The sequence below is a fragment of the Myotis myotis genome, unplaced genomic scaffold (assembly GCF_014108235.1).
Source record: "Myotis myotis isolate mMyoMyo1 unplaced genomic scaffold, mMyoMyo1.p scaffold_m19_p_1, whole genome shotgun sequence".
Lineage (NCBI taxonomy): Eukaryota > Metazoa > Chordata > Mammalia > Chiroptera > Vespertilionidae > Myotis > Myotis myotis.
In genome coordinates, this window is record NW_023416313.1 from 204074624 (window position 1) to 204146712 (window position 72089).

At 42.5% G+C, this 72089-nt stretch overlaps 1 protein-coding gene, 1 non-coding gene and 1 pseudogene across 2 annotated transcripts; 1 reads left to right on the forward strand and 2 right to left on the reverse strand.

Annotated features, from left to right (window-relative positions):
* Positions 1–510: 510 nt before the first annotated feature.
* On the reverse strand, positions 511–33988 carry TMED10 (transmembrane p24 trafficking protein 10). Its single transcript, XM_036313434.1, has 5 exons — positions 33684–33988; positions 17087–17198; positions 11268–11341; positions 1706–1832; positions 511–1261 (listed from the first exon to the last, which is right to left on the reverse strand). Exons 1-5 carry the CDS (start codon positions 33909–33911, stop codon positions 1140–1142), a joined length of 663 nt encoding a protein of 220 aa, XP_036169327.1. The 5' UTR covers positions 33912–33988; the 3' UTR covers positions 511–1139.
* On the reverse strand, positions 8437–9918 carry LOC118677563 (annotated as a pseudogene).
* Positions 33989–36967: 2979 nt separating the features above from the next.
* On the forward strand, positions 36968–37087 carry LOC118661938. Its single transcript, XR_004969538.1, has one exon. It is a non-coding gene; the product is annotated as a small nucleolar RNA SNORA61 (small nucleolar RNA).
* The last annotated feature ends 35002 nt before the right edge of the window (positions 37088–72089 follow it).

A 72089-nucleotide genomic window follows, 5' to 3' on the forward strand; every position in this document is an offset into this window, starting at 1 on the left:
GTTTGATCCCTGGCCCCAGTTGGGGCACATGTGGGAGGCAACCAATCGAGGTGTCTCACTCACATCAATGTTTCTCTCTTTCCCCCTTCTTGCATCCCTTCCACGCTCTCTAAAATCAATGGAAAAAATATCCTTAGGTGAGGAAAAAAACAAACAAAAGAAGTTAATCTGGAAAGATGACATAATACATAATTCCATTTATATCAGCAGTTGCCAACCAGTGGTCCTCAGACCACTGGTGGTCCATGAGGTCCGAAAGGTTGGCGATTGCTGATTTACTTAACATTCTTGAAATGACAAAATTAGAGAGATGGAGAACAGATTAGTGGTTGCCAGAGGTTGGGGCTTGGGAGTCAGGAAGGGAGGTGGCTGTAGCTATAAAAGGGTAGCAAGGGTTCCCTGTGATGGAACTGTTTTGCATTTTGTGATGGTGGTCACATGAATTTACATATGTAATAAAACTGCATAGAACTAAACACACATAACTACACAAAAAGGAAATTCAAGCAATTGAGCACAAATGTTTTAATTCTCTAAAATGAAAAATTTTAAAAAGAGTTATCTATAGTTCAAAGCTCATTTCTATGAGGTGTCACATCCATCACCCTTTTATGAGACATAAAATTAAGAAAGGATACCTCCAGAAGCTATCTAAACATTTCAGCTAATGGTTAAGATAAAGTTAAGGGTGTTTTCACACAGAAATCCAAAGAGGACAATGAGAATAAAACAAGTTCCACATGGTCATTCAAATCTTGGTAAAGGAACTAGAGTGGAAGCCCGAGCTGGTGAGCAAGTGGGAGAAGGAAAGAAAACATGGTTTAAACAGATCACATGAGGAAACCCAGTACAAATGCTGGCTTTGGCATTATCTAGGTAACCCCTATTTTTTGTCACAGGTGACTCTATTAAGTCCTATTGTTGCAAAACCAGTCCAAATCCGATCAAGTTAAAAAGAAGTCCCTCAATGACTTGTTGGGTGTAGGTGGTAACCCATGTCCTCCCACACCAAGAGACATCAGTTCTGGCAAGAAGTTCCAACGTGCCTTTATGGTGCTGTTGATAGGATGCCTTAGGCCAGGCACGTCCCAGTGATGTTCTGCTGGCTGAGATACAAGGTGGGAGGAGAGTAGGCCTTATTACTCAATCAACTTCTTGGCCTTGAAGAAGCGGCGAAGGTAGAAGACCTGCCAAGTGGCTAGTCCAATGAGACAGAACATTGAAAAGATGCTGAAGTATAGGACCCGAGTGTTTGTTGATTCTAAAAAAATCGAAACAAAAACATTGTAAATGTAATGAAATGAGGCTCAGCAGGCTAAACGATGGCCAGGGAGGAAAGGCAATTAATTAACTTCACTTTGTCCCTAGGCCTAAGAGTAGGATTTCAGTTAGCTTTATCTTAAATTTTCATTATTCTATATATAAATGTTAAAATTTGCAAAGAATAGTCCTATCAATTTGATACATGGTAAGCAAACTGAGAATATGGTCAACTACGTATGGAAGTGATTTCTATTTCCTTGAAAATCTAACAAGGCTCATTTACCTGTAGCAGCAACACTGAAGTTAGCAATTATCTTTCCACACACCACCCCTCCCTCCACCCTTGGCAAAACGGAGAAAAGGGTACACCAGAATTTAAAGTCTGGTGATCTGATTCCTTTATGGTTCTCTTATAGAGAAACAAGAGCTGCCCTCCCCTCACCATTGGTATCGCGCATCTCCTCCTCTCGCTTCTTCATGTAGGCAAAATCATTAACGATAGATTCTGACAGGTCTTCTAGGCGTCGTAGCTCTACCTCTAAAGGTTTGAGCTTCTCAACTTTTGCAATCTGGAAAAGAAAGGAATCATGAACCCACGCCCTGAAAAAATCGCTCTGGTCAAGAACACGAGTCTTTTAAAATATTTCACCAAACTTAAAAACTCTTCGATCATTCTAAAGTTAGCTCTTCTTCCCTTCCCTACAAATGTTTGTTTCCATCTCAGACTTTTTTATACTTTAATTTTGATTAAAACCTCAGAAGTATTATAATGTGGTAGGCTATAAAGTAAGATATACTATTTTCGCAAGATTTCTGACTTTAATTAAGTACTTTACCCTTCCAATAATGTCTATGAAATAAACAATATTATTAGCATAGTAAATGTGAGTCAAAATATTAGTCAAATGTTAGAAGAAAAACCACCAAGTTCCCAATAGGGAATGCACATGAATGAGAGAGTAGGCATAACTATAGCATTAAGATAATTAACCCAGACTACAAAATTAGAGAATTCTGGTTTGCTCATTTAAATGCCACAATTTTAAATTTAGTGATCCAGAGCCCAGATGAATCCTAAGTCTGCTAAAAAAAAAAAAAATTGTTTTTATTTTTTTATTGATTTCAGAGAGGAAGGGAGAGGGAGAGAGAGATAGAAACATCAATGGTGAGAGAGAATCATTAATCGGCTGCCTCCTGCACACCCCACACTGGGGATCCAGCCCGCAATCCGAGCATGTGCCCTTGGCCATAATCGAACTAGGGATCCTTCAGTCGGCGGGCCGATGCTCTATCTACTGAGCCAAACCGGCTAGGGCTGCATTTGTTTTTAGAATGACACTGCTTGTTATCAAAAGAAATCTCCAGGGACTTCCAGGTAGATTAAAGAATGAGGAATGTGAGAAAGAAATGAACTGTCTTTCTTTCTCAACCTAGACATCCGAAATCCCCAAGATTTGACAAAAGCAAGGATTTTGTTATTCTAATTGTTTTTCTTATCAATTTTTAAATTATCATTTGCTTTAAAATGGGGATACTCCGATCTTAAAACTCAATACCAGCTGCTCTTAAATTTTTCTATATAAAGAATTCTTTAAAAATTCTTTTTCTACATCTGCTGCTTTACTCCCTATTCAATATACATTATATCTAGAACTCCTTACTTTTTCTTCTCTCTTGTCCAATTTGCCTTCCTTGTTCTTTTTCTCTGTTCAATGTTAATAGCTGTTAATATGGAATGCATGGGAAGAGTTTAAGAGTGTTCTAATGTTTCCTTTGCATATCTGTAATCTTCACTTAACTAGAAAACTGCTGTTAAGATAAGGATATAAAAATTGAGTGAATATTAAAGTACTTAAAATGTTGTGATAGATTTGCAATGACCCACCTAAGTTGTCTTTTACTGGATGTACACTGTTTTACATTTGTAAAATGTTTGCTAGAGTTAATGGTGTGACTGACACCTGCAGAACAGAACTAGGCTAACTGGGTATAAGATCTAACTCTCCTAGTTGAAACCCCAAATGCCAGGTTTTGCCATTAACATAGAATATATGTCTGCTGATTGATTTCATCCAGAGCTACAAAGCAAGGAAAATTCCCCAGGAAAAAAATACCAATACAAGAGACATATAATAAGCTGAACCTTAATCTGTTTACCATTTTGTTTTCCCTCCTGGTCTATAGTTCCCTCTCCAAAGCTTCCTGAATGAGATAGTATAAAAGCAATGGCGTGATACTTCTTTAGAGATAAATGATTTAAAGTTCCCTAAATAGTAACTTGCAAAAAGAACTGGAAGTGAAACTATGGCTGTGCCTCTGCCAGCTGAAAATAATACCTGTAAAAATTATTCTGAAGACTATTTCTAAGCTCCTCCCCCACTGTGTGTGTGTGTGTGTGTGTGTGTGTGTGTTTTTCAAATGGCAATAGCCCACGGTATAAAACCTGAAATAGATGCTGGAATTAAAATTAATTTGGTATTGAGGTTGCTTTTGTAGTTTAGAGCCCAAAAAACCTGTCCCCAATGCTGTTCCTTTCTGGTGTTTCATTTATTTTTTAATTGTACAAGCAACACCTAAATATGTTCTCCTGCTAAATAATTTAAAATATTCAGAAGCAAAGGAAATAAAAACGGCAAGTCCACTTTCATAGATCCTCAATTCTCACATCCACATATCCCCTCTCAGTGGTAACCATGATTATGAACTTGGTGTATACCTTTCCAGACCTTGTTAGAAGATACACACTATTTATGCTTTAGTATGAACATAAATGTGCACTGAAAAATGTAATTTAAAACTATTTACAAATAGGATCATAATGTATGTATACACTGTTGTACTTGCTTTTCTTTTCCCCACTTATGATCTTTCCAAAACTCCAGTGCTTGGGATTCACCTCCCTCTTAACTGCTGCACAGTATTCCATACTGCATCTAGGCCATTGTCTATTTAACCAATTTCCCAACCCCTTTTCTAGTATAGGTCCTACTGAAGACTCTATTCATAACCAAACAGCCCAGTTCCTATCATCCAAGTCAATTTTATTACCTCAATGAAATCCCTACTCAATCCTGTCCTTAATTCTAGTAAATTATTTTCTATGGGTGGGATAAAGGTCTCTTTTCCTAAAAAAAACAAACCTCTCTGCCTAATAACTACCTTTATTCTTTTTTTCTTTTTTTATTGATTTTTTACAGAGAAGAAGGGAGAGGGATAGAGAGCCAGAAACATCGATGAGAGAGATCGATCAGCTGCCTCCTGCACACCCCCCACTGGGGATGTGCCCGCAACCAAGGTACATGCCCTTGACCGGAATCGAACCTGGGACCCTTCAGTCCGCAGGCTGATGCTCTAGCCACTGAGCAAAACCGGTTCGGCTACCTTTATTCTTATATTAATTTAATATCTGGGAAGCTTAAAGAATCTAAATATTAAAAATTAATTTGCTATTTTAATTATCTAACATATGGATACTCAATAGGAAAATCCAACAACAATGATATATATTTGTATGCTTAATCTAAATCTAGAAATCAAAACAAATGTAAAGAGGGTTTTTTTGGGGTTTTGTTTTTTTAACATTTAAGACCCTAACAACAATGCTTTTTTTAGTGCTTACTGTGTGCAAGGCACCAAATTAAATTATGACCTCTGCTCCTCAGAAGCCCACAGTCTGGTGGAGAGGCTCACATAAAAAGCTGTAACCGTAATATAGAGCATTATGTATTAACTTCTACAACAAAGGCACACATTAAAAGTGGAACAGGAATAAAGTAGCATGAGATTATATAGCTGAAAGAGTAAAGGAAAACTTAATAGAAGTGGGAAGTTGGGTCTCACAAGTGGTGTGGAATTTGAAAAAAGGTGAGAAGGAAAGACATTCAAGGCTGAGGGGAACCTGCAAATCAAAACACAGAGGGAGAAAAGTGTAGGTCATGCTTAAAAGACCATGAGTAGTCTAATTGTGAGTAGTCTGATGTGCATGGATGTGCATGTTTATGCATGCACTCATGTCAATACACACATGTGCTAAGGAGATGGTGGTGGGTAAGAGCAAATATAAGTCTCAAAAGTTAGGTTGGAGCGAAGATGATGAAGAAGGTAGTATAATGAATTAGACCTATTAGTATATACCCAGGATGTGATATGATATGTATTTTAGAGCGTGTAACCTCACTTAATCCTCATAACCCTATACAAGGTGAATATTATTATCCTTAAATTTTTCACATGAAAAAATTAAGGCTCAGAGTATTAAATAACTTTCCCAAGATCTCAGAACCTCGTGGAGCTGAAATTGGAATCCATGTCTGACTATACATTGTATTCGGTAGGCACTGAAATTTGATGAAGAAAACCCGATGACCACGCTAAGTGTTTTCTGGATCAAAGGTGAAGTGAAAGAGCTATATTAGGTCACAAGGGTCTGGGTAGTTGTCCAGTTTATTAGTCAAATTTCCTAGGTTTCAGGCTGTTATTCTAATTTTTACAGACTAAGAGAATAAAATTTTAAAACAAATTATCACAAGTATTCTCAGAAAAACCCTCTTTGCTTGCCCAGGACTAAGCATTCAATGAATATCATCAATACTTAATATCATAGTCAGTACAAGCTAACAAAAAAACATCTATCAAAATCCCCACTGACTTCTGTGCTCTTCTAAAAATCTGTTTAATGTTAAAAATATCTGTAAGAATGTTAAATTATACATGTTTCATGAAGGCAGACCATTTTTCTAGTGTATCTTCTCTCTTCCACAGCTGGAAGGATGGTATGTATTTTGCCAACAGCTTGCTAAGAGCAAGGCCTATTTTATTTGACAGTGTGTGGACCATAGGTTTTCCACTAGGGGGTAGCATTTCCTTTGCAGGCTGCATTTAGCTGTTAAGTAATCAAAAAAATATTAGTACAAGGGACTTCATTTTACAAATGAGGAAACTAAAGATATTACAAAGTTACTAAGTCCTTTGGGTAGAAGACTATGACTAGCAGATCCATGGTCTTTCGACTTCCTACCCATGATTACCAAAGCATTTATTCAGCATCAAAACTGCAAAGCTCTGCTGTAAAATGCAAGTAAAACCAAATCCCTAACCTGCAAAAATACACACACTTAGTATATTCAAACCCTACCTATCTTTCAAACCTTAATCATGAAGACTCCTTTAGCCATTCCTTTCCACACTGATTCCCTCTTCCCTAAAGCCCTACAGAACTTACACTAGCCACACAATTAAGATTCAATCATACATTGTCATATTTACATTGTTTTTGTTTTTATCCTTTCCCCCTACACTAGTTTGGCCCTGAACTCAAGGAAATTTTTAAAATGTATACTTTGTATAGACCCACACACCTGATACATGGCAAACACTTATAAATTGCCTGTTCTGACCATTCCATGAATTCTTCAAAGGAGCCAACTTTCTCATAGCAGGTAAGTGCAGCTGGTCCCCTGAAGCAAGTGTTTCCTGAATGCTGAGCACTCTACATCTACTTTCAGGAGGCCCACTGTCCAGGAGAAAGCTCTCACTATCACACTCATTGCTAGTGTTTGGAAATGTTACAAGTTATAAAGTCTTTCCCTACATATCTACAACACCTCCAAAATAACTGTAAAACTACTCTTTTTAACCCATTCCAAATCTTGCACTCCTCAAATGATGATTTGAATCTGAAGAGTACAGTTATATGCAATTGTACCAAAGAAAGGTGTTAACTCTAAAAAACTGCTTCATAGAAACACATGTGAAACTAGCCTCTAGATCAGGGGTGGGGAACCTTTTTCTGCCAAGGGCCATTTGGATATTTATAACATCATTTGCGGGCCATACAAAATTATCATCTTAAAAATTAGCCTGCTCTATTTGGTCAGACATTTAATTAACTCATTCCTCATGCCAAATGATTTCATGGGCCTGCTATGGCCCGAGGGCTGGACGTTCCCCACCCTGGTCTCGAGAATCATTGGATTATTTTCCTTGGTGGAGCACCGAGACTCAGAAAAGAAGCTTCTTGTGGTAAGCCAAACTCAGTCAAATTACTTTGCTACCTCCACACCCACTACCACAGCCACTGAAAATTTGAGAAGCATGGCAATAAATTTGAATAGCACCCAGTTTAACGCAATGAAGATAAAGAAGACAGAATCACATTCAAGGACAAGTCTACTTGCATGTGGGGCATGTGAATCACAGGCCTCTTCACAGAAGCTGAAAAGGTCAATGTGCCAAAATAAGTCCAGATAATACTGCCAAACTTAGGACTAAATGAAATTTATTAAGATCTTATTTACTCTCTCATAGACATTTGGCAGTTTCCAGAAAGGGTAGGAGAAGGAAGCTTTTAAAATCTACTGAATTGACTATGCATCAGGTGCCTTACCCATGTTATTTCATTTAACTTATATCAACAAAGGGATTTTGGTTCTACTACACAGAACCAGAGTTCCTCCTTCCTGAGGGCATTCAGAAAAATAGACATTCTGGAAAGTCTTTAGCTGTTGCTCTAATGAGGGAAGCTGTTTTTTTGGTGTATCTGTTGATAGCAAATGACTGACTAAAAGAACCCCTGGGCAAAATAGGATTTATTTTGTAAATCATCACCCAAAAATATGTTTTGTTAAAAATTGATTTTTAGAGAGAAAGGAAGAGAGCCCCAGCTGGTGTGGCTCAGTGGATTTAGCGTCATCCCACGCACGAAGAGGTCATTGGTTTGATTCCTGGTCAGGGTACATGACCAGGCTGTGGGCTCATTTCCAGTGGGGGACGTGCATGAAGCAACTGATTAATGATTCTTTCTCATCACTGATGTTTCTCTCTCTCTCTCCCCCCTCACTTCCTTTCTGAAATCAATAAAAACATATTGAAAAAAAATAAAATACTGATGCCAAAGGGCCCAAAGACAAAGCCTCTCCATTATCTCAAGGGCCTAAAATTAAATGTCTCAAAACCTCTACATATGCTCAGTGCTCCCTGGTAATTAACCAGGGAACAAGTGGTTCTAGTGTCTGTCCATTTTCTTGTCACAGTCATTAGCCCAGAGACAACTAACAGCTATATCTAAGCAAAGTTCAAGGGAGCCTAGCCATACATTGAGAAAAGGACTGGTCTTTGGCTTATGTCATAACTACTTCTCCTCTTCCATCTCAATTTGATCTGCTTTTTTTGGGGGGGTGGGGGGTGACATTGCCAAAGAAAGTAGTGGGAGTTTTTTTGGTTAAGAAACAGAATTCAGAGCTATGTTGTAACCATGTGCGTAAAGAAAAGCTTAGGACGTGCCAGACTTCCACACCAGGAAACGGCGCAAAGGAAGAGCTGTGGTTTGCTTTCTGCTAGGGATTCCCCTCTTGGGTTAAGCAAAAGGTCAGGAAAGATAAGGAATGGCTCTTTCCCGGTGTCAACAAAGTCCAAGGAAATTCTAGGAGGTATAGGGGTTCAAAAGTGCTGTATGCCAGTGATGTCCACATTATTCTATATGTAAACTCACAATACCATCTGTTTTAGAGAACAAGGTAAGTCTAATCAAGTGGCCCATTTAATATATACCACCTAATGATAGCCTTCACATGGGGGGGAGGGGGAGTTACAAGAGATAAAATCCCACATAGGAATTCAATGAATGCTTGCTTACAGAATGGTCTGAGGTTGAGGATACAGCAGCAGTGACCAAAACCTGAAAATCATTTTACCTATTCTTCCACCTCATAATAACTATAACTTTTTATTATTGTTTTATACCTTACAACAGCACTCTAATATATGTAATCTTATTTAAATATAATTAAGATTCTTCTAAATCATGAAAGTTTAAAAGGATTTTTCACTTTACTTTTTTTTTGGCATGGTTCTTTTCAGTTTATTGCATGAATGAGTTAAATTAGTCCAAGTTAAAAGCAGACCCCAAATGGTTACATTATATAAGCTGTGAGGTTTTTTTAACTTGTGACAAGGGAGAGAAGGGAAATTCTACCCATTGCAAGGAAATCCTCACTTTAGTTTCAGAGAGGCAAAAGCACGTAAAACCCATGAAACTTCAGCTGGTGGTTTTTAGCCAGACCGAACTCTACTAGGAACTGGTGGATGTTCTGGCACTGGTCATCTTGTAGCTGAATTACTTCTCCACATTCTGGATGCTCAAATACAGTACCATTGCAGACAAATGTCTTCTAAACACCTTCACTAGTTTCTTTTGGTTGCAATCACAGAGATCCCTTGGACAGTAGAAAGGGTCTTCCTGCTACTTCTCTGTTAAATTTTTATATGGATATAATCCTCAGTGCTGGCAGAAAGCAGATCATCACCTTTACTTGCATCAGCAAAGAAATTGAAAGAGTGTAGGTTCTGGTTAGCGAACGTTCGATAATACCATAGGATGATTCCTTTACCTCTGGCACATAGAAAGGTGGGTGGGTGGAGGGATCTGGTGGGGGCAGAGCTTCAGGAAGCGAGGTGAGGCTCAAAGGGAGTCCTTGGTGGCAGCAGCTCAGTGACTGGGGTCTCTCTTTACTCTAAGTTTATCAAACAAAGAGTCTCTCTTGCTTTGTTTCTTTGAACTAAACTAGCTTGGAGACAGAAACAAGCAAATCAAAGTCTCTATCAGGACTCGTCTTCCATTCACTACTGCATACTTGCTCCTGTTTACCGCCTACACATAACTCGATCTAGTTTTGTTCAGTTGAACACTTGAACTAGGAAAAAGAGAAGAGACCTGAAGACCTGCAACTGTTGTTCTACTACTTCCTGTTGCAGAATCAGTCACTTCCAATCTTCTTCCATTTTAGGATATTCTGTTCCAAATCCTGACGAAAGCTAGAGCAATTTTCTGGTTCCATCCCTCCTAGAAAATTCTCTTAAATCACTTAAAGCAACTTAGCCTGTTTATTTCAGTTTACATTCTTCAAAAGCTATTTACATTTCCTGTACCCCACTTCTTCTTCATGCCCACAGATACTGTTTGTAAAGACTCTGATCTGGGTAAAAATACTCTTATCTTACTGTAAAGATCAATCCTCCATTCTTAAATAGTTCTTGTGGTTTTTCAAAGGTGCTCTTGATTTGAAGAACCATTTTGTGCTGCCCCCAAAGTCTCTCCTAATAGAGATGAAAAAGGCTCAGTTCCCCTTCCCCTTGTTTTATACACACCTCTACTTCCCTACTACCCAAATAAATGTCAGTTTTTATTCTCTATAATACTTCCTGTCAGCAAAAATTTCTCATTATCACTACTCCTAGTCCCTTGCAGTTTTTTCTTCCTTATTTCTCTCTTCCTTAGTCTGAAATAATTTTACCTAAAAGCTACTTATGGCTATTGTTGTTTTTCAAATGTAGCACAGTTGCTCAGGTCTAAACAGTGCTGAATCCATGCCCTAGATATAATATAAGGTGAGGCAAAAGAAGGTTTACAGTAGTTTTTATGAAAAATACAGTAATCAATAAATAATGGGGGGCGTGTGGGGCAGGGTGGAAGGGTCAGTGTGGGGGGGGAAGGAGACATGTGTAATACTTTCAACAATAAAGATAAATTAAAAATAAATAATAATAAAGAAGAAACTCTGTTTTGAGTACGCACAACTACTTTTGTCCCATCCTGTATAGAGTTGTCAGTCTGGGAATAAAAGCCTTAGCTTTTAAAAACAAATCACTTTTCTTAACCTTGGACATTAACATTTAAATAAATTCCAGCTTTTAAAAATTATAAGTATATATATACCTATTTGCTGTCTCAAGAGTGCTAATGGCATATGCTTGAGTGTTTTATCACACCAACATTGCTATGGGACAGCTGGTTTAGTTAGTCATTTGGCTGACGACACAGCTAGAGTTATTGTTTAGGGCTGTTAATACAACTTTTTGTATCAGTAAAATTGTAGCTTGGCTGTCACATGACTGCTGAGAAAACCATAGCCTTCTGGTCAAAGCACAGCCTGTTGGCCTGAATAGGTCACAGAAACCTCACAGCCCAGCACGCGACTGCCTCCTCTGGCTGTTACAGTGGGACATACCTCTTCATAATTTTTCGCCTCCACTCCATGCTTCATGTCTAGGATCACGAGTTGGTCAGGTAACCGCCCTGTTCCTGAGAAAGAAATCAAAGGATTCATTGTGCGGAATATTTAAAATTCCGGGAAATCACCCACCCAGCCTCCCTCTCCCTAAACCTCCCCCCTCAATAGAGGGAAACAGCCGCAAACTCCTCCCCCTACTCAGCTGCAGAAAATTCCTGGCTCTGGCTAAAATCACAAGCATTCCAGACAAAGCCTCTGTCTGTGCGGGGTGCCGGAAAGCAAATAGAACATGCTGCTGCCAAACATCTCTAAGCAGGCAGGACAGATACTGCAGCTGGAACTACAGAGGAATAGAAAGAAGGAGAGAAAACACGTAGGCTTATTGGGCTAGGAAATAAAACTCAAAAGTCAAAATAGTATAAAACAGAGTGGCATATATAGACCAACAGGTAATGGGGACCAACTTAGGTTGAAAAGATACATTTCCACACCTGAAAAGGTTGTCCTGTCAAATTTTGAGAAAAGGATTATTGGGCATATACTAAGCTTGGATTTACTTAATATAAACCAGTACTGAAAAGAACAAAGGATTTATCTAAGATTTCACTTTAATTTAAACATTCTGTTAAATGTACGGCCATTTCAATAAATGAACAAAATGTTATAGAATTATTCCCACAGAGCCAAGAAAAAACTTGATAATAAGAAGCATCTCAGGATGCTTCTTAGAAAGAGAAATGTCTATCTGGTATAGTAAGGCCAACAGAACCACGTTCATATTTAAAAAGGTAATCTGACTCAGCTTGATCAAAAAGGAATTCTAATCTTATATCATCAAGTAAGAGAAATGGAGACTTCATCAGCCCCAGAAAATTGCTCAGTCCTTTGGAATTCAATCCCCTGGAATTCACCTGATTATTTATAAAATAAAAACTGCCTACATGAAATTAGGACTTTGGGGAAATAGGGCATAAGCATTGGGACTCCTGAGACCAAAAGCCACAGAGAATGGTACTGTACCTTCTGCAGCCTGAGAGGCACTGGAGATTTTCTGAAACAGGCTGAAGTCAATGCAATAACTACTCATTGAGAGCTCACTGGTTGCTACAACTGTCCTGGAGACTACAGTCTTTGCCTTCCAGTAATTCGATGGGGATCTAACACATGAACATGAGTAACAGTTACAGTGAAAATGCAAACCAGTATAAAACTTTAAGAGGAAAAAACCCAAACTGGTTCAGATAATCCCAGTTATGGAGCAAAGGTTAGAGGAGGGAAGAGATTAGTTGTAGGTGGACCTCACTGAAGAGGGAGCACCTGAAGGCAGGACAAAGTATTCTAGGCAGAAGACAAGCATGGGCAAAGGCTCAGATACTGAAATGAGTAGGGCATGCGTAAATGACAGTAAAGAAGTTCTTTTGGATAGACTAGAAACATCAATTTAAAAGCAATAGAAATAAGACTGAACAGGTAGGATTGGGAAACGATAACAAGCCACCGATGTCTTCTAAGCATTTAAGCCAGTAAGTCTCCAAAACAAAACAACAAAAAGCTGTATCCAGAGAAGCCTCTTCTCCCCACTCCAATGTGTAATCCTGATTTCAGCACTGCCCACAGAGATGCATGCAAATTTTTGCTTCTCCTTTCTCATTTAAAAAGTTGTGAAATCCAAGCAGCTCATAGTCCTACCTGGTCCAAATGATCAAGATATTCTCTTCCTAAGACTCTTCCCACTTTTCCTTTGCCACAGCATAGCATTAGCATTATTCAAACACAAGTGAAACCACAAAGCCACTCAGGCTGGTCTGAGTCCAGACTACACAATCTCTTGCACAAAACAGCCAACCTGATTCCCATCAGCGGTTCTCAACCTGTGGGTTGCGACCCCTGAAAATACATCCTGCATATCAGATATTTACATGACGATTCATAACAGTAGCAAAATTACAGTTATGAAGTAGCAATGAAAATAATTTTATGGTTGGGGGTCACCACAACATGAGGAACTGTATTAAAGGGTCACCGCGGCATTAGGAAGGTTGAGAACCACTGCATGATATCAAGACCATAAAGGGTCTCCATTGTAAAAAGACTCATTTATTTCTATATTTTCCTGGAAAAAAACCAACCTTTTAAAAAGTGTTCCCAAGACTACAAGTTCTCCATATCAGAATAAACAGAGAACACATGTAAACTAGAAATTGAGTGCTTATTATGTGTCTGTGCGTGTGCATGCATATATCATATATTTTAAAAATTAGTTCCCAGGCATCTGCATGCACAGCATCAGCAGCATATAAGAAAGAAATTCAGAACAAAAGACATATTTAGGGTTATGGGTAGGTTTAGTGTTAGGATTAGGGTAACGTTTAGGGTTAGAATTAGAATAGGTTAATGGCTAGGTTTAGGTTTAGGGTTAGGGTTAATTTTAAACTTTTTAAACAAGTTTATGTATATGAGACACATATCTGTATAGATATATAGGATGTCCCAATAAATGTGTACATGCTTTAACAGCTGATAACTTAATTTTCCCTCCTTTTCAGGTTTGATTGATTTAAAATAATGGGTGAAGCCAGACTAAGCTTTGAACAAAGAAAATTTATCCTAAAGTGCCATTAAACTTTTTTTAATTGGGACACATAAAAGATAAAAGTTTATGGTACAGAGCCAGCAATAGTCGATGAATTGAGGACACACAAGTACCAAAAAAAATGATGCTTGATGTTTGCGATTCCATTGCTTCATGTTATCAGCAGTGCCTGGACTGTAGAACGGTCATCAGTTTGAAAATAGGCATTGACAAAAAAAAACTTATTTCTGTAGATTTTTTTAAATTTTGAAAATGAACTGTATGTTAAACACTGACTTTACAATCATTCAAAGTGTGCATAGATTTTTTGGGGCACCCTGTATATATTTAAATACTTAAATTTTACATATATATCTTCAAATATCTACATAACTAGTAAGTGATGTACTATTAGAAGAAGCCACATTAACCTCTTTGCTATTTCTGAGAGATGCTCAGCGTCTCAAAGTGTTTTTTCTCCAAGACCTCATTACCACCTGACTTTATTTTTATTGTCTGCTCCAATGAAAATGTAATGTCCAAGAGAGGAGAGACTTCCGTTTTATATTGCTATATCCCTAACACCTAGAACAGTACTTAATATATAGGGCACTCAATAATTATTTGCTAAATGAATCAACTGACTGAGAAATTAAGAAGGCTAGACTGTTGAGGAAAGTACTCTAAAAGAACTAACGTTAAACTCATGTTTAAATGGGAAAAGAGCATTCCAGTAAATGAGTAAATGTGACATGTTTAGAGGGCAAAGCAAACCAGACTGGCTGGGGGTCTGATGAGTAGTGGAAGATAAGGCTGGAGTGAGAGTATAAGGCAGTGGTTCTCAACCTTGGCTGCACATTAGAATCACCTGGGAATATTTTTAAAATCCTGATTTCTGGGCCTCATCCTCCGGAAATTCTGTTTCTTTGTTATGGGGTGAGGTCAAAACATTAGTAACAAAGAAACAGAATTTCCAGAAGATGAGGCCCAGAAATCAGGATTTTTAAAAGATTCCCAGGTGATTCTAATGTGCAGCCAAGGTTGAGAACCACTGGTATAAGGACTATTAAATACCATGATACCTAAAGTCCGGTCCAGCTCAAAAATTGTATGATTCAGGTTTCATTCTACAGATCAGGAATATTATTGCTACTACCAAAAAGGGAGGTGCCATTTTGGGGCTCAGCCCATCTGGTTTCCAGATGATCTAATAAATTTACAATTCTTTACCAAAAAAAGAAAAAGAAAAGGGAAAGCTTTTGAAAAAGGACAATCATAATGAAAGATATGTTTTAGGAGATAAATCTGGTACCAGTATTTGGATATATTAAAAACAGGGGTATTAGTTACAAGGCTAATGACATAATTAATGATTTAAAAGATTAGAGTTCAGATTTGTGTGGTGACAGATACAGAAGAAATTTTGAAAGAAGTATCAGCATAACTTGATGACAGACTGGAAAAGACAAAAATAATTTCAAAAATATGAGCTCAAGTAACTGGAAGGACGGTGGTAATACTGATGAGAGAGGGGAACTAGTTTGAAAGTTCATGACATCTTAGTTTTGAGGTAAGAGTAGCACAACCATGTCGAAATATCTCGACTATTGTTGAGACATCTTGGAACTGATAGGGGTGGGGGGCAGAGAAAAGGATATCAATCATGAAATCGCTATTAAAGTATTGAATTTTTTATTAATCTATTATTCCATTTACTTCAGGCAAACACCCTTACCTTTAGGCTCACTTGACCCATTTTAGATCAAAGGAGTCAATTCTTGGTTAACTGTCAAAAGCACCAAGTTGATCTGCTGTTCCTGGGACTCTACTAGAGCCGTTGGCCAAGGTGCTTGCTTTTCTGCTAGGATCGGATACTCTGAACATTCTATAAATGTGAAACTGCCAGAAGTCCTTTTGCTACCATACACAGAGAAAGCCTGAGAATAAAGTCAAATGGAGGAAAGGAAAGGTAGAGTTCCAACAATCCTGTTAAAACCCCAATATCCAGTCTAGCCTGAGGTCAGCACCACCATTAAGACTTCCCAGTTCAGAGAGTCAAATGGTCTTCCTCTTCTTTCTCTTTTTAAAAATATATATTTTTATTTGATTTCAGAGAGGAAGGGAGAGGGTGAGAGAGATAGAAACATCAATGATGAGAGAGAACCATTGATCGGCTGCCTCCTGCATGCCCTATACTGGGGATTGAGCCTGCAACCCGGGCATGTGCCCTGACCAGGAATCAAACCGTGACCTCCTGGTTCACAGGTCGGCACTCAACCACTGAGCCATGCCAGCTGGGCCTCTTCTTTCTCTTTACGCCAGTTTGAGTTATGTTTTTTGTATCTTGTAGCCCAAAAGGGTCCCAAATAATATAACAAGTATAAATACAGACAGCTTTTAGAATCTAGTGTCCTTAAGAGTGAAAGAATAGGAAGTATAGGGGAATCTACTTTTTACCCACCACTGATAATCAGAAAACATCGGGTAATCAGCTTAAAGGTTACTATGGGATCTTGGTCTTGAGATGCACAGAAGATTCCATAGCAAGATATTAGGACTAGAAAATAACAAATGCTCTGAAGACCAAAACTGCTTTGGACTTTGGAGGATACTGAATAACATTCCATTAATGTTACTTTGTGATAATGTTGATGAGATGCCATAGGATCTTAACTCTTGTTTATATCAATTAGCCCATAGTAAAACTGGTTTCATTATATGTCGTTTCGCTTAAAGTTGCAGAACCTATCTACAACATTAGTCCTAGCTGGTTTGGCTCAGTGGGTAGAGTGTTGGCCTGGGGACTGAAGGGTCCTGGGTTTGATTCCAGTCCAGAGCACATGCCTGGGGTTGTGAGCTTGATCTCCAGTAGGGGGCATGCAGGAGGCAGCCTATCAATGGTTCTCTATCATCATTGATGTTTGTCTCTCTCTCCCTCTCCCTTCCTCTCTGAAATCAATAAAAATATATTTTTAAAAAAAACAAAAACAACATTAAGTGATGACTTACTATGTTTTTTAGCATCTATACCAAATTAAACTCTTTTCATTCAAGCCCAGTGTATCACAGCATTTAAAAAATGCCTACTCCTGCACATGAAGAATGATACTTTAACTTGTATATATGTGCACCCCAGCAAGTGTAGTTTTCATTTCCTCTCCTTCTGGCCTAAGAGAGAAAGTTCATGCTCTTTCTTACTTGAGAGAAGATACTTAATTCAGGGACAAACACTCTGATTACTTACCCTTGCTCTCAAAACACACTTCAAACATGTCATAATCTTCAGTGGTAAAGGCAAATTTCCCCTTGGTTGCATCCTCCTTGGAGTACAGAATATGGCCAGCAGAATCTGTGATCTAAAATAAAAAAGTAAGTAAGAGCAGGCAGCAAATAACACTCAGGAAGAAAACTGATAGAAACTGGAGAAATAGAAAGAAACACTGTCTATAAAAGACATTTATCATAATGATGACCATGTTCCAACTATTCCCAAAGATAGGAATAGGATGAGAGGATGAAGCCCAAATACAACAAATTTCATTCATTCAAGCGGCCTATCCACACTGTAGGTTAAAATCTGTTGGCACTATATAATGACAGTTGAGATATAAATTGGGTTTAGTAGCAAAGGTTCACTTTATAGAATGTAGAACAGTATTTCCCAGAAAGGGATATGTCACAAAATGGAAGTGGACGATTACCAAAAAAATATACTACAAAAAGGATAAAGATACATAAGAACACATCTCTTCTGTAAAATAATTCTTGATAGGGTTGAGAGGTGGGGAGTGGAATAGGATATCTGATATAAGGAGAGAAGGAAAAGAAGGCATGCACAGAAAAGAAGATCTGGTAGCTGTGTTCCTCCAAATGTCATGCTAATTTGTCAGTGGCTACCTGGGATGGGAAAGAAGCCCAGGGATAAACAAAAAGTTCTCCTGAAGAAGGCATCCTCGGCTTCCACAAATGATAATGCCTTTCTTATAGGTTGTTAGCTTTAGGTCTCCAAACTTAAACTGCTCCATTCCTAGCGAATGGCTTGTAAAGAAGGGAATTACATGGTGACATGACAGGTTGGATCTCAGGCTTCTTTTCTAGAGCATATGGCTGTCTTAGCAGAAGGCAATTTCATTATCTAAGGCAGAAGCTACTTGCAATGTGCAACACAAAAGTAGTGGCTTCATTATATTAAACTGGATATTCTAACGCTGTTTTTAAAACAAGATTCATTTATAAGTGAGATTTTAAATTTAAAAACTGAGTAGCACACATATACGCCTATCTATTTAAAGCACTTCACTAGTTATTTCTGAGTAGTGAGTTTTCTTTATACTTTTAGTTTTCTCTCAATTTTCTACAAAGGCACATATCACTTATAGGCAGAAACAAAGTTATTTCATTTTTTGGGGAAAAACATAATAACTAAAGAATAGTTATCACAGATAAGACAAATTTTTAAATGATGGGTTAATTAAAAAGGTTTTATGACATCTTCTAAATTCCCTAAAAATAGCCCTAACCGGTTTGGCTAGGTGGATAGAGCGTCAGCCTGCGGACTGAAGGGTCCCAGGTTCAATTTCGGTCAAGGGCATGTACCTTGGTTGCAGGCACAACCCAGTAAGGGGTGGGGGTGTGTGTGCAGGAGGCAGCTGATCGATGTTTCTCTCTCATCGATGCTTCTAACTCTCTATCCCTCTCCCTTCTTCTCTGTAAAATATCAATAAAATATATTTTAAAAAATAATAAAAACAAATTCCCTAAAAATAACAGCAGTAATAGTAATCAAGTATCTTCTGCCATGAACGATGCTGATCATTCATTATGGTCAAGCATTTAAGATCCCTCAATCTGCATTGGTCACTGGGGATACAAGGATGTGTAAGAGAGCTCCTATCTTTAAAGGGCTTAAGAATCTAAATAAGGAGAGGAATAAGAAAGGAGACCTCTACATTGTGAAAAGTGCATTACTAGAGGTATGCACAGGTGCCCCGGGATTATGGAGGGTCAGGGAGTGTATCATGAAAGAGATGACACATGAACTGAGTCTTCAAGGATGAGTTGCAATCTAGAGAAGAATTGGGGAAAAGGCATTCAGGATACAAGAGACAGCAAATATGAATGCCTGGGGTCCAGGAAAAAAACAAAACAAAACATGGTATCATCATAATACCAATAAGTGGTGCTTATTGAACACTTACTAAGTGTCAAGTACTATGCCAGGTGCTTTATACGCATTTTAATTTAATCTTTACTATAACTCTATAGGTAAAGAACTATTATTTCCCCATATTCCACAGGAGAAAAGTGAGGCTCGGAAAGACTAAGAGGCTGGAGAGGTACTGACACGATCATGTAGAACTGTAACATGTTAAGAAGTTTAAATTTCACTTAGTACAAAGTGGAAAGGCAATGAAGAATTTGAAACAAGAGAGTGCTGCGATTCAATTAGCAATTCAGAAAACATGAATCTGATACTACTAGGAAGACAGACTCAAGAGGGACAATACTAACGATAAGAAGATGGGTTAGGACACTACTCTGGTACTCCAGATTAAAAATAATGAGGGCTGGCCAGGCTGGTGTAGCTGAGTGGTTGAGCATCAACCTATGAACCAGGAGGTCATGGTTCAATTCCCGGTCAGGCAATATGCCCGGTTTGCAGGCTCAAACCCCAGTGTGGGATGTGCAGATTCTCTCTCATCAATGATATTTCATCTCTCTCGCCCTCTCCCTTCCTCTCTGAAATCAATAAAAATATTAAAAATAAAATAAAATAAAACGACTAGGGCGACTTTGAATATAGAGAAAAGGTGACAGATTTGAGGGATTTTAAGGAGGAAAGGACCACAGGACAAGACCAAAAAATAAATGCCCTGAAGGATCAAGTGAGCAACATAACAGAGTCTAATGGACCAGTGTAAGTCCATAGGGTGTGGTTGACAATGTGGAAAACTGGATGGGTCTGTCTTAAGGAAGAAAACAGTGACATGCCAGGTTTCCAAATCATCCAATTTTTCAAAAGAAGTTGTGAACATTTTAACTTTTATTTGAAATCTCCTAATTTTTAAATCCTCACAACAAATCCCAACATTTGAAAAACTCTCAAGGCCAAACAAAAGATGTCAATAGGACCGAGTTCTTCTGATCCACCAATTTCTGATCTTTGCATAGGACAGGAAGAAAACTGACTACAATTACATAAAAGAATTGGGGGACAATACTAAGGTCTCAGCTGAGATCGTGGACCATAGCTTTCTAGCAGCCAGGATGCAAAAGCAGAGAAAAGTATTAAGTAATTTAGGCTACGAGTTCTGCAACTGAATGGTTTTGAAGGCTAAGGGGATAAAGGAATTATGCTATAAACTTTTTATACATATTCTTTAATCCTCACAATCACCCCATAAAAGCCAGTCTTATTATCCTCATTTTACTGACGAGGAAACTTAGTAACTTATCCATATCACAGAGTTAATAAATTGTGTATGTGCATTTGAAGCAGTCTAAAACCATGTTCTTTTCACATTCCATGTTGCATCCCCACAAAAGGAATGTCTGAAATAAGTGGTATGCAAAGATGCCAAGAAAGACTAACAGAATCTGATGAAGTATTTGGGTCAGTGCATGTCAGAGAACCTGTGAGTCTTCTTGAGTGGGACACAGCACTTTTCAGTCTGTATTCTCCTCCTTAGAGATTAGCAGGCAGCCACAAGGTAAAGTCCTTGATGTCAGCAATAACTAATAGATAATCTGCAAGCGAATACATAGCCCTAAAGATTCCAAAAGACCTCAACTAGAAGAAAAATCCTAATAAAGAACTACTTTAGAACCTGGGATACACAGATTATAGGGCAAACAGGTCTGGGAATGAGTAAAATCCCAGTGATGTGTAGTCATCCGTGTGGTGCCACTCTTCCTTTCTTCAGAATCTATTCATCCATCAGATATTCACACTTCCCCACTTTCCAGCCCCAAAAGCACAATGACAATTCTTTTTTATTTTTTTAATATATTTCATTAATTTTTTACAGAGAGGAAGGGAGAGAGATAGAGAGTTAGAAACATCGATGAGAGAGAAACATCGATCAGCCGCCTCCTGCACACTCCCCGCTGGGGATGTGCCCGCAACCAAGGTACATGCCCTTCACCGGAATCGAACCTGGGACCTTTCAGTCTGCAGGCCGACGCTCTATCCACTGAGCCAAACCGGTTTCGGCGACAATTCTTAAAAGTAAAGAGGAAGCTCAAAAAGACAGACTCTAGGAATAACAGATTTTCACATTCGAAGCTGATCTAAAAACTCGAATTTGGATTTGGCTTCTATGTATAAAGTTACAGAAAATGTAGAACTTCTCCAAGGCACACCTGAATAAAAATAAGTTTCTGAATTTGCTCAATATACTAGCTTAGTTCTTAAGGGAAAAAGGAAAGGATTACAGGCTGCTAGAAAAGTTTAAATGTAAATGAAAACAGTAGAGGACAGCAAGAACTAAATATCAAGGGTATAAGTACTGAACAGTCATCACAGAAGTCATCATCTTCAGTCAGGCAGGGAAAGAGGCTAGGTCACTGGCCTACAACAAACAACCCAACTTAATTGGGCTTACAAGATTTGGCACACATTTGCCATTTTATGTCCTAGAATAATAGCTTATGATCTCTTTGTATTCTCCTAGGATATTAAAAGGGTTCTTAAAAAAAGTTATTAATTTAAGGAAACTCTATAGATGATAAAAGAATCTAGATGCAGGTCAAGACACTCTTAAGGTATTGGCAAAAATCCTTTATCGAGTAACTTGCAAAATGAATCAAGAAGTCTGTCATGTTTTTCTGAAAGGCTCTGATACAATCCACTCCTCCAACTGGTACTTGGAGCGATAAAAACTGTTAAAATTTTCCTCTACTTTGTACTGAGGAACTATAATCATGGTAGAACATCTTGCTTTGTTGTTTCTTTCTATAATATCTGAAAATGTATTAAAAGTTCATTATAGGGCAAAAACTCAAATACTTTATAAGAGGCTGAAGACAAAGGACCCATCACTGCATGTTCCTTCTTCAACATGAAATTTACCTCCCAGAATAGTGTGTGATAATGATCACAATTCTCTTGGCGCCTCCACATTTCTATATTGCTTATGATATTGAGTTGACAGAACTATATATGAGGCTATTTGTCTAGAAATTTGGAAATCCATGCAGACAACTTGACAACTTAACCTTCAGGTCAGGCTCTAACAGATCCTAGAATTTTTCTGAAAATCAATCTATTTTCCATGTAGTTCATAACTGTGCAGCTATTTTAGGAGCCCAGTCACTGATCTTAAGGGGGGGGAAAAAAAAATCACATGACCCCAACATAATTACATAAATCAGCAGGTAGCTAAAATTAGGGAATAGAAAATTGGGCCAAGCTAAATGACTAGCCAGAACTGGCAAAGTCTATTAGGCCAAAATGATGGTTTTAAATTTCCTTTAATTAAGATGTTCTAATTATAGATCACCTTAAAAAATCACCTGGTTTCTCAAAAATTTAGACTTTACTTTTTTCTTCTTCTTCTTAAATTTTACTAGAGAACCATCTTGGTAGTGTTAAATAACTGCCACTTTCATCTACCATAACAGCAATCCCTTAAAGGATTCCTTTCTTCACTTTTAACAATAAAAACATGTATAATACATATTGTAAAGTTCTTAATTAAACAAGGGTAATATCAAGCTATAAAATTTGCCCATATAACATCAAAGGATAGGAAGTAATAAAGATTTGTTTCCAGATAACACCTTCTGGAGAAAAGCAAACCAAAGGTCACAACTTAAAAAGTACTGGAAAAGCTGTTAATTGTATCTGCAGAGTAGCTGATGTCAAGAATATGTGAATATTCTCACACTGAAACTGTCAAGTATGTAAGAATACAGGCCACTGGGAATATAAAGTCATTTAGAACTAAATTTTCTTGGACCATTCTAGGCAGTGGCTGGAAAACAGGTTCTTGAGCAGGTCCTGCTTCTGAAGCCTGCTCCTATTCCTTTACCAAACAGTCAAGATCATAAATACCTGCTTACTTCAAAAGGATTTTAAAGTAGCTTAGGCCCAAACACTAGGCAAATAAAGCAATTAGGAATACAAAAAGAATAGAGTTCTCCTGGAAGACGAAAACAAATAGGCGCCTTCAAGAACCTGAACTGAGCAAAAGAAATCTGCACTATAAATTTGACTCAAGTTTTCTGGAAGCCAAGATTAAAAGATTAAGAGAAACACAAGTTGGGTTACATATAATTTATTTTCTAATGAAATCTCACAAATTTATCTTCAGAGATAATTTTCCTGGAACTAAACAGCAAGAACAACTTATCAGGAAGGTCCTTGCAAAAGGACTGTGACCAATAGACTCTCCATTTTCAACCATGGCCTTCCTACAGTTCCAATGGGAGCGTTTAGTGACCTTCCGTATGATCTGCCTGACCTAATGTAGAGGAGGGACCTGAAGGAACTAGATGAATGCTCCTGTGCTCTGCTTCTCTGTCCCTCAGCACTCTCTCCCTATTCTACCTCCTCTTGCAGCTCATAGAATTCCCAGTCTTTCTCTAAAGTTGCAAGAAAGCTGAGACTACTTTTGGCCACTCGCTGTTACCAGTCTGTTTAAAAAAAAAAAAAGTGCCAGGAAAAGATGTCTTAAAAATAATACTATCCACCCAGATCTCATGTCCTAATGACATTCTTCAATAAAAAGAACCAGGTCTCCTTGGAGAAATGGCTGATCCTGAGGTTGAGGCAGGAAAAATACAAGATGAGCCTGGAGCTTCTGGTGCCAAAAAGTAAGGAAGTGCTCAAAACCAAAATAAAACAGAAAAACAAGAATGGAGATATGTCAATGGGATACAGGAGCCACATGAAAGCACTCCCAATCGTCAAAGCTGAAATAATTTGAGTGCCCAGCCAGCATGGCTCAGTGGTTGAACATAGACTATAAACCAGGAGGTCACCTTTTGATTCCCGGTCAGGACACATGCCTAGGCTGCAAGCTCAATTCCTACTTTGGGGCGTGCAGGAGGCAGCCAATCACTGATTCTCTCTCATCACTGATGTTTCTATCTCTCTCTCCCTCGCCCTTCCTCTCTGAAATCAATAAAAATGTATTTTCTTTAAAATGAAGTAATTTGAGCAACAAAAAAGTAGCATCTGGATTATAATCCAAAGTATAAAATAAATATCCATGAATCTACACTATTATAAATTAAACAAACAAACAAACAAGGGAGAAAAGACAGATCTCCTGTGCAGGAGACTCTGAAATAATTTACGTAGAAACAGCACCCTCAAGGAAGTTAAGAATAACTCCCCACTGCCCATAGTGACTTCCCTGCAAAGAGCACAGTATGGAAAAGGGAAAGAAGTGATCTGACAATGGAGAAACCTGACAAACACAACCTCAGCCAGGTGATCACGGTCAATATCAACAGTGATAAATCATGTTGATGGCAAGTTCCCATGATGTGATGTGATGTGATGAAAATGACATTTTACCTCTGTAATCTTCCTCCCCCAGAGCTATAATCCCAACAGAGGGGCATCCTATAAAATACTTGACTAATACACCTCAAAACTCACAAGGTAGTCACAAACAAGAAAATTCTGAGAAACTGTCATGATCTAGAGGAGCCCAAAGAGATACAACTAAATGTAATATGTCCAGGATAGGATCTTGGAACAGAAAAAAATGACAATAGGCACAATTAAGGAAATAAGAATAAAGTATGGACTTTAGATAATAAAAATGTGTCAATACTGGTTCACTTGGTGTGACAAATGTACATACCAATGTAAGATGTTAATAGGGGAAACTGAATGTGGGGTATATGGAAACTGTACTATCTGCACTGTTTTTCTGTAAATATAAAACTGTCCTAAAATAAAGTTTATTTAAAAAAAATTGTGTACTATCCAAAAGAATAAAGTCAAGAACACACATATATATACACACATATCTCCAGAGTCTCAAGAAATTCTTAGCCTACTCAGAGCCAAGCAAGCAAACATTTTCACATATTTTTTATGAGGTATATTACAAATAGTTAATTTGAACAAGTCTAAACCTACTCCTGGAAAAATGACATATGATCCATGGAGGAGGTGGCAAGTATGTGTCTTCCTGCTAGTATAGGTCACACAGTATTTTCATTTGTTGAATCAGCTTCATATCGTACCAGTCCAAGACTATGGTAGTGTTTTTTTGTTTTGTTTTTTAAACCTTCTTTTCCTGGACTGCTACCATAGCAGCAGGGGTCAATCAGCTTGTGGCTTTGCTGTAGTTGGTGAAAACCTGATGGTGTAATCTCCTTCAAATAGGCTCCTACCTGTACTCCATCAGGTTTATGATCAGTCTGTAGTATAATACTGAATATAAAATGTGTACATATTATTTTAAGAAAAACCATCAACTTTGTAGCTCCTTAATGATAAACTCTGGAATTTAGAATCAGTAAGTCCCTTGTAGAGCTCTATACATTGAATAAAAATGAACTGAAACAGAGATACCTACCCTTTTCTCTCTTTGAGACAGTAAAGCATAGCAGTTAAAGATTCTAGAGTCAGACCTCAGGTCTGTGTTCAAATAAGAATTGTGCCACTTACTAGCTGTAAGGCCTTGGGTATGTTCCTTAACCTCTCTGTGCCTCATATGTAAAATAAGGTCAACAGTATGAACTTCATGAGGCTATTGTGAGGATTAAATTTAACACAAAGGCCCTGGAACAGTGTCTGGCACATGGCAAGCACTCAATAATGTTATCATTGCCATTATTAGAATTATTATAATTGTTAGAGATAACTAAGAACTCCATAAACATTTAGAACACCAACCACAGTTCCAACCTAACAGTGCAAATGGATGGCAAAGTAAATGAAGTTTGCTACATTGACTAAATCCCGGGATGGTTAGGTCCCAAATGGGTATTGCATGAAAACAGAAAAAGACAGACAGGTAAACTCTTAAGGAATTAGCAGCAAGATTTAGAACCTGAAGAGGTACCAAAATGCCTAACAGAGCAGGTATTCAACAAAACCTTTAGCTAACAGGGATAGCAAGAAATACAAGATGACTCCAGCATTCCCTGTGCGTATTTTTTAACCTGATGAGTAATAAACTACCTGGGGGAGGGAAGAGAGGATGGTGTGTGCATTTATGATGATCAGAGGTTGTGGGTCTACTCTTCATTTACTCTTAGATATAAAAAAAGCAGAAAGAACTACCAATCATTGAATATGTTGTCGTCTTAGACTAGAAAAATAGTATGAGAAATACCTTCAAAAGACTACCACAAGTTACCACTGTTCTCTAACATGAGGAATATGGACAACTCTAACAGCCTAGAACAGTGATGGCGAACCTTTTGAGCTCGGTGTGTCAGCATTTTGAAAAACCCTAAATTAACTCTGGTGCCGTGTCACATATAGAAATTTTTTGATATTTGCGACCATAGTAAAACAAAGACTTATATTTTTGATATTTATTTTATATATTTAAATGCCATTTAACAAAGAAAAATCAACCAAAAAAAAAGAGTTTGCATGTCACTTCTGACACGTGTGTCATAGGTTCGCCATCACTGGCCTAGAAGCTATATTTAATGGCATAAAATGAATTTATCCTGATCTTTTAACAAGAGCAAATACCAACTCCACGCCTGAGTCCCTGAAATCAAAGAATCAAGTCTAGAGCTCACCCAGAAAAAAGTCAAACTTGGGCCACAAACAGCATTTAGCAACACTAAATTCTTTAAAATTTCCAACACAAGTCAGTGATGGCATAGCACAGCAAAGAAGTATTGCTTGCCCTAGCCGGCTTGGCTCAGTGGACAGAGCGTCAGCTTGCGGACTGAAGGGTCGCGGGTTTGATTCCGGTCAAGGGCATATGCCTGGGTTGCAGGCTCGATCCCCAGTAGGGGGCGTGCAGGAGGCAGCTGATCAATGATTCTCTCTCATCATTGATGTTTCTATCTCTCCCTCTACCTTCCTCTCTGAAATCAATAAAAATATATATTGAAAAAAAAAGAAGTATTGCTTAAGGAGGCTTGTCCAAGTGTTGAAAACTAGAAATGGAAAATTTCCAGGCACTGGTATGATTATGGATAGATGGTCTCTTCCTGCTTCTATCAGCATTTGCTCTTAACTCAACATTGGCAATATGTCATGCTTGACTGAGGAGGGGGAGGGGCAGTTGGGGGAAGAGAAGAAGGGAGAAAGAGGAAGGGAGAAGGAAAAACCAGTTACTGCCCTAACAATACTACTGCGTGGGTGAAGCCAGATCAAATGTTTTTTTTCATACTGTTCCAAAGTTATTTACGGTAAAAACCACCAGTGTGTCCCTTTTAGGCACAAACAAAGCCTTGTTCTTTCTTAACAACTAGTCCCTTGACTTCCCACACGTTATGTAGAACAATGAGGTCCAGCACAGGATAAAGCAGATGACATCAACCTCCCTCAAGTCAGAGATTTGTTTGGGAGCCCAAATTCTGGTTTGTGGCCAGCTGGCTCATTTTACAGAGGGCTCTACTGTCCAAGCTGCTAGGTTGCGTAAGCGTATGGGGGCAATGGCTCAACCACCAGTCAGCAATTCACACAAGAAACAGCATAGAAGACACCGCACCCCACTAGATTACCTCTATAAATCTATTCCATTTCCCTAGAAACTGGATTCAGTGTTCAGATGTCATAAAAAAAGATATGGCATACAATTTCAAATTCTAAGCAGCTCCCTTTCTCTAGATTGGTTCAAAACAGATATGACTGTGGATAACTAACTGTTCACTGAATAGGAGAGATTTAAATGATGTATCATACCATGTAGTTTTTATGGAGAAGAAACACAGTCAGGTTTTAATTTAAAACTAGACATTTTGGATACAGTACGGAAAGAAACTAGATTTTAATACTATTGAATGCTAATGTACCAATCACCCTTCTGTACTAAACCACCTATTTATTGACCTGTTTCTAACCCATTGGACAACAGTCACAGCAAATATAAAGTTGAAAGAGACATTGCTTTCCCAACAGAAAAAGATCAGCCCTCAGTAGACACCGATAGTAATAAGCTGAAATATAACTGTTCCAAATAAAATCATCTCAAAATTATAGTGCATGCGCACACACAAACGTCTTTTATCTTTTCATACAGATTTTAGCAGAGGGACAGGGCTTATTAAACCAATGGTTTCTCAACTGCCAATTCTCAAATTCTTGATAATTTTTAGGCTTAAATTGTGATAGGCCTGTAACTCAAGGCTGAACTCTTCAAATGATCTATTTAGCTTTCTCATCTATAAGCTAGTTAGGAAAGACAGGGACCATAATTGAGTAAATATCCAAACTTAAAAATCTCATTTAGCAAAGTGAATTGTTAATTTTCTCTCTTGAAAAATGACAATAAAAAAAAATGTAGACCAATTAGATTATTTGGAAGAGGCTGAACAAGTATAAATGACTTAAATTATTACCATTGGGCTTTTCTTTCCTTTCTGGTGATGATTATGACAACTCCTCACAGTTGCCTTTTCTCTTTCTGTAATTTATTTCCAAAATATAAGTCACCCTTAGACAACAACTCATCTCATCCCCTAAAATTAATTCATCCTCCATTTTCCACTAATAACAAGCACCCTAAATAATAAATGGTACTGGAGCCTATTAAACTATGATGGTATCATCTAGTCTTAATGAAATGTGATTTCCAATTCAAAATCAAAAGAGATGAGATTCTGACCACACAAAAATACTCTTTATGCCATCAATCATTCCCTAGCTCTATCACTTGATTTTTCAGTATAGTATTTAATCACTACCTATTATGTGTATTTGTTAAGTTGTTTTTTCTCTGTTCTCCACCAGAGTTCAAGGACCTTGTTTGATGTTCATTTCCATATCCCCAGCTAGGTCTGGAATATACTAAATATCAAGTATTTACTGAGTGAATGGAAGAATCACAAACAAAATACTCAGAATTCCTCCCATTAAAATACTCTTTAACTGGTTGCTACAATGATATATGACTGGGAAGTCAGATTAGCAAGTCAATTATCATACAAGAGAGGAGTACTAATATAATATCTATGGCTACCATAATGAGCCCTGTGCAATATAGAACACATCTCAATAAGTCCTTCTATCAATTCTTTGAGATCTATCATCCCCATCTTATAGATAAGGGCCCAAGGAAAGGGTTAAGTAATTCCCCCAAGACCATGCACCCTGTAAGTGGTGAACTGCTGGGATTTAAACCCGAAACTGTCTGACTCCAGGTCCAGTCTCTTTCCAATGTACCACATAGCTCCTCAGTAACACTAAGATATTTAACATAGTTGTACAATAATGCATATATAATACATTAAACTGAGGACTCAAAGATGAATAAGACATTAAGGAGTTCACAAAGTAAGCACCATACAACATGAAAAGTGCCTTACCAAACAAGATGTAATGGAAGCAAACAGGAGGGGAGTAGGGGCAAAGACTGGTCCAATTAAGAGAATATTGTATTCAAATAACTGTACGGTGTTCAGTACAGCTAGAGGTGGGAGTGGGAGGAGGAAGTGAAGAGAAAGGGAGAAGGAAAGATCAGAGATGAGGCTAGGATAGTGACAATTCATTTATGTTCATTTATCCCTTACACTGAAGCCCTAATATATGCCAGGCACTGTATTAGACACAAGCATTTCAATGATGAATGAGATAGTCTCTGCTCAAGGAGCTTTTAGTCTATGAGGAGATGGGTAAAAACACAGTATAACGTAGAGTGACATATGACAACACTGATGTACTTATTGGACATTAAGGTGCTCTTTGACAGGAAGAAAGTGGATTAGACAGCTCAATCAAGGCACTATATTCTTCTAAGAGAGACTGCTTCATTCAGAGCAACAGCTAAATGCCAATCCCAGTTGACCAGGTTTTGCACTACACAAAGTCTCCAGTTCTCCTAACCTCAACCCAAACTCCTGCTGCTTGAACCAGAGATGAACATATGACCAAAGAGAAGACCCAGAATGTGGCCTGGCATAAAAGGAGCCGAACCAATCAGATTTTTACGTTCAGGGGCTGCATTTCAGAAGTTGAATGATGAACAAAGAGAATCACTGAGGCAGAGTCTGGTCCACAAGTGGTCAAAATTTAAGAGAAAGCACAACTGAGCGAACAGATACTATGAAAAAGGTGGCAAACTGTGATGAAGAGCTGGATCAAACCCACAAATGTATTCTGTGGCCTACATAGTATATTAAAATTTTAAAAATAATACCCAGCTTGTGGTTTCTAAAATACCACTCCTCACAAAAAGGAACCAGAACTCCTTGGAGGAAAAGCTGCCTCCAGATCAGGGGTTGGACATACAAAAGATGCGCCTAGGACACCTTACTGTCCCACAAAACAGTGAAGCTATCAAAACCTATGCCAGGGATTGTGTCAAAAGGATAAAGGAGCCAGAGACATAACGAATGCAACTGACTAAACCAATGACTCTAAAAACTGAAACAAACAACAAAAAATAATTTCAGAATAATAGTTAACCCTCTGGACTACACTGGAAATGACAAGAGCAAGAATGCCTCACTGTGAAAAATGTCAATTAAAAGAACTGAATTCTGCCCTGGCCCGTTGCTCAATGCTTAGAGCATCAGCCAGTGTACTGAAAGATCTCGGGTTCAATTCCCAGCCAAGGGCATGTACCTCAGTTGCAGGTTCGATCCCCAGGCCTGGTGGGGGGGTGGGGGGGCAAGCGGAAGGCAACCAATTGATGTGTCTCTCTCACATCAATGTTTCTCTCTCCCCCCATTCCCTTCTATTCTCTCTAAAAAAGAAATATCTTTGGATGAGGATTAAAAAAAGAAAAAAAGAAATGAAGTCTATTTTTCCTACTTTTCCTATATGAATTATAAATTTTTGGCTAACCAAGTGGTCTTAAATTCTTTAAGAATAATTCCAGCCAATAAATATGGAAGGAATAACAGAATTGGAAAATAATTTCATAACTTCAATGAAACAATAAATTCATACAAGTCATCAATGGACTCATAAGAGAAAAATTAATGGGAAGCTTTATAATGGAGGCTTCAGGGCACTACCATCTCAGTAGGCATCTGAGAACAATGGCATCTCCTGCCCTCCCACACCACCCAAAATGTCCACATCTGCCCAGCCAGTGTGGTTCAGTGGCTGAGCGCCAACCTATGAACCAGCAGGTCACACAGTTCGATCCCCAGTCAGGGCACATGCCTGGGTTTCCAGCCCAATCCCAGTAGGAAGCGGACAGGAGGCAGCTGATCAATGATTCTTTCTCATCATTGATGTTTCCATCTCTCTTTTCCTCTCCCTTCCTCTCTGAAATCAATAAAAATATATTTTAAAAAATCTCATGAGGTGTGATTATAGCTGCATAACATTGTGATTTTGTTCATAGTTTTAAGAAATTCATGCAGCAGTATGCAGGACTGAAATCCATGATATCTGGGATTTATTTTTAAATAATTCAGCATAAAATGAGAATGGGGAAGCAATTACAATGAAAAAAGTGTGGCAAGATCCTATTGATTGGTGAATCTGGTTATTGGGTATATGGTCAACTGACTGTGCTCTTCTCCATAAAACTGAAAACAAATAATGCCAAAACCAATTTGAATTAAATGGTGATATTTAAAAATCAGAGGCTTGAATTTCTGACTTTGAATAATCAGATATGGCAACAAGGCCCATATCAAGAAATGAGTACTGACCACTCCAAATTAAGTTTCCAATACTCCCAATTATCCCCCAGTTATCACCACTGCTGTCCTTTTTCTTATGCCTGGCTTAGTTCATGCATTTATGTTACCTACTTGACAACTCGGTTTAGGACCCCAGGAGTGATGAGAAACAAGAGAACAGAGCAGGCATGGGGAGATAAACTGCATAATGGCAAAGTGCTAGCATATAGATATACAGACTCCTACTGTTGACGTTCCTTCAGCAGCTTTGGACACAGATATAATTCCCATAAGGCCATGCTGTACCATGCTTCTTATATTTATTAAGTGCTTACTAGAAGCAAGGCAGTATGCTTGACATTCTGAAAAATACAAACATGAAAATAATTCCTGCCCTCGGGATACTAACAGTCTAATAAGGAAGACAAGGTATAAACGTAAGTGGTTACAATGTAAGATGAAAATAAGTGAGCTTAGGATACTGTTCAGGGTGCCTCATATGTGAAATGCAAAGTACGGAGTGACCAAGTATATAAAGCTTCAGGAACAGATCATGAAGTCACTATAGGGCATGTTGGAAAATTGAAACTTTATCAGATGAGCACGCGTAAGCTGCTGAAGGATTTTAAGACATAATTACAAGTCAGATGGGGCAGCACTGCAAATGAGAGGGAAGTCTCCTTCACCGTTCAAATCCTCTGATTCTAGGCACAGCATCGGTTGAAGAGCCAGAAGCATGACCCCCAAAATGTTACGCCATCATGGCTTTCTTGGCTAGACATTAGTTTGGTACCTGCGGAAACTAATAAAAGGATGGGTCACTGAACAAGTAGCCCTGAAAACAGTTTCTCACTCTATTACCACGACTGGGTTCCAATACCTTACACAGAAACTATGGTCCTCTTATACCTAAGTGCTATGAAAAAGTAAAAATGAGGGGAGGGTGGGGGTAAGGAGGAGAGATCAACCAAAGGACTTAAATGCAAGCATACAGGCCTAAACAATGGACACAGACAACAGGGGAGTGAGGGCACGAGTGGGGGGGGGGGGGGGGGGATGGGGGGTAACGTGGGGATAAGGACACATATGTAATAACTTAATCAATAAAAAATTTTTAAAAAAAGTAAAAATGTTTCTTACTATTCAGTCTAAGACCCATTCTGTTAAAAACAAAAATAAAACCACGTGCTTATTGTGAGTGAATAAAATGACCTCAATGATCACACTCCGGTCACCCTAATGGCAAAACGGGACCCAACCAGCGCTGTGGCGGGAGCTGTCACCACGGGAGAGAGTAGGGCTGAAATTCACAAAAAGCCTGGCCGGGCCAGACTCTGGGGAGCCAGGAAGGGCAGCCCTGGAAGCCGAGACCAACGGATGGACGGTCTCAGTTTTAACCGACTAAACTGTCGTCAATGACAGGAATGACAAATAAAAAGCAAGGCGAGAACAAAATTCCAGCACTGTCCCTTCCCGTCACTTCCAAACCAAGAATCAGTTCCAGCCCCGGCATCCTCTCCGGGCCTCGGTGTCCTTAGGCGGGAAATGACGCTAATGCACCCGCTTCACAGAGGAGCGTCCGGACCACACGGAGATGAACGTAAAAGCACAAGATCGGACACAGCTAACGCTCAATAAACACCCGGTGTCATTATTCCCAGGAAGCGCCAATGCCTCCATCATCTTCCTTACAAGGGTGATACCTAATTCTACCTCCACTATCGAGCGCGCTCTGCAGGGCGCAGTGTGTCTTTGTGTCGATCCCCGCAAGAACCCAACATCTGAAGGCTTCTCTGGAGAATCGAGTTACAGTTCAAAGTACCAAAGACCAAAACCGACACGGGCCCCGCCAACGACCGAAGTGGGGGTCGCCCCGGCTCGGCTGTCACCACATCCGCCAAGGCCAAGGCCTCGCGCCCTTCTCCGGGTTCCCCCGCCTTGGCGCCCAGCCCCCCTCCGCCAACGCCAACCAGCAGGGCGAGGGGGCGGACTCCACCGCCCGCCCTTTGCGCTCCGGGAGGCCAGGCCGGACACCCCCCCACCCGCATCCTCGGCCTCTCCTCGCCAACGCCCGAGGTCTGCCCGTCCCGCCCCGCCCTGGGCCGCACCTTGAGGTGGGTGCGCAGGCCGCCAGCACCCCCAGACTGGTCGGTGATCTCGTACGCGCCCGTCACCAGCAGGTCCTTGTGGATCTCCTCGCGGAGACACTTGCGGGAGTTGATGGGCAGATGGAAGGAGATGGCGAGAACCGAACTGGGGCCGAGCAGGAGAGGTAAAAGCAGCAATGCTAACTGGCAAGGGCCACGCTGGACTTGTAGGCCAGACAAACGAGACATGGTGCCGGAGACTGTTAACACCCGGGCCTCGGCCGCGGCGGAACCGGAGGGCCCACGTGACTCACCTCTGGCCTACCGGCGGCGCACGCGCCATTTTGGAGACTGGCAAATAGACAAAAAAACGTATAGTAAATCTTATAAAAGGGAAAAAAGGACATGATATCACGCCACACCAATAAGTTAGAGTGGCTAAGTAAAATTTTCTAGAAAATTTCCGGGAAACTTACTTGTGTTGAGTTCAGTGACTGTTCAGTCAGCCATAACAAGTAAGGGCAGACCCGGAAGTAATTCTCCTTCAACTGGCGGAAGCAGTGCTTGCAAGTTTTAAGGCGGGTGCGATACCATAGCAACCAAGGCCCAATAGGAAACAGCCACAAGGTCCTTTGCTGGGCCGGTCGGGCTGCCCCCCGGGCGCGCGGGGCGGAGGCGGGGCGGAGGCGGAGGCGGGGGCGGAAGGTGCGCAGTCGCAGTGCAAAGCCGCCTGAATGACAACCGGGACATTGACCGCTTGAGAGGAAAACTTGGGGAGGCTGAGCGGAAAGACTCCGTGGCTCCGAGGCGAGCGGGGGCCGGCGCCTCAGAGAAGGTCTGGCGGTCACCCGGGAGCTGTGAACCGGGCGGGCGGCCCCGTTCAGGCTCCTGAGTGGGATATTTGGGCTGGCGTAACTGTTTGCTTTCTGAATGTGCATCTTATTTAGCAAACGTTGAGCGCCCGCTAGACTGGGTAATGTTCAAACTGACTTTGGGTTTTGTATTTCAATGGAATAAAGCACTGTTTTAATCCAGGCTCAGAGCAGGACCTACGTCGGTTTACCAGAGGAGCATTGTCAAGGGAAGGCAAGAGTTTGTGTGTTTTAAACGCACACACGTTTTAGGGATCCAAGTGGCTAGTGCCTGTAGTAAGCAAATTTACACAGGAATCGTGCGTTTGTTTCACAGTTATTTACTGAGTACCTGCTGTGTGCCAGACGCTATTTCCCCTGCGGTGTATACCAATATGTTTATTGGTTGAACAAACCTCTGTTGGGATGCTACCAGATATTCAGGGCCGAAGAAAATAGAAAGAGGAAAAAGGAATACGCTCCAGTCTGTGTTTGAAATTATCTACTTTGGTTAGTGTTTACTGCGTATCTACAGAAATACCCAGAGCATGGACTATCTGCTCTTGGTAATTTTAAAAAGTATATATATATTTTATTGACTTCTTACAGAGAGGAAGGGAGAGGGATAGAGGGTTAGAAACATCGATCAGCTGCCTCCTGCACACCCCCCGCTGGGGATGTGCCCGCAACCCGGGTACATGCCCCTGACCGGAATCGAACCCGGGACCCTCAGTCCGCAGGCCCACGCTCTGTCCACTGAGTCAAACCGGCCAGGGCTGCTCTTGGTAATTTGAATGATTATTCTTTATTTATAACTGCTTGCAATCCATGTAGTTCTTTTCCTGGAACCGAAGTCCCACAAACAAAACAAGAACAAACATAAAGGAGCAATAAAGCATTTTTTTTTTTTTTTTTTTTTTTAGCAATAAAGCATTTTAAAATCTGACAAATAACATGCTACAACGATTTGATGAGGTGTCCACTTAGGAACATTTAGTTTATTTTATTCCTGATCTAAGATAAGCTTGCTAGTCTACTGGTAGGTCCTAATAATCTTCTGGTAATTTTCGTGGGCCTTTTCCCTGCAGTGTAGGGAATCAGTACCAAGCAGCTATGTAGTTCCTCGTTTGGAATCAGTCCTGAGGCTCTGCTGACCATCAGCAAGAGATTTGCAGTCCATAAACTAGCTGTGTGGTTTTTTCCTTTAAATTTCTATCTGACATTTAGATAAGAGCATCTACATTTTCAGCTGTTTTCACAGATCTCCTTTGATATTTTCAAAAACCATGTGACATAGACTGGACAAGTCTGTTCATGTCACAGATAAGAAAACAGGTTCAGAGAAGCCAAAGAAATTCTGAGAGGCTCAAAGTTTAAAAGTGACAAAGTCAGTCTAAGGGCCTGAGCCTTCTTCGGGAAGGCGCTATTATTTATTATGTTACAGATGAAGAAATTGAGACTTAGAGAAATTCTTACTTTCCTAAATCACAGGTCTCATCCTTTCTTGTCCTGTATTCTCACTCATCCACCAGTCCCTAACTCTTTCCTACCCTCCTTCCCTCATTTACATTTTTCTCCTTAGCGCTCACCACTATCTAATATAATATACATTTTACATATCATGTTTATGAATCTGTTTTCCTAGCTAGGTTATCTGTTTTGTGGGGGGCAGGTATTTTTATTTTGTTCATTGCTTTATCCGCTGAACCTAAAATAGTGCCTGGCATTTAGAAGGCAAAATGAACAGTGGTTCAATGAATGCAAGATTGATTCCTTAGCTCCTAGCACAGTGATGGCGAACCTTTGACGCGTGTCAGAGGTGACACGCGAACTCATTTTTTTGGTTGATTTTTCTTTGTTAGATGGCATTTAAATATATAAAATAAATATCAAAAATATAAGTCTTTGTTTTACTATGGTTGCAAATATCAAAAAATTTCTATATGTGACAGGGCACCAGAGTTAGTTTAGGGTTTTTCAAAATGCTGACACGCCGAGCTCAAAAGGTTCGCCATCACTGGTCTAGCAGAAGGCCTAACAGCGAATTCCTTACATTATTCCTTAGCTGTTTTCACACAAATCCGTAATGTATATAAAGTGAGGTTTCAGTTTCATTAACAACATGCATATCTTGTATTTGAATTGAAAAATGTGTTCTTGTTTTCATATAAAGACAGAAAAAAATAAATCTCCCCTCTATGCGGTGGAACTACAAGGCTAAGTAGATACTCCTGGGGACCCCATGTTTTTAAATTGCATCTGCATGAAAAATGTACCATTTTACATCACTGTGGAGAAACAGCCTCATTCTGAATTGAAGAGCAAACGGAAAGTGTCCCAACACATTTCTTCCTGGCCTGAGAGTCCCCCTTCCATCCCCTCATCCTGAAACTTCCCTAATTAGACCCAGATTCCTGAAGCCCTGAGCCTGTGGAAGTCAAGAAACGTCATGAGACCCTCCAGTTCCCTTTCCCATCGGATCTGAACACCGATCTTGGTGGTCGCAGAGGAGGAAAAGTAATAGTGAAGCTGGCCTCACAGTGCCTACAGCCTGTGGGCTAGTTTCAAACAGGGTTGAAAAAAAAAAAAAAAAAAAAAGAAACGTCATGAGGACACACCCTCCGCCCAATCTATCCCTAATCCACCGATTTCTCAACCTTCTGTTTGTATGAGAGGGAGCATTTTTAAAACACACCTTACTCCAGACAATGAATTCAAAGCTCTTAGTAAAAATCTGCATTTGTCATGAGCTTGCTGGGTGATTCTGTGGTTGGGAAGCCTCAAGCACTTCCTCCCTCTCAACACCTCCTTTAGCCAGCCTAATCCTCCACTGTGGCTTGATGCTCCCCGGCTCCAAGGCAAAAATAGCCAAGGATTCCTAATTCCGGTGTCCCTGCTCCTCCGCGTGTACAGTCCCACTCACAGCGTGTTTTTAAGTAGCTAAAACAAGATGGGCAGCAATTGGGCAGCATTGGTCACGTGACATACTTTTTGACCCAGAGAGTGATTCCAAGGACCTCTTTTATGGGTCCTTAAATTCCAGAACCCCCTCTGCACTGCACTCTGGGTGATCTCATCCAGTCCCACGACTTGTTTTTTTAATGTATTTTTTATTGATTTCAGAGAGGGAGGGATAGGGAGAGAAACAGAAACATCAATGATGAGAGAGAATCATTGATTGGCTGCTTCCTGCACGCAGGATTGAGCCCGAAACCCAAGTATGTGCCCTGACCAGGAATCAAACCGTGACTCCCTGGTTCATAGGTTGGTGTTCAACTATTGAGCCACACTGGCTAGGCCAGTCCCATGACTTTAAATGCATCCATAGGTGATAACTCCCAAATGTGGATCTCCAGCTTTGACCTCTTCCCTAAACTCCAGAGTCTATATCAGGCTCCTTATTTGACATCTCCACTTGGATGACTAATTGGCAACTCATACTTAACCCTTAATTTCCTCTTCCCCCCCATCCCAAATCTGCTTCTTCCTCATCTCAGTAAATTACACCACCTTCTACTTCTTCACTGAGGCCATCCTTGTTTCCTCTTTCTCTTACCCCCTCCCCACACAGCCAGTTAGTTCATCAGCAAATCCTACCAGTTCTGTGTCCTAAATTTATGGCAATCCGTTTCTACTCCTCTCTGAACTAGGGGTCGGCAAACTACTGCCCAGTGAAGCAGACAAATCCAGCATGCAACCGCCTGTTTCTGTATCGCCCAAGGGCTAAGAAGGATTTTTACATTTTTAGAGGGTTCAAAAGGAGGAAGAGGTGCCCGACAGAGGGGAAGAAAAGGCGGTGCCTTAGAGAGTTTATGTGGCTCACCAAACCTGAAATATTTATCTGATCCTTTACAAAAAAGTTTGCTTCTCTCACCTAGACAACTTCCCTGTAATCATGTTCCTTACTATACCTTGACTGTAAATATTTTAAAAATGTAAATCAGGCCCTAGCAGGTTTGGCTCAGTGGTTAATTAAGAGTGTCGGCCTGCGGACTGAAGGTCCCGGGTTCGATTCCAGTTGAGCACATACCTCAGTTGCAGGCTCAATCCTGGCCCTGGTCAGAGAGTGTGTGGGAGGCAACCAATCGATGTGTCTCTCATGTTGATGTTTCTCTCTCTGTCTCTCCCCCTCCCTTCCACTCTCTCTAAAAATCAATGGAAAAAGATCCTCAGGTGAGGATTAACAAAAAAAATAAATAAATAAATCAGACCAATCAAAATAAAGCCCAAATACCTTACCACAGTCCAAAAGGCAACCGTGGTCTGGCTCCTTCTCTAATCTCAGTGACCACTTCCTCCCACCACACCCAGCCGTTCAATCTCCAGGCTTTCCAAACAGCTTAAATGCCTACATGCATCAGGGCCTTTGCACTTACTGTCTACTTGGAGTTCTCTTGCCCAGATCTTGTCCCATGGACTCTGGACTCTGCAGGCTGCTCCTCCTCATTCAGGCTCCAACTCCCAATATCACCTCTTAGAGAGCCCACCCTGTGTAAGTAAGCCTGTCCCCAGGTTACCCTCTATCACATGATCTGGTTTTATTATCTAAATAGCACTGGTCACTATTTGAGAGTATCTTGTTATTTATTTTCTTGTTTATTACCACCCAGTCCCACTGGAATTTAATCTCCAAGGGAGCAAGGTCTTTGTTTTGTGCCAGATAGATCCCTGAGACCAGACACAATCTGTAGTGGGTGTTCAAAAAATATTTGCCGAGTGAATAAATGAAATGATACAACATATAAACCACTTAGCACATCAACATAGAGCAGTTGCCCAATAAATCCTAGTTCCTCTATCTAGTATTTTAATTGCCATTTTTCACGTGGAGAAGCTGAGATCCAAAGCTGTTAAGTGACTTAGCTCAAACCATACTATGAGTCAGGGTTAGAGCTGAGAATAGAAACGAGAGCTCTTAACTGCAGACTAGTTTTCAGACATAATTGTCATTACATTTGATATTATTTAGTTCCCACTCTATTAAGAAGTTTGATATTTCAAGGCAATATTTTTCTACCCTCATTCACATTTATAATTCAGCCTTTTTGGATTTTAAGTAAATATAAGTCTTTTAGAACATTTATGAAGATGTTAATAATGTAAAACTTGTAGCATCTACAAGTTTTATGTAAAACTAGTATCTCCCCTGAATTCACTTTCCTTAAAAAAACAAGATTTATCTTTCTCTCCAGATTTCCATGGTGCTAAATTTTTATCTTCCTGGGTGGGAAACATGAACCCCAGTACTAACTCTCCATGACAATTAATGTCCTTCATCAATGTCGCCACGATAAACTATCAAGACCCTGCCTCATACTCTATAGCCTGTAGATCCTGACCGCTAGGATCAAAGTTATTCTAGCGATGTAGTAGGTGAGCTGAGAGCACGAAGGAGTCTGGATTTAACAAACATTTCCCTAGGAACAGCTTTAGAGATGGTGCAAGCACAAGATAAAAAATGTGTCCCAAAAGAATAAGTTTGGGCCATGACCGGTTTGGCTCATGGACTGAAGGTTTGGCTCAGTGGATAGAGCGTTGTAGGCCTGTGGACTGAAGGGTCCCAGGTTCGATTCCGGTCAAGGGCATGTACCTTGGTTGCGGGCACATCCCCAGTAGGGGGTGTGCAGGAGGCAGCTGATTGATGATTCTCTCTCATCGATGTTTCTAACTCTCTATCCCTCTCTCTTCCTCTCTGTAAAAAATCAATAAAATATATATAGATTTTTAAAAAGAATAAGTTTGGGAAAACATCGGAACCATCACCACTACCCACATGCTTTGAGAGCAAAACAAAGTTGAAAAGGACAGGATGAGAAGGGAGGCATCCCCCCGCCCCATAAGCACTGTTTGCTTATGGAGAACACCAGCCCTTATGCAGAGAGAGAAAGCCCAGGAAGGCAAAATTCCAAGGTGGAAATGAGATGGGGGAGGAATCCACTGGACCAGTTGAAGTGGAGGAACCAAGGGACAAAAAAGAAGAGTTGCGAAGATGGGACTCGGGGGGGGGGGGGGGGGGGAGGGAAGGAAGTAGGGTCAGGTAGGAAAGAAATGGGAAAATTGTCTAGTACTTTGTGAAGTAGCCCCTGAGTTGAGGCCTTCCAAAGGAGAGTTAATAGTCAAATGGCATCTACCCTCAAGCATGTGGCTGTATTGCACTCCACACCTGGACACAGCCATGCCTGGAGACTATACACGTACAGATCCTCATAGTTTGAGATTCTTTCAAAAGCGCTTGGAGACCTTAAAGTTTGCTAGAGCAGAAAACTACACTGTTGTCAGCCTTCACTCCTGGTTCTAGGAAAGTTCTGGGTTTCCTCTCCAATGCTTTATTCCCCTTGACAGGCAGTATCTGGTGTCCAGCAGCCTCTGAGATCCACCAAAACTCATTCTCCTTCAACAAAAACTCCATCTTGTGAGAGCTGTGGACCATGCAGATGGAAAGAGCACTAGCTGCAGACACCTTGATAATGCCGTATGTCTCCCTTTATTAGCTACATGAATCACCTCTGCACGCTAGAATCCTCTGAGCAGCCTTAAAAAATTGCCAATGCCCAGGGCCCACCCAGAGCACTGAAAACAGCATATGTGGGTATGGTCCATGGGAATATCATATTTCAGTGGTTCCCTAACTTTGCTGCACATTGGGATCATCTGGGGATCATTTAAAAAAGTACAGAATGTCCCCCAGACTTTCTGATGTAAATGGTATGGGGTACAACCAGGGCATCAGAGTTTTTTAAATCTCTCCTGTGGTCCAATATGCATCCAGGATTGAAAACAAATGCTCCAACCTAACCCTTGCCCACTCCTATTTTAGCACCGAGCCTTTCAATGCCTTTCAAGTGGCATGCGCTCAGTAGACATTTCTCAATTTGATTTACATTCCTGTTTCTCTTGCTGAAACTCTGTTGCCCTTTCTCCTAGAACCTGACATGAAATTAGTCCTCTAGTAACTAGAGTACTTGGAACACCAGCTTAGGGACAAGGCTCATTCCTCTGCTGGCTGTGTTCTCAGCTCCAGTGTTAGCAAGGGCTTCAGATGAGGAGGGCGCTCTCTCCGCAGGCACATGAGGGAGCCTTTTCTTGTCCCTTGCCGAAAGTCATTGTGGCACATGGACAGAGGAAGTATTAATAAGCTTTCTAAAGAGGTACTTCTCCAAGGTTTTGGTGTTTCACAGACCACAAGCAGTGCTGTCAGTTCTACAGATGGCCAACTTCTGCATTTTGGAGAGCAGCTTCCGAAGATAGATCAACTTGCATCCCTAAAGCAGAAGACACAGCTGTGGGGAAGGGAATCATCGGAGTCTCTAAGCCAGATGTCAAAAGGCACTACCCACATGTTGGTCAGGGACAAGAAAGACCAGTCCACCAAGAAGTCATTAGAGACAATCGACGCTTTGGAATGAAATTAAAGTGACGACATTACAGATATTATAATAGCCAGGGCTTCATGGCAAACCCGCGCTGAGCGCCGTGGACTGGCATTCCAATGATGCATGCTCTAGACAGTGGTCCTGGCTCTGCCCTGCTGCCCACTTACTGGGTCACTTTGAGCTGGAAATGATACTTTCTAGGTGTTGGCATCTTCTTTGTAAAATACAAACTCAACAACTAAAGACAGAGCCTTTCTTTGACTTCTTACAAGCCTACATCCAAAGAGAAGTCGCAAGTTTGCAAAGGTGATGCCAGTACCTCATTACCAGCTGTGCTCCGCCACCTCCTTTAAGGCCTGCTGTCCTGGCCGAGGATTTGGCCATCACAGCTGAGCTGTCTGCAGGCTGTGACCTCCACAACACCGTGTCTAATTGCAAAGACCTTCCCAGGACAAATGGTGTGACTGAGATGAAAGCCTCTGTATTCATTTCTTAGTGCTGCCCTTGTAAGTTAGCATGAACTTAATAGATTAAAACAACAGAAATATGTTCTGTCAGTCTGGAAGCCAGAAATCTAAAATCAAGGTGGCAGCAGGGACATGCTTTATCCAAAGGCTCTAGAGGAGAATATTTCCTTGCCTCTTCCAGCTTCTGTTGGCTCCAGGTAGTCCTTGGCTTGTGGCTGCATAGCACCAGTTTTTGCCTCTGTCTTCAAGTAGACTTCTTTTCTCTCTGTCTCCTCTCCTCTTGTAAGGATACTTGTCATTGGATTTAGGTCCCACCCAGATAATCTAGGACAGTGATGGCGAACCTTTTGAGTTCGGCGTGTCAGCATTTTGAAAAACCCTAACTTAACTCTGGTGCGTGTCACATATAGAAATTTTTTGATATTTGCAACCATAGTAAAACAAAGATTTATATTTTTGATATTTATTTTATATATTTAAATGCCATTTAACAAAGAAAAATCAACCAAAAAAATGAGTTCGAGTGTCACCTCTGGCACACGTGTCATAGGTTTGCCATCACTGGTCTAGGATGATCTCATCTCAAAATCCTTAATTTTCATCTTTTTCCAAATAAGGTCACATTTACAGGTTACAAGGGTTAGGATTTCAATCTATCTTCTGTGAAGACACAGTTCAACCCAATACAACCTCCAAATAGAGAAGGGTAGAGGGATGTACAAAATCCTATCCATCCTTAAACCCCAAGACAAATGTCACCGATTATCTAGGAGACATTGCTACTTCACATTACCTAGATATCTCCACTGGGCCATCTAGTTATTCCTGAACTGCCCAAATGCCCCCCCCCACCCCTCCCTCAACTTCTAGATCACCTACATCAGAATCCCCTAAAGATCTTGTTAAAAATATGGACTTCTGAGGCCCTTTGGGAGGCATGGGTGTCCGTGCAGACATGGCCAAGTCCAAAAACCACACCATGTACAACCGGTCCTGAAAATGATGCAGGAAGAGCAACAAGAAACCCCAGTCACAAAGATATGAATCTCTTAAGGGAATGGACCGCAGGTTCCTGAGGAACATGTGCTTTCCCAAGAAGCAAACAAGAAGAGCCTGAAGAAGATGCGGGCAACAACGCCAAGGCCATGAGTGCATGTGCCGAGGCTATCAAGGCCCTCGTCAAGCCCAAGGAGGTCAAACCCAGGATCCCAAAGAACGGCAATCACAAGTCCAATCAAGTTGCTTACATCTCTCACCCCACGCTTGGGAAAAGTGTTTGTGCCCACATCACAGGGTCTCAGGCTCTGCCAGCCGAAGTCTAAGGCTCAAATCAAGACCCAGACTACTGCCCTAACCGGTTTGGCTCAGGGGATAGAGCCTCGGCCTGTGGACTGAAGGGTCCTAGGTTCGATTCCGGTCAAGGGCATGTACCTTGGTTGTGGCCACGTCCCCAATAGGAGGTTTGTAGGAGGCAGCTGATCGATGTTTCTCTCTCATCAATGTTTCTAACTCTCTATTCCTCTCCCTTCCTCTTTCTGTAAAAAATTCAATAAAATATATATATATTTAAAAAAAAGACCCAGACTACAGCTGTGGCTGTATCTACAACTCAGCTCTGACTCCAGCTCAGGCTCCCAAAGGTGCTCAGACCCCTACCAAGGCTCCAGAGTACAGGCCTCTGCCTGATGAAGTGAGGACAGAACTGGTGTGAACCCTGGGCTGCTCTCTGCACGGGGCTGGTGTCCTGTGCTGTTTGTACAAATAAACTGGAGGCACTGTCAGTCAAAGAAAAAGAAACAAACAACAAATTCTGTCCTTGCTGCAGCCCCTACTACTGTCACTGCTGCCAGAATCAGGCTCCCTGGGCGTGGGGCCCTGGAGCATGCATTTTAGATCATCTCCCTGGGACATTCTGATGCACCAGAGGTTTGGGAAGCCCTGTGCCATGCTGTGAGTCCATGACCAGTTCTCTGATGTACCTCAGGATGTCTGACATGTATTTAACTGATGAGAGGCAGCATGTACGTGTGTGGCCCTGGAGTCAGAATGCCCGAGTTCTGCTATCCAGTAACTGTGACTCCAGGCTATTACATACACTCTCTGTGCCTCTGCTTCCTTGTGTAAATGAGAATAATTATAGTGCCTGCCTCGTGAAGTTACAGTTAAGATTAAATGAAATAAAACATAAAACACTGAGAACAGGATCTGGCAGGAGACATAGGAATGCAAATCAGTACATTTAAGCTGAACTTATGAAATAGAACAGATGGGCAGTTGCTTATTTTTTTCTCTGTATTCCTGGAAACTTCCCTCCCAGGAACATATCTTGATCTTTCCATCATCATCAGTTATTGCTATCTGAACATTGATTGAATACTTTTTTGTCTGACTACTGTGCTAGTATGTGCTTTATCTCATTTTGCCCTCACAATGGTATAAGGCAGATGATGTTATGATCTCCCACTTTATGGACAAGGAACCTGAGGGTCAGACAGGTTAAGTAACTTGCCCCAAGTCCTTCAGGCAGTGAAAGGTGAGGTGGGGATATGAAGTATCGGTTTGGGTCCCTGCTGTCTCTGCTGCCCTGTACTTCCACTCTCACCCCCCGGAGGCATTCCATGTACCCTTATCAGGCCCAGCCATCCCTGAACCAGCTTTCTAAACCTCCCCACACAGCTTCTCCACATCAAGTTCCATCTTTCCTGAACCTTTCAAACCATGCTTCCCTGTGCTTTGCCTTCTTAGTGTGGGGCCCTCCAAGATGTTCTTTTTTTAGAGGTGTTGAATCAAACTTCATTTCTCTTCCATCTTCCTTGGGAGCATCTTCACATCCTACATCTGTCCCCAGGGTCTTCCAAAACCAAATCTCCTCCTCACACACAGCCATTCTGGTGGGTTTCTCCTACAACCCCAGGTGGCCCTTGTGTCCATTGAGAACCTGCCTTCCTCTACCTTCAGGTCTGTAGCTTCTTCAGGTGGGGACCCCTGTCAGCCTGGAGGCCAGAGAAGCCAACAACCAGTCAACCCTTATCAGTGATGGCGAACCTATGACACGCGTGTCAGAGGTGACACACAAACTCATTTTTTTGGTTGATTTTTCTTTGTTAAATGGCATTTACGTATATAAAATAAATATAAAAAATATAAGTCTTTGTTTTACTATGGTTGCAAATATCAAAAAATTTCTAGATGTGACACGGCACCAGAGTTAAGTTAGGGTTTTTCAAAATGCTGACATGCCGAGCTCAAAGGGTTCGCCATCGCTGCCTTAGATGCTGCTCCCATCCTCCCTAAATCCCAGGTCTCTGGCCACTCCTACCCTTCCCTCAGCCCCTGTCAGGGCGGGACCTCTCACCCTGTGCCATTCTGCTGTCCACCCTCCCCCTTCATGTCCTGGCCCAGAGCATGGGACCACCACCAGGCACACAAGCCTTATCACTACACAAACACTTCCTCTTTCTCCCAGTACTAGTTCTCACACAATAGGTAATCAGGGTAAACTTCCTCTGACAATTTACTGAGCAAATACTCACTGTGCCCCTGCCATAGACTAAGACCCATGGGGAGCCCAAACCTGGCTCCACCTTGAGGAACCTTGACCCTGGTGGAGCTGAAGCACAGAAATGAGGGTCAGGTGTCCTGATGCTCCGTGGCCCTGCACACCTGCTCCTTACTAACTGTCGGTGCCTTGGAGCAAGTTACCCTTTCTGATCCCGAGTTTCAGGAGCTATAAAACGAGAATAATGCTTGTTGTGAGAATTAACTAAGATGAGATCCGAGGAGGGTCTGGTAGAGTACCTGAGTTCCTGGGGGGCGGGGGGAGGACCTGCCAGGAGCTGGAAGAGACTTCCTTCAGGTGGAAGAGGAATGTGGTTACAGGAGTGGCTTCCTCCAGGGACTGAATTTTGCCTTGAAAGCAAAATGCCATAAAGAATGGCTTATTCTCTATTCCCCACTCCTTTGAAGTCTAGGAGTAGGTGTGGTGCCACCTTTCAAATAAAAATTGAGTGGTCCTTGCGTATGACAGGGTCAGCCCATGAGGGTGTTGAGGAACACAAATGTGGGGTGGTGACCATGGTTAGTCATACATGTCCATATGCAACAGCAAGAGAACATTACAGGATGCATTGATTTCCTAGACAAGTGCTAACTCTGCAGACACAGCCTACAAAGGAGAGATCACGGGAGGCCTGGAGTAGTTGGAAATTCCTCACTCTTGAGGAATCAGTATGCAAAATCACAGCAACCCAGGCAAAGCAACCAGCGACATGTCAAGACACGGGTAAGAACAGTTCCCTTCCTACACCCCTGCATCAGGACGTGCAGGTAGTGCCCAGTCGCTGTGGCCCAGTTGGTTGGGCGTTGGCCTGTGCACTGAAAGGTTTGGGGTTTGATTCCCAGTCAGGATCCCGATCAATGATTCTCTCTCTTTCCCTTCCCCTCTCTCTAAAAGCAATGAAAATATTATTTCAAACCAAAACAAAACGTGCAAGTAAAAAGGACAGCCTTTCAACCTCCATGTTTGATCCTTTCTTAACACTTTAGGGCTGCTTTGTGCTCTGGCTTGGGTTTGTAGGAAACATGGGGGAGGAAGAGGAGAGAGGGGCCAGCAGGGCTGGGCACTGGGAGAGGGCACTTGGAGGCATGGGAAGGGGGGAGACAGAATGATGGGCAAGGAGTAGCGAAAATTCAAGAACTGGCTCAGGCACCCTCCTGACCTCAAATGGGGTGACAAGAGGAAAGTGAGGTGCTGACCATCCCTCCACTGAAGGAAGATTCTAGAAAAGGATACCAAGAGGACACAAGCTTTAGTGCGAGGACAACCCAGCCTTCATGGGGCCTCAGCAGGACCTTGGTTAAGTTACTTTACCTCTTTGAACCTCAGTTGCCTAATCCCTAAATGAAAATAACAACATTTGTTTTATGGAGCTTTTGTGAGGACTGCAAATTACAGAACACAGAGCCTGCCAGAAAGTGGGTGGTAAGTTCTCTTACCCGCTCTCAAGCTTCTAGGAATACCTTAGAAATACAAGACTGACTATATTTAGGGCCTGGCTCCCTCCCCTGCCAACCCATGGTTAAATTAGAATTAAACTACTTATGCTAAAGCTTTTTCCAGTTTTCGAATTCTCCGTGTGGAGTGGGTAGGGGAGGACTGTCATCAATCAGTTCATCTCCTGCAAACTTCTTGCCGACTCTGAGCAGCACATGCAGTGCCCCTGGGTGCCAGAGCCTTTTAGATGGCGCCCATAGGAGAGTGGGGGGAATTCCCAGAAGCCTGACAATTCCTTTCCTACCCAGGTTCCTATTTCTGGGTTCCTTCATTTCCCTTTGCTGGGATTTGCCTTGGGTGTGGCGATGGGGTGAAGGGAGGGTAACTTTAGTAGGAAAAAGAGAGCTGCTGGACACCTACACTAAGTAGGTGTCCAGGGGAGCTACCCGAGGCTGATTTCAGCTCACCTTGAAAAAGGGCACTATAGTAACAGGATGTTGGACCCTGGAATGGTGTCTGGGGCAGCAGTGAGAGCTTGGGCCCTGGCGAGTTTACCCAGACACAGTGATTCTCAATTCTGAATGCATATACAAGGTCCCAGGGGGCTTTGTAAAAAATCCCATTAGCCTGGCCCCCATCTATGAGATTCTGAACCTCTTGGCCTGTGGTGGTGGCTGTGGATCCTTGGAATTTTGCTAAGAGTGCCCCCAGGGGATTGTGCTGGGCAGGTGGGGATGAGGACCCAGGTTCCCAGGCTCCTCGGTGCTTTCTAACTCTGGGAGTCCACACATCTGGTAGGATGGGTGTGTGGTCGTCACAGAGACTCGCTTCCACCCTGGCTCCTTGCAATCCATTCTGAGACACAGCAGCCAGAGTGATGCTTGTAAAACATAAATCAGGGCCCTGGCTGGCTGGGTAGTTCACTTGGTTAGAGCATTGACTGGATATACCAAGGTTGCGGGTTCGATCCCTGGTCAGGGCATATACAGGACTCAACCAATGAATGCATAATTAAATGGAACAACAAATTGATGTTTCTCTCTCTCTCTCTCTCTCCCTCTTTCTTTCTCTCTCCCCTCTTTCCTCTTTCTCTCTAAAGTTAATAAATAAAAAACAACAAGAGAAAACCAACCATAAATCAGATCCCATCCCTTCCTCACCTTAGCATCTCTGTGTCCCATTTCAACCCCAACTCCTCACCGCGGCCCACAGGGGCCTACCATCTCCTCTCACCCTCATCACTCTTGGCACTAGACCAGGGGTGGGCAATCCCTGGCACACGTGCCAAACATGGCATGCCAGTAACTTTTGCTGGCACGCTTTCGAAACCCTCTCTTATAATCTTCCATTTACAATTTTTTTCTTAATATCGACTTTTTTATTTTTCAGATAAATTCAGTATAGGTGCATCTTAGATAAATAAATAATTTTACATAACATGTATACATTAAAAAAGAAATGTATTTTTCATCGTCATATACTGTGTTTTTGTCGCTCGAATGAATTCTATTATTTCTTCAAGGTTTTTCACATACGTACACCTTAAGAGATATCAAGTAGGTGTAACATGTTCTCAAAAAATTAGGGTTGGCACGCAGAAGAATTTTGAGTCAGAGATTTTGCTGGTTTTGGCACGCACTCACAAAAAGGTTGCCCACCCCTGCACTAGACCCTTTCTGTTCCTCAAACACACCTCACTATTCCTGCCTGGAGCTTTGCCCTTGCTGTGCCCTCTGCCTGGGGTGCTGTTCCCCAGCCTGGTTTGTGGCTGGCTCCTCCTCATCCTCTGGGTCCCACAGGCCCCCTAGTCAGAGAAACTTCCCGCACATGCCTAGTCCACGTGGCGCTCCTCCCAGACATGGTGCCTCCTTATCACATCGCCAGGAATACTCCCTACTAGAGAGTAAGAGCCTTGAGAACAGGGAACCTGTCTAACTGGTTTATCACAGTGCCAACACAAATGGATCCTCCATGACTGTTTGTTGAACCAATGAGTGAATGTGTACCTAGTATATGTTTATATATTAACATTGTATGTTATGTGTATATACCTGTACATAATATGATTCGAAGTCTGGAGTGGAAACAGATGGTATTAGGGAAGAGGGCATCAAAACAGAAGGGAAAGGAACACGTTTCAAGCACTGACAATTCTAGGGCTTTTCAGACATTTGATCCTCACTACAACCCACTGTTAACAAAATTCCAACGACCTACAGCCACCATGGTCCAACAGGATGAGAATCTTGAAGATGGGGGCCAGCGTTATTATCCCCATTCTACAGATAAAGAAACTGAGACCTAGAGAGGGGAAATGATTTGCTTGAAGTTAAACTATAAACAAGTGCCAGAGCAGGATATAAACCCAAGTTTATTGGACTCCAAGGCTGCCTTGTTCGTTGAATCATTCTTGAAGGAGGAATTACCTTAATCATTACCTCTCTCCACTATCAGGGAATAAAACAACCTCTGGTGAATGGGGCCCCAGATAGCAATGGTTAATTGTGACTAGAGCTAATCACAGAGGAAGCAGGACAGATAAGGAAGGGACAGAGAGTTTACTAATAGTCCTGCTGCCAGGTCAATTTAAAATCAACCTTGTTTCTTGATTTTATTTGTGATCAGTTAAGAACTTGCACTCCTCTACTTATTTAAGTTCCCAGAACTCAATACTTATAAGTAAGATTTCCTGGGTAATCAGGATGTCTCCAGGATACAAATAATCTTTCTGGACACTAACATGCTTAACCCAGAGGGTTACAGCATATGAACCCAAAGGAGTTTGGCTTCATTGAACGTCAGTGGGCTAGTTCTACTGGGCCTCCTATCTTAAACTTTGAAATCTAATTTCTAGCCAAATAATAGAGCATACCCTTAATAATATAATTTCAGAATGTCTCAGAACTTGCTTTCACCCCCAGATTCTCTGTAATCCTAGTCTCTGGGAAGCATTTCTGCTCTGAGCCACGGAATGCCTTTTCTTCTATTAAATGTTCCCTCCTTGCCCATAAAAATGCAAATAGTCTAATAACTGGCTCTCATGGGATTGTTACATGAGGGAGGGGCCATTCAGTGAAATATAAACACAATGTGGAAAACCTGTACAACAGGATGAGAAGTTTGTAACCTTCATTCTGTAGACAGTGGGGAGCTGTATCAGTTAGGGCTCCTTGGTTTTAGAAAACAGGAACCATTTCTGAGTTAACAAAAGAAAAAGGGGGCAACCTGTTAGAAGGATATTGGGGAGTTTACAGAATTGAAGGAAGAACTGACCAGGCAAGAGGGGATCTCCAGAGGATGAACTCATGACTCAACTTCAAAACTCTCATAAAACACACAAAAAAACCAGAATAATTAATAAACTAGTTTTAAAATTTAAAAACAAATAAACAAACCTCCAAACCCCTCATCCCAGATCCCCACTCAACATTCAAATTTTCAGGAAAGAATCTGATTGGCTTAGCTTAGGTCATGTGCCTACCTCAGAGTATCTGTAATTGGTTGTCCACCAGAATCTTGCAGAACAGGGAAAGGGAAACAGTTTCCAAAGGAAGAGATGCTGTCTAAACAGACAAGACATGTCTGCTCTAGTAGCCCTATATGCTTCCGGGCAGAGGAATGATGTGATTAACTTAGATCACATGTCATAGGTGCTTGAATCAATAGTTTTGTTTGATCCTTTCAGTAACCCTTCAACATTAATAATGTGGGCACATTTATTAATCCCTATTTTTAAAAATGAGGAAAACTGCAGTTTTGAGAAGTTACATGACTTTTTCCCAACAGGTAAAGCTCTTTTTGGACAGGATGTGATTTTCCTGTCCGTTAGAGTCATTGGTTTGGCTCTAAAGTGTTTAAAGCAGTGGTTCTCAACCTGTGGGTCGCGACCCCTTTAGGGGTCGAATGACCCTTTCACAGGGGTTGCCTAAGACCATCGGAAAACACATATATAATTACATATTGTTTTTGTGATTAATCACTATGCTTTAATTATGTTCAATTTGTAACAATGAAATTGGAGGTCACCACAACATGAGGAACTATATTAAAGGGTCACGGCATTAGGAAGGTTGAGAACCACTGGTTTAAAGAAAGAAAGAGGCGGGAGATGGGTTAGCAAGCTGTTAGAGTTAACCAACACAGAAGGAATGAACTAGGTGGGGCCAGTGGGGAATGGGAGGAAGCAACGAGACGTGAGGCACAGGGGCTCAAAAAGTAGTTTGCAAACTAGACTATTATAACTATTGGGCTATCTTGTTAAAAACACGTATCCTGAGAGTCTATTGTTGACCCGAACCAGAATTTTCTCTGGGTGGTGACTGGGAATCTATAATTTGAAAACACACACCTATCCTATAGTTGTAGTCATTTTGCAATATGTAAGCACATCAAATCAACATATTGTACACCTAAGTTTACACACTGTTATATGTCAATTATATCTCAATAAAGTTGAAAATAAATTAAAACACACACACACACACCCAACTCCCAGATAGGTGATTATTCTGTAGCCAGCTGGACACTGATCTGTAGATGGACATTTGGAAATCATTGACCTATTAGACTCTTTTTTTTTTCTAAATGTCCTCTAGTCCAGTGTCTTGTCTTATCTCTCTGCTGTTGCAGTTAAGCATTATCAAGGTATATATTTTGAGTAGTTGCAATTTGTACTCATTACATTTAGAGTCATATATCTGCAGTATCTCTTCTGAGGTCTGAGGGATGAAAACAAGGACAGAAAGGTCGGGTGGCTCCTAGCTGTCCCCTGATTTTGTTAGTGTGTCTGGGGCTAGTGGTCTTGGATAGGGACTCTGGGGAGATGACTTTGCCAGCTTTCCCTTTGAGGGGAATAATCCTGGATTCTTATCCTCCCTTTCGCTATACTAAGTCTCCATAACAAACACACCCAAGTCTGGTATTTCTGAACTTATGGCTCTGTGCTGAACACATGCCGTTCCTAGAGCCAGACTTATTTTGCAGTTTCTCCTCCCTACCCCACCCTTTGGTCCCGCTGATGAGCTGACCCAGCCTTGGCGTGTGATAACTCCCAGGTCCTGGGTGTTCTCTCCACAGCATTGCAGAGCAGTGCAGACTTTCAGTACAATCTGGAGCTAAAAAGAATGCTGGTCTTTGGGAATGGAGTGCAGGTTGGAGAACAGAATGTATGGTCTCACATTTCTCCCCTGCATTTGTATAGGGAGGGGACTCATAAGAATGAGTAACTAGAAAAAGGGTTTCCCTAACCTCAGCCATTTAAATACCATCCTCCTGTTTTTTTTTTTTTTGCCAGATCTGTGTGCCATCTACCTGTTATTTACTTAACATTTTTTCATTAGATTAATTATCATGTTTTGCTGGAGTACTCACCACCCATTCTAGCCTTGCCATAAACAACATTTATGAAGTCAATGATTCATGAATTCAGGTCTGATATGCTGCCTGTAAGTTTTCTTCTAGTACGCATTAACATAAATACAGACCTATTAAAATTATATAAATGTCCACCTGCGTGCTACCTAAAATCCTCCCATAGAGGGAGGGATATGTATCATTAGAGAAACATATTTGTATCTCTATGGAACATAATGTATCATTTGAAAACATTATCTCAGAAAAGCCCACATGCTAAGAGGCATGTGGTTCCAGACCCTCAATTCATCACAGTTTGGATATCAGCCCTAAACATTTTTTTTTTGAGAGTCTATTTAGTGAAAAACTATGCTTTTATAACCTTTTGCTATAGAAGTTAAAGTTCTGAGCTGGAAACAAAGCCACCCAAGATCTTTTAATCAAGAAGGAAATTAATGATTTTACAATTATCAGAAAGGCTGGAAGACTTAGCACCTTCTTGGAATGAATATCACAACAGTGGAAAACTGATTTTCCAGGGGAACTGCAACTCCTCCATAATTAGGAGGCAACTAATGAGATGGCTCAGTTTAAGAATTCACCATCACAGTTGTAATCCAAGGATCAGGTACCTCCACCCCCTCCTCTGCCTCCAGGTCCACTTGACACGCATGGATCTGGAAATGGAACACTGGACTACCACTGTAGACGTCCACATGGCCTTGACATTGCTTATCAGCAGAACATTGTCAAAGCATCAGGAAGGTGACCCCTGACTCTCTTCTGTCTTTTATCTCTCGTAACTGCATCTAATTGATGGACCCTACTTTGCACCACCCAGAACCCTAGTGGCAAGGGAGTCTGAGAAACATAGTTTATTACTTTCTAGCTTTTAAGAAAGCCCAGTAATAGTGGGACTGGATGCTAAGAGGCAATTTATTGTATTCAACACATTGCCTGTCAAGGGCTGTTCTGCTGCTGATTCCTATGTGAACTAAGGAAAAACTAAGCCAAATGACGAAAACAAGATCAATGCAGGCTCTCATATTACCCACCAGTTGCTCTTCTGTGAACTGGAGGGGTGTGTGTGTGTACAGGTAGGTTTTATGTAATCTGAAGGTATACATTTGCAAACTTCACTGCCTGTAGAAGGGAAGCCCAGCAATAGCCTTGTGATCTATGCCTTTTAGAAGTTGGCCTTAACACCCAGCATGTTCTGCGATGGCCCTCCACTCCAGTCAAAGAGGTCTAGTAATTGATGAGAAGCAGCCAAATAGTCCTCCCCCCTGCCTTTCCTGTCAACAGGGCCCTGAAAAGCTGTTTCCTCTTCTCCTCTGACTTGAATCTTAAGCTTCCTTTAAGGCCCAGTTCTGTGCTCCTTCCTCACTTCCTATAGCAGGCTTTGCGCTCTCACTCTCGGCTCCCTCTGTTAGTAAAATCTATTCCCTTCAGTTGGGACCTGGTTTCCATCCTCCTAGTCACCCTCTCAGATCTTTGCTTCCCTGTGCTTCCGTTTTACTCCACTCTTGTATGCACAGCAGGTGAGACGGGAAGAAGGAAACCACCTTCACCCTTACTGCCAGGGAAAGACAAAGACTTGGCAGGAGGGTTGTCTTCACACTGGACTGAATCTGGTAGCAGTGATGCCAAAGTTTTAGCCAAATCATCAGCTGTTCAATGGAAGGTCTGGAGCTGGGGCAATGGATTTGTTCTGCATGTGATAAAGGGAGAAATGGGGTTGGCTTCTGAGAGTCAGGAAGAGATCAAGACATGTGAGAAAAGTTGGAGAGGGAGAGATGAGTGAGAAATACACACCATATAGACCTCTAAGGAGAGGATGCTTGGTGCTATGGGGGTAGAGAGACAAATAGGATGCATATCCCAAACCTTAGTAAGGTCTGCTGCTCCCATCCAAGGCAGAATGGAACTGAATTCCAGATCCGGGCTGCTGGGGGACAGAACAGGGGTCCTTTGTAGTGATGGGGAGAAGATTCACAAATTGACCTAATTCAGGGGAAGGAGGAACTTGACCCCAGAAATAACTGTGATCACCAGAATCTCCCAAGAGATCAGGTAAGTCATGGACCGGCTGTGAGATCTTCTTTGTGTGCAATCATAATATTGCAAAGGCACACCTCCTAGGAAGCCATCAGAATGCAGACCTCACTTCCATCTTCACCATAAGTCTCACGTGGAACTTTGGCTGCTGACCAAAGCCAGCCAGTTAGGATTCCAAATCTCCCTTTTGATCCCTAGTTCCTATAGTAGATAGGATGTCTAAAGTGGTCTCCCACTGCCATCCCCAAAGATGTCCTAATCCCCGGAACCTCCGAATATATCACTCCCATGGTTGTGGTATATTATTGACCTTAAGATAGGGAGATTATCCAGGCAGGTCTAATCTAATCCTATGGGCCCTTAGGAGCTGAGAGCTTTCTCTGGCTGACAGCAGAAGAGAGAGTTGGAGATTCAGAGCATGTGGGGGATTCAATGCACTGTGGTGAGCTTTGGCGGTGGAGGAAGTCACTTGAGGAATGTGGGCAGCATCTAGGAGCAGAGAACAGACCCTGGCTGGCAGCCAGGAAGAAAACAGGCACTACAGTCCTACAGCCACATGGAACTGGATTTTGCCAATATCTGAATGAATTTGGAAGTGGGTTCTTCCACAGGGCCTCCAGATAAAGCCCAACCTGGTTGATAAGACCTTGACTTCAGCTTTGTGAGAACCTACTAGTAAGTAGAGAGCCCAACTAAATCTGCTGGACTTCTGACCTACAGAAGTGTCTGCTAACATGGGTGGCTTTCTAAGCTACTAAATGTGTGGTGATTTGTTAGGCAGCAGTAGGAAACTATACCTCCCATGCCCTGCACACTGTTGACGTTGGCATCACCTCCTGGTTCTATGGAACTCATGTACCCTTTCATTGTAGGATGCTTTAGCCAGGACCCCTTTCCTTTGCCCCTCAATATTTGTCACACTCTATTAACCTTATCTGAATGCAGGCCTGGCCTCCCTTGGATTGTTCCATCTGAGGATTCATTCCCCTAATGCAGTGGTTCTCAACCTTCCTAATGCCGCGACCCTTTAATACAGTTCCTCATGTTGTGGTGACCCCCAACCATAACATTATTTTCGTTGCTACTTCATAACTGTAATGTTGCTGCTGTTATGAATCGTAATGTAAATATCTGATATGCAGGATATATTTTCATTGTTACAAATTGAACATACTTAAAGCATAGTGATTAATCACAAAAACAATATGTAATTATATATGTGTTTTCCGATGGTCTTAGGCGACCCCTGTGAAAGGGGTCGTTCGACCCCCAGGTTGAGAACCGCTGAACTAATGTGTCGTGTACTTCTTCCCTCCAGTTGTTTGCGTAATTACAACATTCTATGACTGGGCTTGAAGTTCCATTACTAATGGGACTGTGACACTTATTATCCATATCCCCAACACTTAGCACGGTGCCTAGCATATAGATGGTGCTCAATAATATGTGCTGATGATGCTGATGAATACACAGAGAAGAAAATCTCTGGATGATCCCCAGTGTTGGCATTTAACATTCTAGCCATCTTGCACTATGAACAGTTCCCAGGAGACAACATGGTCTCCTACCTCTGAGTTCCTTCACCCCTAACCTGCTTTTCCTCCACCTTCATCCCTGTACCTTCCTCGCTTTCCACTGGCTAAATCTTCTTATTCAGGTCTCAGCTCAAATATGACATTCTCTGAAGAGTCTGCTCTGGTCCCCCAGTTGAAACTTAGGCTCTCTTTTATTCTCTGGCAGGAACCCATCACCACAACTGCCTTTTTTTAAAAAAAAAATTAAATTTATTGGGCTGACATTGGTTAAGAAGCTTACATAAGTTTCAAGTACAGAAGTCTATAATACATCATCCTTATATTGCATTGTGTGTTCACCACCCAAACTTTAGTCTCCTTCTACCACTATATATTTACCCCCTTTACCCTCTTCAACTTCTCCTCACTACTTTCCCCTCTGGTAAACATCATACTATTGTGTATGCCCATGAGTTCTTTATATATATGTATTTCAAAGAGGGAGGGAGAGGGAGAGAGAGATAGAAACATCTATGATGAGAGAGAATCATTGATTGGCTGCCTCCTGCACACCCCCTCCTGGGAATCGAGCCCACAGCCCAAGCATGTGCCCATGACTGGAATCAAATCTGGGACCCTTCAGTCTGCAGGCCAACGCTCTATCCACTGAGCCAAACCAGCTGGGGCATGAGTTCTTTTTTTGTCAGTTTCTTTCTTTCTTTCTGTTTTATATCCTATATGTAAGTGAAATTATATGGTTCTTGTCTTTTTCCATCAGACTTATTTCGTTTAGCATGATATCCTCACGATCCATCAATGTTGTCACAAATGGCAGTCTTTCATCTTTTCTTATGGCTGAATAGTATTCTATTGTGTATATGTATCACATTCTCACAATTGCCTTTGTAATTGTATTGTCATTTTGTTTGTCTAGAATCCCTATTAGACAGATGGTATGCTCTATGATGGCAAGATTTTATTTTATTTTTTCCTTTTGAAACTCAGCACCCCACACAGGGTAGGTTCTCAATAAACTTTGAATGAATGGTCATGCTTTTTAATCACCTAGCAGATTCTGATTCTTAGATCTGATTCTTAGATCTGCGATTCTGCATTTCTAACAGGATCCAGATGATGCTGATGTTGCTAGTCTATGAACCATACTCTGAGTATCCAGGTAACAGGGTAGGCACTCCCCCCATTACCCCATTGTGGCAAAGTCTGCATTGAAGAAAAGCTGGACAGGGTTTAGGGTGTAAATAATGGCCACAGGACAAAATGTCCTCCGTCATTGCTGGGTTAGCTGACTTCTTTATAGAGATGAAACCAATAACCTTGGCCTTATTGCCAACTGAGCTTACTGCCACAAACCAATAAATAACAACACTTGGCTAATTTGCATTTCAATATTGTTTCCTTCCCTTGCTTACCCTCTAGAGCAGGTGCTAACGAACCATGAAATGTCTAAAGCATTGGCAGGAAGGAGGAAAAGAGGCAGAGTTGACCCACGCCTGAAGAAAACGTCCTTAAAAATCAAGAGTTACAAAATGTAATGTGGCATCCTGGGTTGGATCTTAGAATAGAAAAAGGACATTAGTAGAAAAAGTGGTGAAATCAGAATAAAGCAGGGAGTTTAGTTAATAGTAAGGTACCAATGTTGCTTTCTTAGTTTTGACAAATGTACTATTAGGAGAAACAGAGTGAGGAGAATATGGGAACTCTCTGTATTATTCTTTGCAACTTTTCTGCAAATCTAAATCCCCCCCCCCAATAAAAGCTTATTAAAAGAATCCAGAGCTAGACTGTATAGGTTTTATTTACTTTGTGTAATAGTATTACATTTGTTGAAAATGTAAAACAACTGTCATTGACCTAATAAAAAATTGATAGCGTGTGTTCATGGGGAAAAATTTCCAAATAAAACTCAGTAGCAATGGATTTTCTCCATAGGGCAGGGAAGGTGGCCGGCAGCTGCCCTTGCATCACATTCTCCCAATGCCACACTCTCAAATGGCATGCTGGGAGTCCAATGCTTGTCCAATTCTTGTCCAATGGCATACTGGCAAGGTAGCATACTCTGAAGTGCTTTGTCATACATCATGAATTTGCTCCTGATTCCTAACTTTATTTCTTCGGCATATCAATAATTTCTTCCATTCTTGAAAATCTCTTGATTGTATTTTCAAGATTCAAAGTGTCTTATGTTTGTGTAACAATATTGTAAAGACTTCATCCTGATATTACATTTTGCCTTGACTGTGTTTCCTTATATTTTAGAGACTCTAAACCTGGTGAGGCCATGGACTTGAACTTATCCATCACTGTATGTGCAGTACCTGACTGCAAACTGGACACATTACAGATTCTTAAGAACTATTTGTTAGATGGATGAATATAGGAGGCACTTCAGCATCTGAAGTAAATTCCTGCCTGAAAAATATGAATTTTCTGCCGAAACCGGTTTGGCTCAGTGGATAGAGCGTCGGCCTGAGGACTGAAAGGTCCCAGGTTCGATTCCGGTCAAGGGCATGTACCTGGGTTGCAGGCACTTCCCCAGTGGGGGATGTGCAGGAGGCAGCTGATCGATGTTTCTCTCTCATCGATGTTTCTGGCTCTCTATCTCTCTCCCTTCCTCTCTGTAAAAAAATCAATAAAATATATTAAAAAAATATGAATTTTCCAATAATATTTTATTATGTAAATATATCACTTTGATGGAACTTACAAGATATTCAGGTCTTATATAAACTTACCAACAGGCTTTCTCCAATTCTGGTGAATTCATAGAAATTCATGAAGATCCTAGTAAGTCTCATGGAAACCATGGCTCCAGTGCAGAGTGAAGGAGGCTGCTCCCCAGGATGTGCACTGAGGCCCGGGGTCTGGGCTGGCCTCAGAGGTATGGTCAGAGGTTGTGTGGTCAATAATCTGTGTATTCAGTGCTTTGGCTGCCTCCTTGGTAGAATTGTGACCTCTGCCAGGCCAACCAGAACCTTTTCTGTAGTTTTTAAAGCTTGGAGCTAGAGGAGAAGGGGCCTTTTCTTTTGAGAGTGTGGCATTGGGAGGATGTGATGCAAGGGCAGCTATCAGCCACCTTCCCTGCCTTATGGAGAAAATCTGCAGGAGGAGAGAGGGCCTGAGTCAAGATATGGAAACGGAGAGAGAAAGAGAGACCTAGCATCCATGTTTATGTGTCTCTAGACTCTAGACCAGGGCAAACTTTTTGACTCGAGGGCCACAATGGGTTCTTAAACTGGACCGGAGGGCCAGAACAAAAGCATGGATGGAGTGTTTGTGTGAACTAATATAAATTCAAAGTAAACATCTACACTAATAAAAGAGAAAAATGGTAATTGGTGTACGGCGATACCGTTTTCATTGGCTAATCAGGGCTATATGCAAATTAACTGCCAACTAAGATTGGCAGTTAACTGCCAACTAAGATTGGCAGTTAACTGCCAACAAGATGGCGGCTAATTTGCATACGTAGGCACAATGCAGGGAGGCGAAAGGGAAAGCAGGAAGAAGCCCCCTGCCACTGACAGTGATCGGAAACCCAGGGGGGAGCTAAGAGCTGGGGGGCAGGGCAAAGGCGGCCCTGGGGCCGCCTTTGCCCTGCCCCCCAGCCATGATCGGAGAATCAGGTGCCTTTGCCGCCCTGGCCAGTGATAGCAGGAAGTAGGGGTGGAGCCAGCGATGGGAGCTGGGCACGGTCGAAGCTGGCAGTCCCAGGAGCTAGGGGTCCCTTGCCTGGGCCTAAAGCGAAGCCCACGATCGCGGTGCCCCCCGCTGCCACTGCAGGTCCCTGCTGCCCGGGCTGGACGCCTAGGCCAGAGGCGTTAGGCCTGGGCAGGGGAGGAGCCTGCAACCGTGGGGAGCTGGGGGTCCCCTGCCCAGGCCTGACACCTCTGCCGGAGGCCTCAGGCCTGGTCAAGGGGCCGATCCGGTGATTGGTGATCGGAGGGTGATGAGGGTCAACTCCTCTGGCCGAGGCATCAGGCCTGGGTGGGGGGCGGAGCCGGGGATTGGGGGGATATGATGGTCCCCTTGCCCAGGCCTGAAGCCTGGGTCAGAGGCGTCAGGCTTGGGCGGGGGGTGGAGCAAGCGATCAGAGGGAGATGGGGGTCCCCTGCCCAGGCATGATTCCTGGGCCAGAGGCCTCAGGCCTGGGCAGGGGCCAGAGTCAGTGATTGGGGGGAGATGGGGGTCCCCTGTCCAATCCTGACACCTCTGGCGGAGGCGTCAGGCCTGGGCAAGGGGCCGATCAGGCGATCGGAGGGTGATGGGGGTCAACGCCTGAGGGCTCCCAGTATGTGAGAGGGGGCAGGCTGGGCTGAGGGACACTCTCCCCCCCCCCCCACACCCAGTGCACGAATTTCGTGCACCGGGCCCCTAGTCATTACATAAAAGGGTATGGCCTTTTTTTTTTTTTTGAGTTTTATTCATTTCAAACGGGCCGGATCCGGCCCGCGGGCCGTAGTTTGCCCACCGTTGCTCTAGACCCAATTGTACTTTAGGCCACCACATCCCCTGAACGTTTGTGTTATGATAGACAACAAATGTCCTTTTTTTCCTCAAGCTGATTTGGGTTCCTGTCAGTTGCCATAGAGTGTTCCGCCATGGAAAGGCCTATAATCCTGGAGAGATATGTGCAATTTTCTACCCACACCTAATGGAGACTAGTATCAGCTCAGCAGGGAACCAACTGTGCGGGCTTCTGCGTGGATGGGTGCTGTGGCAGAGATAGTCAGCTGTCCTCCACAAACTCAGCCTCTCTCTTCCATTGCATGCCACTGTCCCTGGGAACGACAGCTTACCCCCAGACTACATTTCCCATCTCCTCTGATACAGAGGTGGGAACACATGGTTAGTTCTCACCAACAGAATGCGAATGGGAGTGACATGTATCATTTCCAGGCTGGAAGGCAGTTAGGAAGTAGGGGTTCCTTTGCCATTTTCTCTTTTTTAACCACCCACTAGCTGGACAAAGAGGATTCTCAGGCTCTCAAGGATTGTGGAGCCATACCTGGAAGGAGCCTGGGTCCTACCTTCAGGCCAAGAATACTCCCATTTGAGTCTTATGTGAGTGAGAAATAAATACTTATTGTTAAGCCACTGAAATGTTGGGGATTTGTTTGTAATAGCAGCTAGCATTATTTTGACTAATGCATTTCCACGAGTTGGAACTGGATTGAGTTGAAGATTTTGTAAGTAGGAAAAGTCTCAAGCAAAGCTCAAGAGAGAGAAGCCCAGAGTTCAAACAAGAGCTGAACTCTATGGTCAAGTCCAAGGGATGATTTCAAGGATGGAAACAGGAGACCAAGTAGAAGAATCAGCAACCAGGGGGGCCCTGGAAGAAGTGGCAAGTGGGGAATAAGAGCACAGACAGATACCAAGTGAGGCAAACCAAGTGGGATGCCTGTGGCTTGGTTTTATGGCTGCTAACAACATGGAACATGGGGTGGGTCTCCCTGGTTTAGAGGGGCAGGGACAGGAAGCACAGGTAACCTAGGGGAATGGTGCCAGATGTTTCACCAAGGGGATGAGTCGAATCCACAAACAGGAAATCAATAATGACATCAGAACCTCCACGCTTGGGAACATGTTGGGATGTAGAACAGGAAACAGGTCAAGGCAAGTGGTTTAGAACTAATGACTGAGGTATTTGGGAGCTTCATTCTCTGTGGAGTCTTGGGATGGGCCTAGCAGGTAAAGTAGCAGGTCAGTGGGGATGGGGCATAGGGAAGGCCACAGGCCTGGTCCAAAGAAGGCAGCTGCTGCTCAGTTCCTGTGGATTACTGCCATCTGTACACCCAGCCCCAGTGTCCCTGGATCTTCCAATTTTTCAAGAAAAGCAGGAAATCTGGATTTTTTTTTTTTTTTTTTTTTTTTTTTTTTTTTGGTAAAATGTCCTGTTTTTTAAATGCTGGCAACTAATTCAAATTTTTAAAAAACACCCTGTAGGCCAAACAAAACACTTTCACAGGCTGAGTTGGCCGACTGAGTTGCCAGCTTCTGGCCTCCAGCTTAAAGGAAATGGGCAGAACCAGCAGCATGTAAAAAACAAAACCAAAAAACATGAAAATCATTCACAGTTTCCTCTGACTTCCAAGCATCGCAAGATATGCCTGGAAAAAGAGCTTTGCAACACCGCGCACAAAAACACAATACATTTGGTTTTCAGAAAAGCTATGGGCTTTTGGAAGTTGCCAGAGATGTACAGCCTTGTAGTTCCCCAAATCAGTTTGTTTCCTTAAAATTGAATCTGTAGCTTTGATAGAGTGAACTAATTTTCTTTAATCTTTCTATCAGTTGCATCGGTTTTTAGGCATAGTTCCTTTTCTGAAAGGTCGTCAACTCTCTCTTGACAGATGAGTTTCCAGTAAAATCAATCACTTGAGGGGAGGCAATTCGGAGAAACAGCACTTGAGCCAAATAAGAGTTTGGCTCACTAAATTTTATGGTAGGAAATGCTTGCAGGCCAAAAACCTCAAAAAGTGATCAAAGGTTTTCAAAGACCCTTTCCAACGAGTTCAATTTATTAACCTTGGCCTGTGTCTGAGCCAGGGCCACGCTCAGAGGATGTGGCAAATGCAGAATCTGATTTTTTAATAATGTGGTCTCTTACAAGGTATGCATTGACATGACTGGCTGCTGACCTACTCATTTTTGGTGCCCCAACTTAGTGGCTAGCTCCAGGCTTTGCACATCTCAAGTATCCAGTTTGCCCAGGACTGAGATGTTTCTGGGATGTGGGACTTTCAGTACTAAAACCAGGACAGCCTTGGGGTCACCCTATATCCCAGAGTCCTTTCCTCAGGGTTCACGCTAAGACTCTTGGACATTTTTTGACTGTCCCTTAAAAACACAAAACAAAAATACTCCCCCTCCTCAACTGCAAAAGTGCTGTGGTCTCTTGGTTTTCTTCCTGTTTTTCTAATTGTTCTTAGTCATCTTCTTTGCTGCATTCTCTTCCTCCTCCTACCCCTCAACTATGAATTACACCTCAAGGTCCAGCCTTTGGGCTTCTGTTCCATTTTCTGCCTATCTCAATGGACTCATTGTTACGTGGGGGATTTCCAAAATTAGATCTTGAGCTCATGTTCTTACCTGAGATTCAACCTGCCAAGTCCAACAGCTTCATGTACATTTTCCACTGGGATATCCTTGATCATCTTGTGTCCTGAGTCATTATCTTCCAGCCCAATCCAGCTCCCACTCTCTCACCTAGTATCTCTCCCATCAGAAGCAACACATTCCTTTCAAGTTTTAAGTCTCAAAATTCTAGACTAGTCCCAATGAGCACCCATGCACCACGCATATATCCACAGCAGCTACCATACTGTTGGGCCTACTGGGGGAGGAGGGGCACAGTAAATTCTTGTTGAATAAAATTAGATCTTGGGAAAGGACTCCAAGGAGGAGGACACACAGCAGCATCTGACCAGAGGCTCACGATATCCAAGCAAATACCAAAGATTTGTAGAGAGAAGCAAAGTGAAGATGTGGCAGATATGATCATTCCAGATATAGCTAATTCAAACCTTCACTGATGCAACTTCAACCGCAGACATTTGACCACCTATTAGTTAACTCAGTGTTATTATATTTCTAGCTCAGTTTATATTGAGTTGGTACACATTCAGGCACGGTCAAAGACATTTCCAAGATTCCAGACAATTGTAAAGCTTAAGACAAATAAGGATTTCACTCTTTTGCTTTATTTGCTGGGTTCTTTTTTTTTTTTTTTTTTAAATATATTTTATTGACTTTTTACAGAGAGGAAGGGAGAGGAATAGAGAGTTTAGAAACATTGGATGAGAGAGAAACATCGATCAGCTGCATCCTGCAACCAAGGTACATGCCCTCGACTGGAATCGAACCCGGGACCCTTGAGTCCGCAGGCTGACGCTCTATCCACTGAGCCAAACCAGTTAGGGCTTTTGCTTTATTTGCTGGGTTCTTGACAAAAGAGCCTGTCTTTAATCATCAAATGCTCAGAATCAGAGCAAAGCTAGTGGCCAGAATCCAAGCCCTTTTTCTTCCTGTCCTCTACCTATTCCCACATTCTTTTTTTTTTTTTTTAAAGTACTTATAAGACAATCACTTAAAAAATACTTTTGAGCCTGGCCAGTATGGCTCAGTGGTTGGGCATTGATCTATGACCCAGAAAGTCATGGTTCAATTCCCGATTAGGGCACATGCTGGGGGTTGTGGGCTCGATCCCCAGTACGAGGTATGCAGGAGGCAGCAATCAATGATTCTCTCTCATTATTGATGTTTCTATCTCTCTCTCCCTCTCCCTTCCTCTTTCTGAAATCAATAAAAACTTATTTTTTATTTTTTAAATATATTTTTATTGATTTTAGAGAGGAAGAGAGAGATAGAAACATCAATGATGAGAGGGAATCATTGATTGGCTGCCTCCTGCATGCCCCCTACTGGGGATCGAGCCTGCAACCTGGGCATGTGCCCTTGACCAGAATCAAACCTGGAACACTTCAGTCTGCAGGCTGATGCTCTATCCACTGAACCAAACCGGCTAGGGCAAAAACATATTTTAAAAAATGCTTTTGAAATAGAGTTATATTATTTTTTTGGTGGGGTCTGATAGCTTGGAAACATTCCTCTTATCTTTGGGAAGATCCTCCTCCCAGTGGGTCTTCCTTTGCTGATATCCCCACACCTGGGGATTTCCCCAGGTCCCCTTTCTTGTGTCTATAAAGCTTAGAACACATTTTAGATCCCAGTTTCACAATCTCTAGCACTGTTGACATTTGGGGCTGGATAATTCTTTGACAAGGGAGGGTGCTAGCCTTTATATTGTGGGATGTTTCCTATCACCTTAGGCCTTTACTCCCTGCATGCCAGCAGCACACAAAACCCCCTCCACTTATGAACACCAAAAATATCACCAGACATTGTCAAATGTTTCCTGGGGCACATTGCCCATAGTCAGGAATCACTGCACATGATTCTTTTACTCAGAAACTAAAATGGGGCCTGTTTGCCTGCATTCCTGAAATGTCTTTGTTATTTGAGTCCCTTCAGGCCATTCTAGTCTGTTTTGTGTTTTGTTTTGTTTATAAAATATATTTGTATTGATATTAGAGAGGCAGGGAGGGAGAGAGATACAGAAACATCAATGATGACAGAGAATCACTGATTGGCTGCCTCCTGCATGCCCCACACTGGGGATTGAGCCTGCAACCTGGACATGTGCTCTGACCGAGAATTGAACCATGACCTCCTGCTTCATAGGTCAATGCTCAACCACTGAGGCACACCGGCTGGATGCGTGTTGTTTGTTGTTATTGTTGTTTTCAGAGCCTGGCAGGGGAGAATTATCTCTAGGCAAGACCCATGGCTGAACTTGACAGGCCATCAATCAAGGAGGCCATAATTGGACCTATTACCTTATCTGAGCAAATTCTCCTTTGAAAGGTCACCCTGCCCCTCATGGGTCTGGAATAATTTGCCTTTCCTTACGGAAGGACAGCTGGCATCGAAGGCACCATCCGAATGGGTGGCCTGAGTCAGCAGAGCTGGGGGATTTCCAGGGGGAACTGTGAGGACAGAATTCCCCCTGGATGATGGTCTAGACAGGCTCACCCTTCCCTCTGCTCACCAGGGGCTTCTGCTTCCCCTTTAGGAAGAGGAAACACCCCGGGTGTTTATTTTGGGGCTGAGGATCTGTTGTGAATAAGCCCCAGAATGGGCAGCAGGATGAGTCTTCCCACATGTGCATGCAGGAAGCTGGCAGCACCAGCAGCATCCTTCCTCATAGAGCTCTAAGGGGTGTTAGATCAAATAGGAAAATGAAGGACGGTCTATGCCAGAGATTAATTCCAGTAAATAAACAAATGTGATTTAAAAGCAGATTTGAATTCTTGCAAATGTTCCCAATCTTAAAAAATATCTATTGCTAATTATAAATGTGTATATGTATATCCTATCTAATAAAAGAGAAACATGGTAATTGGCGTACGACCGCTACCCTTCCCATTGGCTAATCAGGGCAATATGCAAATTAACTGCCAGCCAAGATGGCGGCCAGCAGCCAGGCAACTTGAAACTAACATGAGGCTTACTTGCTTCAGTGACGGAGGACTCCAACGTTCCCCGCCTGCCGCTGCAGGCCTCTGAACTGCAACTCTAAGCAACTATGTAACAAATATAGAAGCTAAACAAAACCCCAGAAACCTGCTTTAGTCCGCCAGGCTTCAGCCAGCAGGATCTCAACATTGTAAGCAAAGGCCAGAAACCTACTTTCAGCAGTGGAGGCCTAAGAGCTGGAGCCAAGCCTCAAAGCTAAAGCTGGACCAGAATAAAAAAAGAAAAAAAGGAGCAGTTGGGAGCTTTAGTCACCACCAGCCTGAAAACAGCCCTCAGCCCCTCACCCAGACTGGCCAGGCACCCCAGTGGGGACCCCCACCCTGAAGGATGTGTGACCAGCTGCACACAGCCATCATCCCCTCACCCAGGCTGGCCAGGCACCCCAGTGGGGACCCCCACCCTGAAGGATGTGTGACCAGCTGCAAACAGCTATCATCCCCTCACCCAGGCTGGCCAGGCACCCCAGTGGGGACCCCCACCCTGATCCAGGACACCCTTCAGGGCAAACCGGCTGGCACCCACCCGTGCACCAGGCCTCTACCCTATATAGTAAAACGGTAATATGCCTCCCAGCACCGGGATCAGCGGAGCCACAAGGCCTCCTGGCACTGGGATCAGTGTGACAGGGGGAAGCGCCCAAACCCCCTGATCGCCCTGCAGCTCTGTGTGTGACAGCGGGCAGGGCCACAACCTCCCTATCCGCCCTGCTCTGTTCGTGACAGGGGAAGGCGCCCCAACCCCCTGATCAGCCCTGCTCTGTGCCTGATAGGGGGGAGCTCCTCAACCCCCTGATCGCCCTGCGGCTCTGTGTGTGACAGGGTACAGAGCCCCAACCCCCCTGATGGGCCCTGCTCTGTGAGTGATGGGGTAGAGCCATAACCTCCCCATCGGCCCTGCCCTGAGTGTGAGAGTGGCGATGACCCAACCCCCTGATGGGCCCTGCTCTGTGCATGACAGGGGGCAGCGCCCCAACCCCCTGATTGGCCCTGCTCTGTGCGTGACAGGGTACAGAGCCCCAACCCCCCTGATGGGCCCTGCTCTGTGAGTGACAGGGGGCAGTGCCCCAACCCCCTAATTGGCCCTGCTCTGTGCGTGACAAGGGGTGGTGCTGCAACCTCCCCATCGACCCTGCCTTGAGTGTGACAGGGGGCGGTGCCCCAACCCCCCAATCGGCCCTACCCTGAGTGTGACTGAGGGTGGCATCACAACCTCCCAATCCTCCCTGCTCTATGCATGACAGGGGGCGGTGCCCCAACTCCCCAATTGGCCCTGCTCTGAGCCCGACCAGGGGCTGCACCTAGGGATTGTGCCTGCCCTCTGCCACCTGGGAGCAGGCCTAAGCCAGCAGGTCATTATCTCCCGAGGGGTCCCAGACTGCGAGAGGGCACAGGCCGGGCTGAGGGACCCCCCTCCCCCCTGAGCACACAAATTTTTGTGCACCGGGCCTCTAGTATGTATATATATTGCTAAAAATATATAATCCCATAGCCATTGATAACCATCATTGACATGCCTTCCATGTGCAAATTAACAAAGTGCTGGACTCATATTATTTTTTTCCACTTAAAATGTCTTCCAAACCCTATTTCATGTTAATAATTACATAGGCTCTTTCTCATTTTAAGGGCTAAAAGTTTTTCTATGGTCCAAATATGCCATAATTATTTTAACTAAAATCTAGACCTAAACATTTTAGGTGTTTCCATTTTTGCCATTATAAACTATGTCTACAAACAAGCATATTTGTACATAGCTATGCTTTTCCCAACTGTGTTCTCTAAAACTTTTCTTTCTTTCTTTCTCTTTCACCACCTTCCTTCTTTATTTATTTATTTTTTTGAAGCTTTCACCACCCAAACAAACCTTTCTCTATGCCCAAGCAGTGAGTCTACCTACATACCCACAAAGGGCTGGTTTATTTGTTTGATCATTTGTGAGTAACAGAATGCTGCTCCATATTTCTAGTGACTTGGTTTTCTCCATTCATGAGAAACCCTCTGTCTCTAGCCACAGGTTCTTTCCCAGGTGTGAGCACCCTCGGGGTCAGGAGATCTGAGAATTTTCTCCTTCTGTGTCTCCCATTGTTACTTGGAGGTGTTGGACAGAAGTCATAATCCCCTCAGACTTTTACTTTCCTCACCTGTGAAATGGGAGCATGCTTCTGACCCATCTACTTTACTGGATTACTCTGAGCAAATTCTTGAGTGAGTATATATATATATATATATCTCCTATATAATAAAATCCTAATATGCAAATTGACCAAATGCGGAAATACCGGTCGCTGTGACATGCACTGACCACCAGGGGGCAAATGCTCAACACAGGAGCTGCCCTGAGCCCGCAGGCCCCAGGCCAGCCAAGGTGGGTGCCAGCAGGGGTCAGGGGGACCATTCACTCGGCCGGTCACCCCATAGATTGGCCCTGTTAGCTGGCCAGGCCTAGGGACCCTACCTGTTCACAAATTTCGTGCACCCAGGCATCTAGTTTATACATAATAAACCTTGTGTCCATGGCAGCCAAGAGACAGTCTTTTATTTGCTATTTTGCATGCACCCCTGATATGTCCCTGCCTCTGTGCCATCCACCTTGTCTGGAATACCCTTCCACTTGCTCCACTTACCCAAGTCCGCCCCACCCCTCAGGTCCAGTTCATGTAATTATCCACTGTGCCTCCAGCTGGAAGCCATCTCATCCTCCTCAGGACCCTTTATTTTTTGCATTACTCATTCATTTCCTTGCAGTATCCTGCTTTATTGTTTAAAAATCGGAATTTAAAAGCTCCTGCGGACAGGAAGTGTATCTTACGTGTCTTGTATTGCCATAGAGTCTGGCAGTAATACCCATTATGCACTCAAATATTTGTCAGATAAAACAGTGAATGAAATAAGTGAGTGAACGAATGAATGCTCTCTGCTATCACTTTCTCACATGCGTTCCCGAGGAAGACTGTTTCAGGAACAGATTAGAATCATGGAACATTGTGTGCACTTAGGAAACGCTGCATTGTGGAAAATACAGGAAAGCACAAAGATAAAGGAAAACCTCTCATAGTTTAGCCACCCAGAGAAAATTCACCTTTAACATTTTAGTGTCTGTCTCTTTTGTCTTTCTATGCATATACATACTTATAAAGTGTGACACATGTGTGTGCATATACATGCATGTCTGTATGTAGACACATACATATGTAACTTAAAAAGAAAAAAGATTAGCACATGTGCTCCATTGGGGGAGGGGGAAACTAGGAGGAACAACTCTTGGATGCCTTGGCCCCTGCTCATGGGTTCTGGTTCGAGGAGGTCCAGATGCATGTCCCTAAGGGCTGGTCAAGGAAAGTTCACTGAGTCATTGAGGGGTGGAGAGGAACCCTGAGCAGAGAGCAGCAGGTCCCTAGGGGGTCCTATGTCCCTGGGCCCCACATGGGACTAAGGGGCAGTACCTAGTCTCCCTCTCTTCCCGCCCCCTCTCATTCCTACCCCTCTGCGGGGAAGTCCAGGTCCCCCAGGAATTCTGAATCTCACTCATCCAAGAGAACTTTAGCCCTGGGGAAACCATTTCCCTGTTGTCCCAGCCCTTCTTATCGGAAGCACCCAAAGTACAAGAATTACCCAACAAGTGAGTGGGTGATTCTTTTCTCCCCGGGAATTGTAACACTTCCAGAGAAGGGACGGAAGTACACCCACTCCCCAGGTTGAATCCCCAGGCAGACGGAGGCTGATGGGCGGAGGGGAGTGTTCGGGGCGGGACAGTAGATAAGAACTCTCATTCCTTGTGTGCTGGCTCTGTGCCAGGCTCTGCCGGCCTTTTACACACTTTCTCATTTAACCTTCAAAACAAACCCTCACGGTGGTATCACCATGCCCAATGGACAGAAGAGGAAACGGAGGCTGGTGTGGAAGCCTCTAAAATAAAACTGTGTGAACGTAGTTGACCCCACCTGGCGTCACGTGTGGCCACGCTGCTGTTCACGCGCAGGCACTTCCTGGTCACGGTCTCCCCTGCCAGATGCTTAGTGACCCCCTTCCTCCCAGGAATCCTTCCCTCGCCTCCACCGATCCAGTTCCTCGCCAAGATCGGTCGACTCGGATTCCAAAACGCCCGAGTCCTCCACATCTGCCCGCCGTCACTGCTTCTTAGCTGGTCTGAAGCACCCTCGTTCTCTCCTCAGCTGTTGCAGTTGTGGCTTATTGTCCACACCACAGCCAAAAATATCTTTTACACAGATCATATCACTCCCCAGCTTAGCAAACCTTCAACAAAACCCAAACGCCTTGCCTTGGCTTCTCAAGCCCTACAGGATGTGACCTGCCTGCTCCTCAGCCCCAGCTCCTGTCACTTCCCCAGCCTCCTCAGTCCACCGCACTGCCCTGCGGTCTGTGTCTCCAACACTCAAGCCGGGCCCGCCTCAGGACACTGCAGTTGCTATTCTTTTTAAAAATATATTTTATTGATTTTTTACAGAGAGGAAGGGAGAGGGATAGAGAGTTAGAAACATCGATGAGAAAGAAACATTGATCAGCTGCCTCCTGCACACCCCCTATTGGGGATGTGCCCGCAACCCAGGTACATGCCCTTGATCGGAATCGAACCTGGGACCTTTCAGTCCGCAGGCCGACGCTCTATCCACTGAGCCAAACCGGTTAGGGCTGCAGTTGCTATTCTTTACGCCTGCACCGCTTTCTCTCCTCAGCTCCCATTCTGGTTCCTTCTTGTCATTAAGCACTCAGTGTAAAAGTCCCCTCCTCAGAGAGGTTCTCCCTAACCACCTGTTCTAAGTAGCCATTTAGTTGCTTTCATCACATCATCCAATTTAATGACCTGCATAGAACTTACCACTATGGGGGTACTTTTAAAATGTCATCATTCATTCACTCACTCACTCATTTATTCCCTGTGTCCTCTCACTAGAAATCTATCCCCAATGTCAACAGTGTCTGGCATAGATTGGCTGCTCAGTAAGTCTTTGTCAAATGAATTTGTGAATGAATGAATAAGTGAATGAATGACGCTTTTTCTAATTAATTCATAAACATTTATTATCTATTAGGGGCCAGATGTTAAGCTAAGGGTTATATGAAAAGTAAAGATGAACAAGGTACATCAACCTTTAAGAAGTGTTTATGATGCTGAGATGTGCTTTGAAATAATCTAGGGGGGAAAAGGGAGAACAGGTGAAAGAAGGCTGGCTAACTCTTGATGGCTGTCGAGGCAGCATGATGAGAAAAGGAGGTTTATTATATTACTAGAGGCCTCGTGCATGGATGGATTCATGCACCAGTGGGGTCCCTCGGCCTGGCCTGAGGGGATTGGGCCGAAACCAGCTCTCTGACATCCCCTGAGGGGTCCCAGATTGCAGATTGTGAGAGGGGACAAGCCAGGACAAGGGACCCCACTGGTGCATGATCGGGGCTGGGAAGGGACCGCAGGAGGGCTCCAGAGCATGTCCGGCCCATCTTGCCCAGTCCCCATCGGCTGGACCCCAGCAGCAAGCTAACCTACCGGTTGGAGTGTCTGCCCCCTGGTGGTCAGTGTGCATCATAGCGACTGGTTGAATGAACGGTCGGACACTTAGCATATTAGGCTTTTATTATATAGGATTCTTTTGACTTTTGTGTATCTTTGAAGATGTCCAAAGTAAAAAGGTGGGCTTTCCTGTTTGTTTAAAGAAGTTTATTATCCAGATGGGGAGACATGTACAAA

Coding starts and splice junctions, on each gene's coding strand:
- TMED10 (XM_036313434.1), bottom strand. CDS start 33,911: ATGTCTCGTTTGTCTGGCCTACAAGTCCAGCGTGGCCCTTGCCAGTTA. Junction 17,199..33,683: donor GCCTGCGCACCCACCTCAAG/GTGCGGCCCAGG, acceptor TTTTTATTTTAG/ATCACAGATTCTGCTGGCCA. Junction 1,262..1,705: donor GGAGATGCGCGATACCAATG/GTGAGGGGAGGG, acceptor CGATTTTTTTAG/AATCAACAAACACTCGGGTC.